Below are 67,985 nucleotides of genomic sequence, written 5' to 3' on the forward strand. Positions count from 1 at the left end.
GGTTACCATGGAGTCGCATGTGGCTAATAAAATGTCTTTACCAGCAACTTTGGGGTCACTGCTCCCTCTTGCCTCTTTGTCTTCTAGTAATAATAAAGTGGTCCAACAGTCCCTAAAGATTTGGTCTCAGTTTAGGAAGGGTTTTGGTCTCCAGGCTTTCTCACTCGAGAGGTCAATTGCTTTAAACCACCTGTTTGCTCCTTCCATGACTCATGGGGCATTTCATGTTTGGCACAAGAAAGGCTTAAAATGCTTTGCTGATCTATATTTTGATGGACAGTTTGCTAACTTCTCCCAACTATCATCAAAATTTGGAATTGGCTCAGATATTTATGTATTTTTTTTTTTTTTTTCATTTTTTACAGGTCAGCCACTACATGCAGAGGTAGCAGTACAGTTCCGACAAAAATCTTTAGGCAATCCTGTTGACAACTTGCTTTCGGTCAAACCCACTTCAAAGGGTGTTTTGTCAGCTCTTTATAGTACAATTTCCAATCTGGGAACAAGATCTAAATCTTCCTTTTACAGATGAGGTGTGGGACTCAATTCTTAGCTGAGTTCATTCTACATCAGTGTGTGCTCGTCATGTGCTCATTCAGTAAAAAATCATCCACAGAGTGCATTTGTCTAAGGATAAACTAGCACTCTTATCCAGTGTTAGTTAATTTCTGGCATTCTGTTTTTCAGACTATGTCCTACAGTATCAAATTAAATCAGATCCACTCTATGCCATTTTTGAAATGGCTCCAAACTAAAGGTTCTGACCTTTGCACTCTTTATTGCTAGACAAGCTATTTTACTTAAGTGAAAAGACTCTGCATCTCCCTCCCATGCACAATGGATAAAAGACATGTCTTATATGGATTTGGAAAAAATTCGATATACTGTTTGCGCATCAGGAACCACATTTTTTCTATGATGCCCTTTCTTAGATTTCTTTGGGAAACTATTGCTACAGAGAAGCCCACACCCCTTCACCTTCCTCCCTCTCATTATAATTTGGGATTATTACACAGCTTTCATAATTATATTTTACTATTATTAATTGTTATTTTTCACATTATTTTCATTTTTTCATAAAAAAAAAATATATATATTACCTCTTCTGCCCTTTAAAATTTTGTTTGCTTTTTTTATCTATACTTGTAAATGGCAGCTCCAAAAGCAGTAGCGCTGTGTGGGTGTTGAGACAGATTTCACCTATTGTGTGTGTACCAGGTGTCTTCACTTCCTCTTCTCTGGTGTCCTTCCATGTTTGGTCTCTGTCCCTTTGTCTGGCTGACTGAGAGGACAAAGACAGGAAAGAGCACAGTCTACATCTGCAGATTACATCCAACTGTGATAATTGTTCAGAAAGAAAAAAACAAAACAAAATAATATGACCAAAACACTGACAATGAAGCAGGAAGTTTGTCATGCTAATATTGTGTGTGTGTGTGGGGGGGGGTTCATAGTTCACATTTTAAACACATGCTGAAGATTTAACTGAAATCTGATCTGACAAACCTGATCTGGGGAAAGTTTTTCTTCTTTATAGGGGGGCATGATAGAAAATAATTGAGAAGCACTGGAATAGTCCAATGTTTTCCTCTTACCCATTCTTGGATGTTTTTAGCTATGTGTTTTGGGTCATTGTCCTGTTGCAAAACCCATGACCTGCGACCTAGACCAAGTTTTCTGACACTGGCCAGCACATTTCTCTCTAGAATCCCTTGATAGACTTCATTGTACCCTGCCCAGATTCAAGACACCCTGTGCCAGATGCAGTAAAGCAGCCCCAGAACATAATAGAGCCTCCTCCATGTTTCACAGTAGGGACAGTGTTCTTTTCTTGATATGCTTCATTTTTCCATCTGTGAACATAGAGCTGATGTGCCTTGGCAAAAAAGTTACATTTTTGTCTCATCTATCCATAGGAATTTCTCCCAGAAGCTTTGTGGCTTCTCAGCATGTAGTTTGGCAAATTCCAATCTGACTTTATTATGATTTCAACAATGGTGTCCTCCTTGGTTGTCTCCCATTAAGTCCACTTTGGCTCAAATGACGGATGGTGTGATCTGACACTGATGTTCCTTGAGCTTGAAGTTCACCTTTATTCTCTTTAGAAGTTTTTCTGGGCCCTTTTATTACCATTCGTATTACCTGTCTCTTTAATTTATCATCAATTTTCCTCCTGCGGCCACGTCCAGGGAGGTTGGCTACAGTCTCATGGATCTTAAATTTCTGAAAAATATGTGCAACTATAGTCACAAGAAAATCAAGATGCTTGGAGATGGTCTTATAGCCTTTACCTTTAACATGCTTGTCTATAATTAGGCCCGAGCCCCTACAGGGCGTAGGGCCTATTGCTTCCGCAACGATGAGTGCTTCGCACTCATCGTTGCAGACTGTCTTCACGAAGTTGCGCGCGTCGCGCGCAACTTCGTGGCAGCACCGCGACCTTGCACAGTGGGCATAGCAGACTGTCTTGGGCATAGCAGACTGTCTTGGGCATAGCCCATGCCTACGGCATGGGCTATGCCCATTGACTCAATGTTGACGCTCATGTCCCCAAACACACTCCTGGCATCGAGCCCTATCCAAGCCCCCATGCCGCAGGCATGGGCCATCTTTATTACTGCTAAAATGAATGGAAGTCAATGGGAGGTCAATGACGGACCCCGACGTCATGGCGAATGACGAGCGCGTCAGCGCTCGTCATTCGCCATTGACCCCACGGTGACGTGGGGAAAGTTGAGAGCTTTCAAAAAACGTATAATATGTCATTGTAATGTTATCGGATATATTGTTTTTGCTAAAAATATTATTATTATTTTGTTTTTGTTTTTTTCTTCTTCTGCTCTTTGAGCAGTAATTTGACCCCCTGAACATATTCAAAAACTCACCAAATTTTGCCCAAAATTCAGGTCTGGCGAAAAATTTATTTTTTTATGTGGTGCATCATTGGGCATAAAAAAATGGCGCGACAGCGCCCCCTGCAAAAGTCAAAATACATTGCGTCAATGGGAGACGTCCCGACGTCAACTTTGGCGTAGAGCCACGAAATTTGGTACACGCATTCTTCAAGTGATGCCAAAAAAAAAAGATTATTATGGCCACGCCCTCTGACGCACCGGAAGTCGGCCATCTTGGATTAGAAATTCCAAAATGCAAAGTCAGCGTTTTCGCTGACGTCGCATTTTCGTCTACTCCTCTGAAGGCGCTTCACCGGCTGGGCTGAAATTCACTGTACATCATCTAGACAAGTGGGGCATCAAAAGTTATCCAATTTATGATGATCCCTATTACGGTTTCCGTGCGGCGAAGCGGCAAAATTCCATTGGAATTTTTGCAATTTTCAAAAGTCAAAATTTGCTCCTGTTTGCGCATGCAAAGTCCGATTTTGCTCAAATTCGAATCAGTTGTTAAACTTTCCGGCATAAAGCTACGCATTATGACAGAAACTAAATTGGCGCGATAGCGCCCCCTACAGAACATCTAATATATTTGTATGGAGGACCGAAAATTTAGTTTTCCCAAATGTTACCAAATTTGACACAAAATTCCATTGGGTCATCCCAATCAATAAAGTCAATCAGACCTATGTCGTTTTATGCACTGTGTTGCCATGGCGATGTGTCAAACTGCCAATGTTATCCTAATGGGAAACCTCCCAATTTTTCCCATTCATGGGAAAAATATTACTTTCATGGAATAATGTGAAATTTGGCACCATGACTCGTCATGTCATCCTGATCAAAAAAGTCAATCAGACCCAAGTCATATTTTTCACTGGGTTGCCATGGCGATGCGCGAAAGCGCCCATGTTATCCTAATGGGAAAATTTCCAAATTTTCGTACATTTCAAAGTCTTATAACGACTTATTACCATCAACAACGAACATAAAATTTGGCACAGTGATTCTTCAGGTCGTCCCCGTCAATAAAGTCCATCGGGCCAAGTTTGTATTTTGGACGGTGTTGCCATGGCGATGCCTGGAAAAACCATGTTTTTGCATTTTGTGCATCAGCACTTCACATGTGTTTTGACTTGTTTGGTGACAAGTGCAGCCCAAAGTAGCAATAAAAAAGGGACAAGTGGCGCATTAGCGCCACCCACAGGGAGTGCCGGGTCAGCCGAGTGCGAAGCACGGCCCGCGAGGGCCGTTTGATGCCGCTTGCGGCTTTAATTATTATTATTTTTATTTTTTTTTCTTCTTTCTTCTGCTCTTTGAGCAGTAATTTGACCCCCTGAACATATTCCAAAACTCACCAAATTTTGCCCATAATTCAGGTCTGGTGAAAAATTTATTTTTTTATGTGGTGCATCATTGGGCATAAAAAAATGGCGCGACAGCGCCCCCTGCAAAAGTCAAATTTTTGACGTCAATGGGAGACGTCAACGTCAACTTTTTCATACTGCCACGAAATTCGATACATGCATTCTTCAAGAGATGCCAAACAAAAAATATTATTGTGGCCACGCCCCCTGACGCACCGGAAGTCGGCCATCTTGGATTGAAAATTCCAAAATGCCGAGTCAGCATTTTCGCTGATGTCGCATTTTCGTCAACTCCTCTGAAGGCGCTTCACCTGCAGGGCTGAAATTCACTGTACATCATCTAGACAAGTGGGGCATCTAAAGTTATCCAATTTATGATGATCCCTTTTACGGTTTCCATGCGGCGAAGCCGCAAAATTCCATCGGAATTTTTGCAATTTTCAAATTTCAAAATTTGCTCCCGTTTGCGCATGCAAAGTCCGATTTTGGTCAAATTCGAATCAGTTGTAAAACCTTCGGGCCTAAAGCTAATCATTATCACAGAAAGTAAATTGGCGCGATAGCGCCCCCAACAGAACATCTAATATATTTGTATGGAGGACCGAAAATTTAGTTTTCCCAAATGTTACCAAATTTGACACAAAATTCCATTGGGTCATCCCAATCAATAAAGTCAATCAGACCTATGTCATCTTTTGCACCGTGTTGCCATGGCGATGCGCCAAACTGCCAATGTTATCCTAATGGGAAACCTCCCAATTTTTCCCATCCATCCATCCATCCATTTTCTTCCGCTTATCCGGGGCCGGGTCGCGGGGGCAGCAGTCTAAGCAGGGACTCCCAGACTTCCCTCACCCCGGACACGTCCTCCAGCTCCTCCGGTGGGACCCCAAGGCGTTCCCAGGACAGCCGAGAGACATAGTCCCTCCAGCGTGTCCTGGGTCTTCCCCGGGGCCTCCTCCCGGTGGGACATGCCCAGAACACCTCCCTAGGGAGGCGTCCAGGAGGCATCCTGAGCAGATGCCCGAGCCACCTCAGCTGGTTCCTCTCAACGTGTAGGAGCAGCGGCTCTACTCCGAGCTCCTCCCGTGTGACCGAGCTCCTCACCCTATCCCTAAGGGTGCGCCCGGCCACTCTGCGGAGGAAGCCCATTTCAGCCGCTTGTATCCGCGATCTTGTCCTTTCGGTCATTACCCAAAGCTCATGACCATAGGTGAGGGTAGGAACGTAGATTGACCGGTAAATAGAGAGCTTCGCCTTCCGGCTCAGCTCCTTCTTTACCACAACGGACCGATACAGCGACCGCATCACTGCAGACGCTGCACCGATCCGCCTGTCAATCTCACGCTCCATCCTTCCCTCACTCGTGAACAAGACCCCGAGATACTTGAACTCCTCCACTTGGGGCAGAGACTCACCACCCACCCGGAGAGAGCAAACCACCTTTTTCCGGTCGAGAACCATGGCCTCGGATTTGGAGGAGCTGATTCTCATCCCAGCCGCTTCACACTCGGCTGCAAACCGCCCCAGTGCCTGCTGCAGGTCCTGGCTCGAAGAAGCCATCAGGACAACATCATCTGCAAACAGCAGAGATGAAATCCTGTGGTTCCCAAACCAGGCCCCCTCCGGCCCCTGGCTGCGCCTAGAAATTCTGTCCATAAATATAATGAACAGAACCGGTGACAAAGGGCAGCCCTGGCGGAGTCCAACATGCACTGGGAACAGGTCTGACTTACTGCCGGCAATGCGAACACAGCTCCTGCTCCGGTCATACAGGGACCGGACAGCCCTTAGCAAAGAGCCCCGGACCCCATACTCCCAGAGCACCCCCCAAAGGACACCACGAGGGACACGGTCGAATGCCTTCTCCAGATCCACAAAACACATGTGGACTGGTTGGGCATACTCCCATGAACCCTCGAGGACCCGATGGAGAGTATAGAGCTGGTCCAGTGTTCCACGACCAGGGCGAAAACCACACTGCTCCTCCTGAATCCGAGGTTCGACTATCGGTCGGATTCTCCTCTCCAGCACCCTGGAATAGACCTTACCGGGAAGGCTGAGGAGTGTGATTCCCCTGTAATTGGAACACACCCTCCGGTCCCCCTTCTTATACAGAGGGACCACCACCCCGGTCTGCCATTCCACAGGTACTGTCCCCGACCGCCACGCGATGTTGCAGAGACGTGTCAGCCAAGACAGTCCCACAACATCCAGAGACTTGAGGTACTCAGGACGGATCTCATCCACCCCCGGAGCCTTGCCACCGAGGAGCTTGCCAACCACCTCAGTGACTTCAGCCAGGGTGATGGACGAGTCCGCCCCTGGGTCCCCAGTTTCTGCTTCCTCCTCGGAAGACGTGACAGTGGTATTGAGGAGATCCTCAAAGTATTCCTTCCACCGCCCGACAACATCCCCAGTCGAGGTCAGCAGCTCTCCACCCGCACTGTAAACAGTGTTGGTGAAGCACTGCTTTCCCCTCCTGAGGCGTCGGACGGTTTGCCATTCATGGGAAAAATATTAGTTTCATGGAATAATGTGAAATTTGGCACCATGACTCTTCATGTCATCCTGATTAAAAAAGTCAATCAGACCCATGTCATATTTTTCACTGGGTTGCCATGGCGATGCGCGAGAGCGCCCATGTTATCCTAATGGGAAAATTTCCAAATTGTCGTCCATTTCAAAGTCTTATAACGACTTATTACCGTCAAAGACGGACATAAAATTTGGCACAGTGATTCTTCAGGTCGTCCCCGTCAAAAAAGTCCAAGGGGCCAAGTTTGTATTTTGCACGGTGTTGCCATGGCGATGCCTGGAAAAACCCAAATTTTGCCATTTTGTGCATCAGCACTTCCAATGTCTTTTCACTTGTTTGGTGCCAAATGGAGTCCAGAGCCCCAAAAAAGAAGGGACAAGTGGCGCGTCAGCGCCACCCACAGGGAGTGCCGGGTCGGCCGAGTGCGAAGCACGGCCCGCGAGGGCCGTTCGATGCCGCTTGCGGCTTTAATTTATTTTTATTTCTTCCCGTTCTGCTCTTTGAGCAGTAATTTGACCCCCTGAACATATTCAAAAACTCACCAAATTTTGCCCAAAATTCAGGTCTGCTGAAAAATTTATTTTTTTATGTGGTGCATCATTGGGCATAAAAAAATGGCGCGACAGCGCCCCCTGCAAAAGTCAAAATACATTGCGTCAATGGGAGACGTCGCGACGTCAAGTTTGGCGTAGAGCCACGAAATTCGGTACACGCATTCTTCAAGTGATGCCAAACAAAAAAGATTATTATGGCCACGCCCCCTGACGCACCGGAAGTCGGCCATCTTGGATTGAAATTTCCAAAATGCCGAGTCAGCGTTTTCGCTGACCTCGCATTTTCGTCAACTCCTCTGAAGGCGCTTCACCTGCAGGGCTGAAACTGCCAATGTTGTCCTAATGGGAAATCTCCAAATTTTTCCCATTCATGGGAATAATATTAGTTTCATGGAATAATGTGAAATTTGGCACCATGACTCTTCATGTCATCCTGATCAAAAAAGTCAATCAGACCCAAGTCATATTTTTCACCGGGTTGCCATGGCGATGCGCGAAAGCGCCCATGTTATCCTTATGGGAAAATTTTCAAATATTCGTACATTTCAAAGTCTTATAACGACTTATTACCGTCAACGACGGACATAAAATTTTGCACAGTGATTCTTCAGGTCGTCCCCGACAAAAAAGTCCATCGGGCCAAGTTTGTATTTTGCACGGTGTTGCCATGGCGATGCCTGGAAAACCCATGTTTTTGCATTTTGTGCTTCAGCACTTCCAATGTGTTTTGACTTGTTTGGTGACAAGTGCAGCCCAAAGCCGCAATAAAAAAGGGACAAGTGGCGCGTTAGCGCCACCCACAGGGAGTGCCGGGTCGGCCGAGTGCGAAGCACGGCCCGCGAGGGCCGTTCGATGCCGCTTGCGGCTTTAATTTTCTTTCTAATCTCTTGAGACAACGTTTTCCTTTGCTTCCTCTGGTCCATGTTGAGTGTTGTACACACCATGTCACCAAACAGCACAGTGACTACCTGTATCCCTATATATAGGCCCACTGTCAAATTACAGATTACAAGATTGTAGACACCCATGATGCTAATTAGTGGTCATATCATTTTCAGTGTTTTCTAGGGGCACCATCATTTTTGACCAGGCCTTTTTCATGAGTTTATTTTTTTATATATATATATAAAATTCTGGTGAAGCATGGTTGAAAAGAAATGTCTGACTTTCATTGGTTAAATTTCATGGAATTTTTATTAGGCCCGAGCCCCTACAGGGCGTAGGGCCTATTGCTTCCGCAACGATGAGTGCTTCGCACTCATCGTTGCAGACTGTCTTCACGAAGTTCGTGGCAGCACCGCGACCTTGCACAGACTCCTGTGTCCTAGCAACCCATGCCGTAGGCATGGGACATGCATATTTGTTCTTGCTAGCATGTCAGCGTCAACATTGAGTCAATGGGCGAAGCCCATTGACTCAATGAGCGTAGCGCTCATGTCCCCAAACACACTCCTGGCTTCGAGCCCTATCCAAGCCCCCATGCCGCAGGCATGGGCCATACTTATAACTGCTAAAATGAATGGAAGTCAATGGGAGGTCAATGGCGGACCCCGACGTCATGGCGAATGACGAGCGCGTTAGCGCTTGTCATTCACCATTGGCCCCACGGTGACGTCGAGAGCTTTCAAAAAACGTATAATATGTGTTTCTAATGTTATCGGATATATTGTTTTTGCTAAAAATATTATTATTTTTTTTATTTTTAGGCCCGAGCCCCTACAGGGCGTAGGGCCTATTGCTTCCGCAACGATGAGTGCTTCGCACTCATCGTTGCAGACTGTCTTCACGAAGTTCGTGGCAGCACCGCGACCTTGCACAGACTCCAGTGTCCTAGCAACCCATGCCGTAGGCATGGGACATGCATATTTGTTCTTGCTAGCATGTCAGCGTGAAGCGCTCATGTCCCCAAACACACTCCTGGCATCGAGCCCTATCCAAGCCCCCATGCCGCAGGCATGGGCCATACTTATAACTGCTAAAATGAATGGAAGTCGAATGACTTCCATTCAGCGCTAACGCGCTCGTCCATTCAGCGCTAACGCGCTCGTCATTGACCCCACGGTGACGTGGGGAAGGTCCAGAGCTTTCAAAAAACGTATAATATGTGTTTCTAATGTTATCGGATATATTGTTTTTGCTAAAAATATTTTTTTTTTTTTTTTTTAGGCCCGAGCCCCTACAGGGCGTAGGGCCTATTGCTTCCGCAACGATGAGTGCGAAGCACTCATCGTTGCAGACTGTCTTCACGAAGTTCGTGGCAGCACCGCGACCTTGCATAGACTCCTGTGTCCTAGCAACCCATGCCGTAGGCATGGGACATGCATATTTGTTCTTGCTAGCATGTCAGCGTCAACATTGAGTCAATGGGCGAAGCCCATTGACTCAATGTTGACGCTGACGCAGCGCGAAGCGCTAATGTACCCAAACACACTCCTGGCATCGAGCCCTATCCAAGCCCCCATGCCGCAGGCATGGGCCATACTTATTACTGCTAAAATGAATGGAAGTCAATGGGAGGTCAATGGCGGACCCCGACGTCATGGCGAATGACGAGCGCGTTAGCGCTCGTCATTCGCCATTGACCCCACGGGGGAAGGTCGAGAGATTTCAAAAAACGTATAATATGTGTTTCTAATGTTATCGGATATATTGTTTTTGCTAAAAATATTATTATTATTTTTTTTTTTTTTTTTTTTTCTTCTTCTGCTCTTTGAGCAGTAATTTGACCCCCTGAACATATTCAAAAACTCACCAAATTTTGCCCAAAATTCAGGTCTGGCGAAAAATTTATTTTTTTATGTGGTGCATCATTGGGCATAAAAAATGGCGCGACAGCGCCCCCTGCAAAAGTCAAAATACATTGCGTCAATGGGAGACGTCCCGACGTCAACTTTGGCGTAGAGCCACGAAATTCGGTACACGCATTCTTCAAATGATGCCAAACAAAAAAGATTATTATGGCCACGCCCCCTGACGCACCGGAAGTCGGCCATCTTGGATTGAAATTTCCAAAATGCCGAGTCAGCGTTTTCGCTGACCTCGCATTTTCGTCAACTCCTCTGAAGGCGCTTCACCTGCAGGGCTTAAATTCACTGTGCATCATCTAGACAAGTGGGGCATCTAAAGTTATCCAATTTATGATGTTCCCTTTCACGGTTTCCGTGCGGCGAAGCCGCAAAATTCCATCGGAAATTTTGCAATTTTCAAAAGACAAAATTTGCTCCCATTTGCGCATGCAAAGTCCGATTTTGCTCAAATTCGAATCAGTTGTAAAACTTTCCAGCCTAATTCTAATGCTTGTGAAAGAAATCAATTTGGCGCGACAGCGCCCCCTACAGAATAACAAATAAATTTGTATGGAAGGCTGAAAATTTAGTTTCTCCAAATGTTACCAAATTTGACACAAAATTCCTTTGGGTCATCCCAATCAATAAAGTCAATCAGACCCATGTGTTTTTTTGAACCATGTTGCCATGGCAATGCGCCAAATTGCCAATGTTATCCTAATGGGAAACCTTCCAATTTTTCCCATTCATGGGAAAAATATTAGTTTGATGGAATAATGTGAAATTTGGCACCATGACTCTTCATGTCATCCTGATCAAAAAAGTCAACCAGACCCAAGTCATATTTTTTACTGGGTTGCCATGGTGATGCGCGAAAGCGCCCATGTTATCCTAATGGGGAAATTTCCAAATTTTCGTACATTTCAAAGTCTTATAACGACTTATTACCGTCAACGACGAACATAAAATTTGGCACAGTGATTCTTCAGGTCGCCCCCGACAAAAATGTCCGAGGGGCCAAGTTTGTATTTTGCACGGTGTTGCCATGGCGATGCCTGGAAAACCCATGTTTTTGCATTTTGTGCATCAGCACTTCCAATGTGTTTTGACTTGTTTGGTGACAAGTGCAGCCCAAAGCCGCAATAAAAAAGGGACAAGTGGCGCGTTAGCGCCACCCACAGGGAGTGCCGGGTCGGCCGAGTGCGAAGCACGGCCCGCGAGGGCCGTTCGATGCCGCTTGCGGCTTTAATTTATTTTTATTTCTTCCTGTTCTGCTCTTTGAGCAGTAATTTGACCCCCTGAACATTTTCAAAAACTCACCAAATTTTGCCCAAAATTCAGGTCTGCCGAAAAATTTATTTTTTTATGTGGTGCATCATTGGGCATTAAAAAATGGCGCGACAGCGCCCCCTGCAAAAGTCAAAATACATTGCGTCAATGGGAGACGTTGCGACGTCAAGTTTGGCGTAGAGCCATGAAATTCGGTACACGCATTCTTCAAGTGATGCCAAACAAAAAAGATTATTATGGCCACGCCCCCTGACGCAACGGAAGTCGGCCATCTTGGATTGAAATTTCCAAAATGCCGAGTCAGCGTTTTTACTGACCTCGCATTTTCGTCAACTCCTCTGAAGGCGCTTCACCTGCAGGGCTGAAATTCACTGTACATCATCTAGACAAGTGGGGCATCTAAAGTTATCCAATTTATGATGATCCCTTTAACGGTTTCCGTGCGGCGAAGCCGCAAATTTCCATCGGAAATTTTGCAATTTTCAAAAGTCAAAATTTGCTCCCGTTTGCGCATGCAAAGTCCGATTTTGCTCAAATTCGAATCAGTTGTAAAACTTTCCGGCCTAATTCTAATGTTTGTGAAAGAAATCAATTTGGCGCGACAGCGCCCCCTACAGAATAACAAATAAATTTGTATGGAAGGCTGAAAATTTAGTTTTTCCAAATGTTACCAAATTTAACACAAAATTCCATTGTGTCATCCCAATCAATAAAGTCAATCAGACCCATGCTTTTTTTTGCACCGTGTTGCCAAGGCGATGCGCCAAACTGCCAATGTTATCCTAATGGGAAATCTCCAAATTTTTCCCATTCATGGGAAAAATATTAGTTTCATGGAATAATGTGAAATTTGGCACCATGACTCTTCATGTCATCCTGATCAAAAAAGTCAATCAGAACCATGTCATATTTTTTACTGGGTTGCCATGGCGATGCGCGAAAGCGCCCATGTTATCCTAATGGGAAAATTTCCAAATTTTCATACATTTCAAAGTCTTATAACGACATATTACCGTCAACGACGAACACAAAATTTGGCACAGTGATTCTTCAGGTTGACCCCGTCAAAAAAGTCCGACGGGCCAAGTTTGTATTTTGCACGGTGTTGCCATGGCGATGCCTGGAAAACCCATGTTTTTGCATTTTGTGCATCAGCACTTCAAATGTGTTTTTTGACTTGTTTGGTGACAAGTGCAGCCCAAAGCCGCAATAAAAAAGGGACAAGTGGCGCGTTAGCGCCACCCACAGGGAGTGCCGGGTCGGCCGAGTGCGAAGCACGGCCCGCGAGGGCCGTTCGATGCCGCTTGCGGCTTTAATTTTTTATTTCTTCCTGTTCTGCTCTTTGAGCAGTAATTTGAGCCCCTGAACATTTTCAAAAACTCACCAAATTTTGCCCAAAATTCAGGTCTGCTGAAAAATTTATTTTTTTATGTGGTGCATCATTGGGCATAAAAAAATGGCGCGACAGCGCCCCCTGCAAAAGTCAAAATACATTGCGTCAATGGGAGACGTCCCGACGTCAACTTTGGCGTAGAGCTATGAAATTCGGTACACACATTCTTCAAGTGATGCCAAACAAAAAATATTATTATGGCCACGCCCTCGGACGCACCAGAAGTCGGCCATCTTGGATTGAAAATTCCAAAATGCTGAGTCAGCGTTTTCGCTGACCTCGCATTTTCGTCAACTCCTCTGAAGGCGCTTCACCTGCAGGGCTGAAATTCACTGTACATCATCTAGACAAGTGGGGCATCAAAAGTTATCCAATTTATGATGATCCCTTTTACGGTTTCCGTGCGGCGAAGCCGCAAAATTCCATCGTAATTTTTGCAATTTTCAAAAGTCAAAATTTGCTCCCGTTTGTGCATGCAAAGTCCGATTTGGCTCAAATTCGAATCTGTTGTAAAACTTTGGGGCCTAAAGCTACTCATTATGAGAGAAACTAAATTGGCGCGATAGCGCCCCCTACAGAACATCTAATATATTTGTATGGAAGGACGAAAATTTAGTTTTCCCAAATGTTATCACATTTGACACAAAATTCCATTGGGTCATCCCAATCAATAAAGTCAATCAGACCCATGCTTTTTTTTGCACCGTGTTGCCATGGCGATGCGCCAAACTGCCAATGTTGTCCTAATGGGAAATCTCCAAATTTTTCCCATTCATGGGAATAATATTAGTTTCATGGAATAATGTGAAATTTGGCACCATGACTCTTCATGTCATCCTGATCAAAAAAGTCAATCAGACCCAAGTCATATTTTTCACCGGGTTGCCATGGCGATGCGCGAAAGCGCCCATGTTATCCTTAGGGGAAAATTTCCAAATTTTCGTACATTTCAAAGTCTTATAACGACTTATTACCGTCAACGACGAACACAAAATTTGGCACAGTGATTCTTCAGGTCGTCCCCGACAAAAAAGTCCAGCGGGCCAAGTTTGTATTTTGCACGGTGTTGCCATGGCGATGCCTGGAAAACCCATGTTTTTGCATTTTGTGCTTCAGCACTTCCAATGTGTTTTGACTTGTTTGGTGACAAGTGCAGCCTAAAGCCGCAATAAAAAAGGGACAAGTGGCGCGTCAGCGCCACCCACAGGGAGTGCGGGGCCGGCCTAGTGCGAAGCACGGCCCGCGAGGGCCGTTCGATGCCGCTTGCGGCTTTAATTTTTATTCTTTCTTCTGCGCTTTGAGCAGGAATTTGACCCCCTGAACATATTCAAAAACTCACCAAATTTTGCCCAAAATTCAGGTCTGCTGAAAAATTTATTTTTTTATGTGGTGCATCATTGGGCATAAAAAAATGGTGCGACAGCGCCCCCTGCAAAAGTCAAAATACATTGCGTCAATGGGAGACGTCCCGACGTCAACTTTGCCATAGAGCCACGAAATTCGGTACACGCATTCCTCAAGTGATGCCAAAAAAAAAAGATTATTATGGCCACACCCCCTGACGCACCGGAAGTCGGCCATCTTGGATTGAAAATTCCAAAATGCCGAGTCAGCGTTTTCGCTGACCTCGCATTTTCGTCAACTCCTCTGAAGGCGCTTCACCTGCAAGGCTGAAATTCACTGTACATCATCTAGACAAGTGGGGCATCAAAAGTTATCCAATTCATGATGATCCCTATTACGGTTTCCGTGCGGCGAAGCCGCAAAATTCCATCAGAATTTTTGCAATTTTCAAAAGACAAAATTTGCTCCCATTTGCGCATGCAAAGTCCGATTTGGCTCAAATTCAAATCAGTTGTAAAACTTTCCGGCCTAAAGTGATTCATTATGACAGAAAGTAAATTGGCGCGATAGCGCCTCCTACAGAACATCTAATATATTTGTACGGAGGTCCGAAAATTTAGTTTTCCCAAATGTTACCAAATTTGACACAAAATTCCATTGGGTCATCTCAATCAATAAAGTCAGTCAGACCTATGTCGTTTTATGCACCGTGTTGCCATGGCGATGCGCCAAACTGCCAATGTTATCCTAATGGGAATCCTCACAATTTTTCCCATTCATGGGAATAATATTAGTTTCATGGAATAATGTGAAATTTGGCACCATGACTCTTCATGTCATCCTGATCAAAAAAGTCAATCAGACCCAAGTCATATTTTTCACTGGGTTGCCATGGCGATGCGCGAAAGCGCCCATGTTATTCTAATGGGAAAATTTCCAAATTTTCGCACATTTCAAAGTCTTATAATGACTTATTACCATCAACGACGGACATAAAATTTTGCACAGTGATTCTTCAGGTCGTCCCTGTCAAAAAAGTCCAGCGGGCCAAGTTTGTATTTTGCACGGTGTTGCCATGGCGATGCCTGGAAAACCCATGTTTTTGCATTTTGTGCATCAGCACTTCACATGTGTTTTGACTTGTTTGGTGACAAGTGCAGCCCAAAGCCGCAATAAAAAAGGGACAAGTGGCGCGTCAGCGCCACCCACAGGGAGTGCCGGGTCGGCCGAGTGCGAAGCACGGCCCGCGAGGGCCGTTCGATGCCGCTTGCGGCTTTAATTTATTATTACTTTTGCCAGATTTCAAGTTATTTCTTTGACCATTGTGAGTTTTTCTTTCATTAACTGAAGGTTACCAACAATTTTGTCCATGTGTGTATACGCTGTCATAAAGCCATTTAAAGACCTGCCAAAACTAGCAAGTCTACGCGCACTTTGGTTTTGTTAAAGCAGATCTAATATGCAAAATCAACTTTTCAGAGCTTTTAACCATGTTATAGGTGTTTCCCCTCACCATTTCTGCACCGGAAGTGTATTTGGAGTGATTTGTGTGATGTGATTTTTAATTGCTTATTTTCCATATTACTGATCAACTCCCATTTTCACCACCACCCACTGCAATGTACTTACTTCATTCTCCAATTTTATTTTTCTTAATCAGTTATATGTGTAGGATTTGGCAGTGCTGCGCAGTCATTTTCGTACAAATGAAAGAAAAGCGTGATGTGCAGCTATCTATAGGAGGGGCTGACAGACACGGCTCTTTGTTGTGATGATGTTTATAGCAACATCAGCTCTCATTGGGCACTGCAGTTTTCGCGGAAGTAAGCAGACTTGTTTCTTTTATTAAGTCATTTTAGATGACTATTGCAATTTAAAATGTGCAACTCATAACATAATGATCCACATGTGTAGATTATAATACATTTTATATAACAGACACAAGCACAATAGGACTTTAATGTCCTACAAGAAGTATTGCACAAAAGTGAACCTCAACTAGGACAGTTTTCAAGCACATTTAAGCAAAGTTCTTGTGGACTGTAAAAAATATCTGATTATTATTATAAGAATATGAAAAGTATATATATTGAGAAAGAATTTTGTTCAATATTGCCCACTCATTTCAATTAAAATGTTATGTTTAACACTAAACAGCTGCTAGCAACCTTATCAGTACCAAACAGTAAATGCAATGTCATTACCCACTCTGCACCAGTTAGCATTTTTTGTCATGCTAGCTAGTAGGGCTGTGCCATGAATCAAATTTTAACCAAGACTGAGATTCAGTCATGTCTAATGGTCAGTGATCAACTTGGTGTTTTTAATGGAGATGTCTACAGCCAATCCTCTGTCAGTAAAAACATGATGTTTGGAGCAGACAGAAGACTTTAGAGGAAGATAATTGACAATTTTTGTATTAGACATTTTTTGTAACTAGAAAATGCCTGAATTGTAAGTATTTTTTATTTAACACATAACATATTTAGATCACCATGTTACCATTTGTTTTGAAAATTCTATATTCACTGATAACATATTAACATGTTTTATAAGTTTCACTTTTGCTTTTCATGCTCTTTCCTTTTTCCACTAAGTCACTCCTCCTTCAGAGTGCTATCGCAACACAATCTGTGCGCATTCAGGTAACATCGCAGCAGGTTTGTCAAGTTGCTGTGTATAGTTTTGTTTTGTGTTTTTGTATATTTATGGAGAACTGTTGTGCAAGAACATGGATGACGTAGGCTAGTGGGTTGAGCATTGCACACAATCTTGCAGCTAACCGGAGGGTTTGAATAGGGCCTGAGAGATCGCTAAAATACTCAAACACGCAAGGATGACATCTAAAACCTCTTCAGACAAGTTGTTGATGAGGGAACAATGTTGTAACATGGTAGATAGCTCAGCAAACCTATTTGAAACAATATCCCCTCTTTAAGAACATTTTTTTTTTATTGGAAATCAAGTTTGCTTAATATAAGGGAAACAATGTATTATTGTTTGTCAAATTGCCTAGCCCTACTAGCTTGTTTTGTTAGTTAATTTGTAGCTTGTACATGTTTTGCACTGTCCTTAATTAAAACTCCTACATCTTATAACTTGGATTTTTTTTTTTTTTTACAGGTACCTGGAAGGGTACAGGTACCTTAGAAAGGTACCTTTCTAACTTTCTGGATGTGGCAGATCACCTGTGTGACTCCATGAAAATAGAAAGTTAAAGCCATGTTTCGGAACATTCTCCAGGGTGATGTTTAATGCCATACTGTGGAAGATTACAGCCAAAGTAACAATGTTCCCATGGAAACAAGCAGAAGGAGGCCCTCCTCCAGACCAACTGAGAGTCAGGTTTGTGGAGATGCAAGTCCACTTCCAGTAAGGATGCATGCTTTTCTGTTTTACAGTGAAATGAAAATAACAAAAAAACATGCTTTTTGCTTTGGTCAATTTTCTTGGCTAAAAATAAATAAATACTGTGTTTTAACATGTATTTATCCACTGTTAGATCAATCAATTTTCATCTCATCTTTGAACATTCTGACTTTTATTACTGTCTGCAACACAGCTCATACAAACATATTTCTTCACATTCTACATATGTTGCACTGAGTTTTTATGTTTAAACTGGGGCCATGTCATACATACTCCTCATGTAAGAACCCATCTGGTCCTAACCCAGATCTGCATCTCTCTGTGCAAAGTTTTAACATGAGACGGAAGGGTGGTGACATGGATCATCTGCCCCCCACACACTGCCCCTTTTTGGAGTCTAATACCTGCCCCCTGTCCTCAGAAGGTCCTCTCTTCATGTGAGGGGACGTGGCAGAGGAGAGCCGCCAGGAGCAGCACTTGTCAGACATCCACACCAATGCACATGAGGCTCTGATGCTCAGTGTTAGGTCCTAAGACCACAGTGTCTTCTTCTCATTAGGGCCTCTGTGTGGAGAAGGTTCAGATGTCTCCCAGGTTGTTGTAGATAAGGTCTGGTCTCCACTCTGCTCTCTGCTGCTTCTGCTGCTGCTGCTGGCTGTAGCAGGAGAGCTTCTGTTTGGACACTCTGCTGTACAGGTCCAATCTACCCCCTGTCCTCACACTGTTGTTATTGTTCACATTAGAGTACTTTCCCGAGGGAGGGGTGGGCTCTTTGCGAGCACCACGAGCAGGTTTAGGAGCTGTGAGAGGTTTTGCCCACTTATTTCCTTTGGGCAGGGCCCGGCCAGAGCCCGATGAGGGAGGAGACTGTTTGTCCTGGGACGGGGTGCTGTAGTGCCCCTCCTGTCCTGAGGGGGCAGAGACCTCATTATAAATAGTCTTTGATAAAGTTCTTCCTTTGGCACAGCCTTCAGGTTCATCATATATGTGTTCCTGCAGTACTGGCCCCTTACTTGCGGGGGTGCTCTTGGCTGCTCCGTTCAGACTGAGTGCGCTAGTCCTGTGGCTCAGCTCCATGGTGATGTGGTCGTAGACATGGGAGTAGAGGGCAGGGGGTGTGGTGGTGGAAGGGGCGTGGCCGTGGGCCTTGATGCTGTCCACGGGGTCAGAGTACAGAGCGTCACCAGCCTGTAAGGGGCGCACACAGTCTGCAGGCTCAGAGTACAACCCTGTCTGCTCATCGCTGCCTCCTGCTGCTCGACCACGGGGCGAGCGTGGCGGAGTGCCTGCTCCACCCAACATGCCTAACATGGCAGGCGTGTCGGGTAAGCCTCGTCCCTTCAGAGTACTTGCTGTGGGTACTTTAGCTCCTACCTCTGCCCCCTCCCTGCGGCTCAGGACCCCATCAGCAGAGCCTGGTTTGCTCCCCCCTGAGTCCCCATCAGCCTCTCTGCTGCTGGTGCTGCTGCTGTCTCTGCTGCCCTGGGGCCCCTGGGGCCCCTGGGGCCCCTGGGGCAGGACGCTGCGCATGAGCTGCAGAGAGGAAGGGCCCTCCTCTGGGTTACTGCTGAGACGACATTCCTCGGCCAGAGCCTTCTGGGACCTAATGGCCTGGTCCACCAGAGAGAAAATCTCGTTTCCCTGTTTGGTGTCAAAGGTGAAGTTTCCTGGACCCGAGTCACAGCGACGGCCTGCTTCAAATGAGAACATCACCTGTACAGCACAGAACAACACTGTTAGAGACTATCAGAGTGCACACCATCAGAGTACAGAGAAACAGCCAAGAATTCCATTTGCTTGCACTGAACTGGGCAAAAAGGCTTTTGTCCACTGCACCTTATGCATAGAACATGTTGCAGAAAGATTGGAACTTGACAGAGTTGATTTCCTTGAATGCTTTTAAATCTAAACTGAGAGGTCTCGCGGGCTGACTCCACAACATGCACTTGTTTTTCATAATCTGTTTGTCTTTTCCTCTTATCTTGTCTTTTTAATTCTGTAACTGTATTTTTTTTTTGCTGCTGCCGCTTGGCCAAGACTCCCTTGAAAAAGAGGTTTTTAATCTCAATGGGACCTTCCTGGTTAAATAAAGGTTAAATAAAAATAAATAAATAAATTACCAGTGTGCACATCATCAGAGCATAGATGAACGCCTATGAACTATCAGTGTGTGGAGCCCAGAGGAACAGAGGTGTGAGGGACTCAGGGCAGACACAGAGACGCAGAGGTGTTATGGCAAAGGCCTTCGGTTAAGGGCCAGAGACTGAACTGAGGTGTAACATGTAAGATAAACTGGAGACATGGAGACACCAGCTTGAACCTTGAGATGTGACTGAACTGCTCAAGATGTGTGTAGATGGACCCCTAACTAAAACAGAGATCGTAGTCTATTATAAGAACTGAGCAACTTTATAAACAGACAAACTGTAACTAACAGCTAACCTCTACTGTTCTAAATGTGTAAGCAGATGCATTTAAGCAGCTATTTAAGGGTAACCACATGTGTTAACAGGCCGCTGGATTTTAGCACTGTCTAACTGGGTGGATTCAAAATACAAAAGTCAAAAAGACACATCCATGTGTAAAGGTGAGAAAATCATATAAACATTTCAATCAGCAAACCTTCATCTCTGACATGTATTGAAGTATTACTGGGTTAACATCAGCATTCCCTGACCCTGATATAGAATTGAACATTTTTATTAATACATGTAATGAAACTGCAGACCAACATGCATCTAATAGAAAAATTTAATGAAAAACTGTGACAATCCTTGGCTCAGCACAGAAAGTTTAATGAACAAAATGCTGCATGGAAAACTGCACACACAACTAGGTCAGATTTAAATTGGGAATTTTTTCATAAAAAAAAAAAAAAAAAAAAAAAAAAGAGAGATCAACATTTGAAAAGGCAAAAACTTCTTTCTTCATGTCTGTGCTAATAAGAGAGTCATGGAGAGTCCATGGTTCTGGAGGACAGTAAGATCCCTCTCAGAACCTAGTACTCATATATTACCAGCCGGTATTTTATTGGATTCAACTATTGTAAAATCTAAAGAGGAAAGATATGATGCTTTTGATAGACATTTTATCTCTGCATGTAATGTTGTGGATAATAATGATGATCCTTATGATCTTGATTATGCTGAATCTAAACTTCTAGCAGATAGCAGTCAGATTTTCTTTATAACCTTTCACTTCAAATTGAAACCATAAGTTTACATACACTGTATAAAACACATATGCTTTTTTCTCATGGTCTGAAATTAAATCAGACTAAACCTTTCGTCAACTGGACAAATTGTTGTAGAAGTCAAGACATTTTGCTGCTCATCCAAGCCACTTCTTCACTTCTGGTCAGATAGCTGGTGGACACTGTCTTATATCTATCTGAAGGGAGGGGCTAACTATACTGAAACTGCAAACAGCTATTGTCTTTAGTTTCAGCTGAAACTACACTATTCAACCTTTGACAACCCTGCTCTTTGTTCTCTTGGTCTGTATCAGATCTGGATGACTGGGGGATTACACAGGCAAGGATTAAAAAAAAAAAAATCATTACTTTCTTCAAAGTCACTATTTTACATACATTTCATTAGTATTTGGTACCATTGCCTTTAAACTGTATAACTTGGGTCAAACATTTTGGATATTCTTCTAGTTAGCAGGAATTTTCCTCCTGACAGAACTGGTGTAACTGAACCAAGTTTGTAACCTGCCTTTTCAGGTCTACCCATACATTTTCACATTTTCAATAGGATTGAGACCAGGGCTTTGTGATGGCCACTACAAAACATTGACTATGTTATCCTTATGCCACTTTGTAACCAGTTTGGCAGTATGTTTCAGATCATTGTCCGTTTTGAAGACCAATGTGTGCCCAAGCTATGACTTCTTTACTGATGTCTTAAGATGTTGCTTCAATGTTTCCACACAGTGTTCTCTTCTCATGATACCATCTATTTTGTGAATTGCACCAGTCTCTCCTGCTGCATAACAACCCCACAGCATGATGCTTCCACCCTCATATTTCACAGTTGGGATGGTGTTCTCAGGCTTGCAAGCTTTTCCTTTTTTCATCCAAACATAACAATGCTCAAACAGTTCAATTTTACTTTGGTCAGACCACAGGGCTGTACAGTACTTGTTTCACTGTGGATAATGGCACACTCTTACCAGCTTCAGCCAACATCTTCACAAGGTCTTTTGCTTTTGTTCTTGGGTTGATAGGCAGATTTTGATCCAAAGCATGTTCATATCTGGGACACATAACCCGTCTTCGTCCTGAGTGGTATGATGGCTGGACATTCCCATGGTGTTTATTCTTGCATATAATTGTTTGAACAGATGAATGTAGCACCTTCAGGTATCTGGAAATTGCACCCAAGGATGAACCAGATTTTTGCAAGTCCACAATTCTCTTCCTAATATCTTGACTGATTTCTTTTGACATTTCCATGATGTTACACAAAGAAGCAGGATGTTTTGGATGTGCCTTCAAAAACATCCACAGCTGTGTCTCTGATTAACTAAAATGTTCATCAAATGGGTTTTCCCAAATTGTTTAAATGCATAGTAATCTTACTGTAAGGAAACATCTGACTTTGAAGAAAGTAATGAAATTTTTTGTAAAAATCCTTCAATCATTATTTTGGCATTTAGCAAATAGAAATCATTTTGGTATTCCTAATTGACCTAAAAAAAGGAAAAGTCTAGGCTGATTTCAATTCAGACAGTGAGAAAAAAGCACATGTGTCTTTTTATATAGTGTATGTAAACTTATGGTTTCAACTGTGCATGGAGGTCATAAATGCACAGTAATGTAGGAACAAGTCTTGTATATCATTAAATTACAGAAAGGAAATTGTTCAAGCAACCTTTCTTTCTGTACCGGATTATGGGCATATAATATACATGCAGACTTCAGCCACTACTTTGAAACCTTTAGATACACTCTTTCACTCAGCCCTTCATTTCGTAACAGGTGATTAATTTAAAACCCATCACTCTACACTGAAAAAGAGGTTGCCATCACTATCTGAGAGAACATCACTGTATAAAATTTATTTATAAGGGACTACTTGATACACTTTCTGAATATCTCACTTGTTTGTTGAACTTTGAACTTTTTGACAAGATCTAGATACAGCGCCACTAATGTATTTTAATAATATGATGATTAACGTTTATAATCACAACCGCACCTGTTTTAATGTTTCAATTAAGCTATGTAGTTATTTGTATTGTTCTGTATTTTAACAGGGTGCTCATGAAAAAGAAAGTCTGGTACTCTCATTGGGCTCTCCCTGCATAAATAAAAATAAATAAAGATAAATTAAATTACACTTCAAGCTGTGAAGCTCCTCTGATGCACTGCAGTGTGGTATCACTTCATGTTATTGGTTTACCCGGGAAGTTCCCCTGTATCGCATTAAACCTATATATCTCTATGAGAATAAGCAGGTGACCAACGCCAAGTTACGTGACAGATACACATGCCAAATGTTGACCTTGAATAGTTTTTGGTCTATATCCGAACAAGTATAAGACCACATGTGAAAGAAACCACTATAATTTAGTGTTGCATTACATTCTGTTGTGGGCCCATATTACACTGTGTTATGTTTCCTCATCAAAAACTTACTGTCACCGTGGACTGTGAAGGTGAGGTCACACCGTACTTGTCCCGCTCCAGAGTGCGAGTGGAGTCACTCTGAAAGCACCTGCTTCAAGTGATCTTGGTGCAGCTGTTGGATTCACACAAGACCAAGCGTACCACTCTCGGAGCAGAGGCTCTTTTACATCAACCTAACTAGTGGCAGTGTGAAATACAAACCCTAAATATTTAGGCTGAGTTCTCTGAAAGTGAAAACATTTGTGATGGTAATACAGTGATGGTAATAAAGCAGTGATACAGGAAGTGCTTCACTGTATTTTTAAACTCTACACACCATACACTAGAATCAGTTTGGTGATTTCAGCCCTGGAAGTGCCCATCCCTACTGAACTAAAGGTAAAATGTAGCCATTAACTTAAACTACCACCTCATGACATCCTGAGGTAGAACAGAGCATTCTGACCTTTTGTGATGTATACAGACTAATAATAAAGGCTTACACAGATATGTGTGAATGAAACAAAACACAACCCCAGATATAGTTTTGATGAGGTATCAACATTATAACATGGCTTAAAGTTCACAAGAATCCATTTTGTGTAATATAAAAAGGTGTAATTTTTTATCATAATTGTAGTATCAAAATAGAGACTCAAGCCTTTTCCTTATTATTGAAATCTCATTTGAAATTTTAAAATCGTGACATTCAACTGTTTCCTTTATAATATACATCACTCATCATTCCATTACACATGCACACTGACCCGGTCTCGCCCGTATCTCCTCAGCAGCTTGTAGGGCCACACTTGGATCGTCCTCTTCGTCTTGGGCTCCTTTAGGATCAGGGCATCGCTCTCGGCTTTGAGCCAGTAGCTCCCAGCAAATCCACAGCGATCCGAGGCATCTGTGTGCTGGACACTCACCCAGAACTCATCCACTGCAATGGCAGAAAGGAAAATGGACAACACTGTTTAAGGTACTACTTGACAAGTAGTTCTAGTAGTAGTAGACTATAAGTAGTAGTAGTAGTAGCAGTAGTAGTAGTGGTATTAGTAGTAGTTATTACAATCACATCTGAAACTGGGTTGCGAGTGCCTTAACCTGCCGATACAGGACACACACAAGTTTTTCTCATTCGCAATATATGGACAGACCATGCCTCATGTGAAAGCTCAGACCAGGATTCACTCTCTGAGTTGCAGAGGCTGCACTAGCACTTTAGATTTATGATTGGCTGCAGGGGCTGGAGTTTAGGTAGTGACAATCAGATCAGAGAGTCCTTTTAGGTTCAAACCAATAAGATTTCAGCATTGAAACAGGCAACACAAATGAAAGCTCATTTTGCTTTCTGATTGGATAATTGTCGTGAGAACCAAAACATCTAATTATAAAATAAATAAATGGACCATTATGTGGAATGTCTTTGTATTTAAAGAGGGGGTATTTTACTTCTATGGGGTATTCATTCACAAATTTATATTATCATGTTACCTTTGAAAATGCTATATTCGCCAAAATTACCACATCACATCAGGTATGTGAAGTTGTAGTATATTGTTTTGTATTGTTTTTGTATATTTATGGAGAAATCAGATGGGGGAGCATGGATGACATAAATTTGAGTGTGTGTGCGCTGCCTCACCCTCCTCTCTGGAGTAGTAGATGAGGTTCTCAGACATCTCCAGGTCCTGAGCTCCAGAGCTGGGTTCAGGAGGAGCAATGCCCCCTCCTCCCTGTGAGACACATGCACACAGTATATTTACAGGGCCAGTACAAATCAGATCACTAGCATAATCAGATATCTCAATAATTAGATGTGATTGTTGTTGTGTGGTGACATGTGTAAATGAATCAAATTGGATTTGTAAGGCACTTTATCTTACAAATCCAACAGTTGCTTTTTAATATAACTCTTTCAATCTGTCACTTTCTCTCTTTCATTTTTGTCTTTGCCACATTAGTTTGTCCTTTTTTGCATATTTTTCCTTGTTAACGAAGCAATTTTTGAAACTCCTTTGTTTTTTGAGCTCATTTTTAACTTCTTTGTTTTTTGAGCTCATTTTTAACACCATATCATGGAATTTTATCCAAATAAGAAGTGCAGCATGTACAATTCAAAGGACACAAGCAAGGAACTGTTGAATCGTGTGAAATGAGCTACTAGCTAAGGAGCTTGTTATAAACCTCTGAGATGCTACAGATTTTAACACCAAATGTGGCAGAAGATCTTCCAGTGGAAATATTTTGAAGGAATACACCTTTTTATCAGAGTGAGCCTTAGAAAAGGCTTTCCTGTTGGACTGGTCTTCTCCTCAAACGGTTATAGCAAAGAACCTGCTGACCTTACAATTAGGTCTCTCTCTCCCTCTATTTCTCTCTCTCTCTCTCTCTCTGTCTCATGTGTTTATTTTTGCACACAGCAAATAATTTGTGAGTAATGCAGTTCCTAACACATCTGAAAATCAAATGTTCAATCTACATGCGTTGTCCCATATCTAGAGCATATCTCCAGGAAGTACTGGGACCAAAAAACATGCCTTCATTCAGAGCAAACTTTCGGTTCCTTGGTTTTAAACGCCTGCATCAGTGAGACAATACATGCACTGCACAGACATAACAGCAGCGCAGCACTCTGCACAAATGAATGACAGAAACAGCACTAACGTTTAAACACAGACGGATATGTGCCCAAACAGCACTCACATTTTAACATAGACCTACGTGTATCCAAATGTCACTCACATTTTAACATAGTCCTACATGTGCCCAAACAGAACTCACATTTTAACATAGACCTAGATGTTCCCAAACATCACCGTTTCTGCAGTAATGCATGCGTTTAGGCTCAATCTATTGTACAAACTCCAAACTTAAATGTGGATTTCTCCAGAACTATTGGTCCTATCAAAAAAAAAACCCAAAAAACCAAAACTGTACTGATCCTGACACCCTGCTTTTTATGCCTGAAGTCCACCTTTCTATGTTTTCAGAAAGAGGGAAGAAGATTGAACCAAAAATCAAGATCGATCAAAAAAATAAAAATCTGTCAAAAGTGTGGTTACACGCATGGTAGCTATATATGCATGTAGTTATATGATTGGTATTTTTATTAACAGTTATAATTACAAAGTTTCAGCACTAATGCTAAATTACTACAGTTCCTTGAAAATCTATATTATTCAGTTCTTTAACCTGCTGTACATTGGAAATTTGTGGTTTTTTTGGAGAAGTGAGACAAAAATTGTATCAAGAGCGGACTCAGAGTGACCTGTAAACATAATGACTTGTTAGACTGCTACTGTCATACTGTTAGCCCGATAGTTGTGTACTATAGTAACTTATCACATGGAAACTCCAAACTTCCTCTTCTCTAACAGTCGGCCATATTATTATATTCAGAATTGTATTTTTGAGCAGATGCACAAAAATAAAATGTGTTGCGCATCTGCCACCTGTACATTTTCAAACAAATATTTATATTTAAATAAAGGGTACTTTACTTCTAACTGCTACTGCATGTCATCTTTTATTGTTTTTAACATGGTTTATTCACCAAAAACAACACACAAACATGGTTTATAAGTTACACTTTCGTTTTTTATACTGAGTCTCCCCTTGATTTGTTAAGTCACTCCCCTTCAGAGTGCTACCACAACACAACAGCATGGATTCCCATAATGGGACTACTGCACATTGCATCAGGTTTTTCAAGTTGCTCTGTACAGTTTTGTATCATGTTTTTGTATATTTATGGAGAATTGTCACGTGGGAGCATGGACGGCTTGTGGGCTGAGAAGTGCACAGAATCTTACAGTTGAGACATAAGGTTTTGAAATGGCCCTGGGGAGACTGCTAAAATGTCCATTCAAACATGCATGGATGACATCTAAAACCCCTTGAGGCATCTTTTTGACGAGTTACAAGGTTATAGAAATCTCCAAACAACGATTTTGCATAATATACCCTCTTTAAATATTTCTATAAACCAAAAAGGGGTTAAATCTGTATGTATAAAGGGACATAGCTAAACTGCTAGCTGGCGTGTTCCAAATAGGAAGTGAGCATGGGTGTGCTTCCGGTCACTCCTCTCTTTGTAACTGCTGCAACGAGCCTCATCATTTTGGTCTTAAAATGTTATCCCGCTTTACATGATCTTCATATTTTTACTTTGCTTGTGTCCATAGATTAAGATTAATAACAGACGAATTGAGCACCTTTTTTCCCTGAGGTCATTCTCGCTAGCGTTAGCTCCAGGTGTGATTGACAGCTAAACCAGTGGTGTAGGCCCGATTGGCTCTTTGGTTGCTATGATACTTCTGGTCAGAATTCCAAATATGAAACTTGGCTCCAAATTCGACCCTATAGCTGTTAGCCTTGACAAGCTTCATTTGACTGGAGCCAAACACTATGGGTGACATCACACTCCCTAAGTCCACTTGTTTATACAGTCTATGGTTGAACCTGAACTTTTATGATGGGTGGGCATATATACAAAAAAAAAAAAAAGAAAAAGTTTTCTTATTAATTAGATGCTTCATGCTAATTTTTTCACATGCTTTTTTTGTTTATAAATACACATTTTGTTTATAAATAAACATAGTATAAATGGAGTTTCTGTACTGGCTTTTCTAGTTGGAGTTTGCATGTTCTCTCCATGTCTGTGTAGCTTTATTGTATCCTTTATTTTAATACATTTATGTCAGTAAACTACAGAAAAATTCAAATGTCAAATTTACATATCTAAGTTTAAGATATTTTCCTATTTACCTAAAGTATCTAGCTTTGTCAAGATCCCAGTCTGCCCTGTGGTTTTTGTGCTGTCCTTCCCCTCCCTTCTGTGTCTTGTCTGGAGATTCTGGTTCCTCCCACACACACCTACAACTCATCATCAATCAAGCTGCACCTGTTAGGACAAAAGGAAGGAGTATCCGACACTCAGATCCAGATCGTCCGTGTATCCCCTGTGGTACTGTTCAGCTTGGCTCAGTCTAGTTTTTGCATGTATGATCCCGATACTCCATAGGGTATTTTTCATCCTTTGCCAGATCCCGCTCCTTGGAACTACTCCGCACCTCCGCCTCCGACCCAGCTCACCTCTACCGGTACGAACACCCCAGCCTCTGACCCTACTACTCACGACCTGCTTGAAGACTACGGCATACGACACCGCTCCCAATTGTCTGCTCCATCAACATTAATTTACATTTCCGTTTGTTCAAACTTTTTACCCGAGTCTGAATCTTTGGTCCCCCCAGTCGTTACGACAAGCTTTAACCGTACCTAAATAATGAAATATAAGGTCCACTTAATAGTTCCCATACGGAAATGTGAAACTATAAACAATAGGTATTTTGAGTTTGGATGAGCAGCGAAACCTCTTCACTTCTACGTTTTGTCCAGTTGACAGATTATAAATACTTGAAGTAAAAGTATCGGTATCGGAATTGAAAAAGCTGGATCGGTGCATCTCTAGAGCTGAACTGTGTAGGCCTGTCATGATAATTACTATATTGACTTATCATTCAATACATGACAGATGGAACAATTCTATGCCTCATTAAGTGTTTCATTTATTTACTGCAGCTCATGTTCATTAAAGTGGAAATAAAAACTAACAACTAAATCCAAGTCTGTGCTACCTTCAGTGACAATTTCCAGTAGTTGGTGACATCACACAGGACTTTGGAGTCTGAAGGGTGGTTAGACCAATCACACTGTTCTTTATACCTCTAGACCCCATCCATCCTCCCCTTTACTACTTCCCTTTAGTCCTCCAGGTACTTCCCAGTTTATCAGCTCTATTTGATATGTGGCTGTGTGTGGCATGTTTAGTCCCACTTTAGCACATTTTAGTGGGAAATCTAGCTTTAGGGTTATCGTGTCAGAGCCAAAATGGTATTCATGGTTCAAGTACAGAAGGACAGAAGTTAAGAATTATTAGATTGTGGGACTTCTGGTTGGTAACTTAGATGGAGTAGACGTAGTGCAAGTGTTCTCCGGCAGAATTCAATATTTCTTTTTCAGTTAGCCCCCTTTAATCTTAATTTTAGTTTTTTGCCTTTTTGGATAGATTTTTACTATCCATTTGACCTAACCATGAACATAATCTCTCTCACAATGCCGCCTAAGAGCCAAAAAACTGCTGAGAAGGAGGAGGTGAGTGCTAGCGCTAGCTCGTCCATAGAAGCCATTTCAGCCCTACTCGAAAAGCACCATGAAACTCTCTCTGCCGAGTTCAAGGCTTCGCTGACTGGACTAGAAACTAAACTACACCAGTACAAACTTTTGGTGGATGACCACGACCAGCGCATATCCTCTCTGGAGCTCTCATCTGACGACATTAGCCAACGTGTTAGCAAGCCTGAAAACGCTGTCTCCTCTCTCTGGGATGATAACACAAAACTCAGGGCTAAAGTTTTGACCTCGAGGGCCGTAGCAGACGCCAAAATATACAGATTCTTGGCTTGGCGGAGTCTACTGAGGAGGGTCACCCTACTGACTTTTTCTCACGGCTACTTCAGGATGCATTCGGACCGGACACATTGCCATCCCCGCCAGAAAGCGACAGGGCTCATCGTGTAGGGGCGGTGAGGCCGGGACCAGGTGCCGCGGCCGGTAGGCAATACCAATAGCCGTCATTTGTTTCCATTTGTTTCCAACTTGCCTTTAGTGACTATCTAGGCTACACCGCTTACCATTCTATTTTAATAACTATACTACTATTTGTACATGTATTGTATATTACAAAGTGGTCTTCCATGGGGGTACCCTTTTTTATTGTACATTTATCCTAGTATAGGGGCTGCTATTTTAATTTGATTTCCAATGCTGGAGCTTTTGTAGTTCGATTGTTAAGCATCATCCAGAGGACAGGCTGTCTGAAGTTTTTTTTAATTTATGGAGCTTGCTGGTTTTTTTAATAGCAGCTGTCTTTTTTGGGAGGGGTAGGGGGTGGGTACCTGTTACCGCAAACAATGCTGCTATCTTGAACTCTTTTGGGGGAAGTGCTGGTCACTTTGCCTATTGCTGGTCACCAGGTTGTTGTGAATTATTCTACACCCCTCTAAATATGCAAATGGTAAATGCTCTTAACATAGTGAGCTGGAACGTTAAGGGTTTAAACCACCCAGTGAAGCGGAAGAAGGTCTTCTCTCATCTGAAACATCTCAGGTCCAAGATAGTCTTCCTACAAGAAACCCATGTGCGCACCTCAGACCTGAGTCGTTTGCTGCACTGGTCTGGGCAATCCTTCCATTCCACGTTTCAGGCCAAGGCTCGAGGTGCTTCAATTCTCATTTCCCAGGATATTCCTTTTGAACCACATAATGTATTATCAGACAATAATGGTCGATATATAATTCTCTCTGGCAAATTATATAATATATTAGTTGTCTTAGTTAATGTGTATGCCCCGAATGTGGATGACGCAGAGTTTTTCAAACGTTTGTTTTCGTTACTGCCAGATTTGAAAATTTATCATCTCATCCTTGGTGGTGACCTTAACTGTTGGTTGGACCCGACTCTGGATAGATCCTCAGGCAATCCTGGTGCAGTGAATAAGTCGACTTGTCTTATTAATGATTTTCTTACGGATGTTGGTATTTGTGATGTTTGGTGATTTTTACACCCAAATGACAAAGAATTTTCTTTTTTCTCTCAAGTGCACCATTCATACTCTAGGATTGACTATTTCCTTTTGGATAATCAACTTATACCCTTTGTACATTCCTGTGAGTACCAACCAATTGTTATATCTGATCACGCACCTGTTACTCTTTCGGTACAGCTACCTGGCCTTCTTCCTACATGCAGGCAATGGCACTTTAATTCAACCTTACTGTCAGATGCCAAGTTTGTAGAGACTATTGAGAAGAAAATAGCCTTTTTCATGGACACCAATACAAATCCGGATATTTCTTATCTCACTCTATAGGATATTTTGAAAGTTTACCTGCGTGGTTAGATCATTGCTTATACAGCCAGGATGAAATGCAATTCAAATCGGGAACAACGTGACCTTTTACATCGAATAGGTGAAATAGACAAACAGTACTCTCAAAATAAAAGTCCTGACCCATATATAGATTCGACCTGCTCACTACCTACCAGGTTGAACAACTGCTCCTGAAAAATAAAACCAGGTTTTATACATACAGAGATAAGTTAGACAAATTGCTAGCTAATCAGCTTAGGGGTTTCAGATCCAAACAGGCCATTTTAAAAATCCAGATGGGCACTGATCAGGTCACCACAGATCCCACAGAAATCAACACGGTCTTCAGAGAGTTCTATACTCAACTGTATACTTCGGAATTCAGTTCGGATTCAAATACTATTCATACTTTTCTTGATGGGCTCAATGTTCCCACTCTCCCAACAGACTTTACAAGAAGACTGGAAAAGCCCATTTCTGAATTGGAAATAGTCAAAGCTATAAATACAATGCAGTCAAACAAATGCCCTGGCCCAGATGGGTTTCCGTCAGAAATTTTCAAAAAAATTTCAAAATTGCTTTCACCCTTGTGCTCTGTTTTCTCAGAATCCTTCAAATTGGGTCATCTACCCCAGTCCTTCTCAGAGGCATGTATTATGCTCATAGCTAAGAAAGGAAAAGGCGTGACAAACTGTCCTTCATACAGACCCATATCTCTTCTTAATACGGACACCAAGGTCCTGGCAAAAGTGTTAACTCTCAGACTGGAAAATATCCTCCCGACCATTATATCCAAAGTCCAAACTGGCTTTATTAAAAACAGGCAGTCCTACTTCAACATTAGACGTCTTTTTAATATCTTGTACTCTGCCCAGGAAGACCGCCCTGAGTGTATAATTTCTATAGACGCGGAAAAGGCCTTTGACCACGTCGAGTAGCCATACCTTTTGCTGTGCTGGACAAATTCAGATTTGGTTCCACCTTTACCTCATGGATCCGAATGCTCTATTCCCACCCCACTGCCATGATTCGTACTAATTCCCAACTGTCCAGGCCATTAAGACTGCACCGTGGCACCCGTCAAGGGTGTCCATTAAGCCCCATGCTCTTTGACTTGGCCATAGAACCACTTGCTATCGCACTTCGTACCTGCAAGAGCTTATATGGAATTTGGAGGGGGGGTGGAGCACAGGGTTTCTCTCTACGCCGACGATCTCCTGCTATATGTGTCAAACCCAAGTGAATCTATTCCTACCGGTCTAGCGCTGCTAAATCATTTTGGCACTTTTTCAGGTTACAAATTAAATATCAACAAGAGTGAGCTATTTCCAATCAATAACAAGGCACGGATTTTGGATCTTTCCAATTTAAAATTTAAGGTTGAACATGACAAGTTTTCGTATCTTGGGGTTATTGTCACCAAAAAGCACAGGGACCTGTTTAAAGAAAATGTTGCTGTTCTATTGAATCAGGCCAGGCAGCTGATGTCTCAATGGTGACCCTTATCAATGTCCCTAGTGGGCCGTGTAAACTCTGTTAAAATGGTAATCTTACTGAAATTCTTATATCTTTTCTAAACATTCTCCATTTTTATTCCTCACGCTTTCTTTCAACAGCTGGACTCACTCATAACTTCCTATGTTTGTCAGGGCAAACGTCCACGGCTAAGCAAGATCCAGCTCCAAAAATCTAAACTCCAGGGTGGCCTTGCTTTGCCTAATTTTCGTTTTTATTATTGGGCGGCCCACCTGAGATGTTTGGTGCATTGGTCCTACTATTATGATCAGCCCGACTGCCCTGACTGGGTTGCATTGGAACTCTTTTCACAGAAACTGTCCCCCTTGCCCTCAGTGGGCTCTGCCCTACCTTTACCCTCCATTACATTATTTGATAATCCAGTTGTCAAACATTCTTTGAAGGTTTGGGGGCAATTTAGGAAGCACTTTGGCCTGTCCAATTTCTCACTCTGGAGCCCTATTTTTAACAATCATTTGTTTAAGCCATCAATCATGGATGCGGGTTTTTGGAAATGGCATAGAGAGGGAGCCAAACGTTTTAAAGATCTTTTGATAGATGCACCATAGCATCATTTGCACAGTTGAAAGAGAAGTTTCACCTTTTAAATTTGGACTTTTTTCATCATCTTCAGATACAACACTTCCTTAATACACAGCTGTCCAATATAAAACCTGTTACACCAGTAGGTACTGTGGATGAAATATTGTCATTTAAACCATCCAAAGGCCTTATCTCTAAGTTGTACAATATTATGCTAGACCTGAAAAGCCCACCTGTGGACACATTCAAAAACGCTTGGGAGGAGGACTTGGGTCTTGTTATATCTGATGATGTCTGGTCTTCTGCCCTCCAACTTGTTTATTCATCTTCCTTCTGTGCTCGCCATTGGTTAATTCAATTCAAAGTCGTACATTGAGGGCATATTTCCAGGGCCAGGCTGTCTTCCATGTACCCTGAAGTTAGGCCATTATGCATTCGATGTGGCCTGACTGAGGCCTCTCTTGGCCATATGTTTTGGTCATGCTCACACCTGCAAACCTACTGGAGGAACATTTTTAACACTCTGTCCCAAATATTTAATATTAGGGTGGAGCCAAACCCTGTATTGGCCCTTTTTGGTGTTTTGGAGGATCATGTACATTTTAGTGGCACAAAAAAATACTCTTTGACTTTTGCATTACTTATAGCACGCCAAACTATTTTATTCAGGTGGAAGGACACTAACCCTCCTTCACACTCACAGTGGTTACAGGTCATGTCCTGTCTAAAGCTACAAAAAATTTGATTTTCATTCAGTCAAAATGTCAATGTATTTGAGAAGACATGGGGCAGTTTCTTACAGTTGTACCCAGCTCTTTAAAAAGAATAGGTTGCAGCATAGTTGCATGTGAATAAATACAGCACCTGGTATAAATATTTTACCTGTGCAGGGTGGGTGGGTTTTGTTTTTTGTGGGTTTTGTTTTATATTTTGTTCTTTTTTATGTTTGTATTGTTTTTGTATTGTTAGTTCTTATTCTGTTAGTTTTTGACTGTATTTGCTTAACTTGAAAATAATAAACATATCTTGATTAAAAAAATTATTATTAGATTGTGTGATTGCAGCAGTTTATTCTTCCTGTATCCATGGTGACCCTGCTTGGAGATAGTTATGCTAGCCAGCTAGCTATGAAATGCTGCAGACTTTTTACAACAATGCAATGGGCTTTCTTCACCAAATATGTGAGAAGACGTTACAGAGGAAACACTTCTCACTACGGACTGAAACAAGAAAGTGAGGCTTAGAAGAGGCTTTCCTGTTGTGTGTCCAGAGTTCACCTGGTTCCCCCAGGACACTGCTGTGATCTTGCAGGACACAGAGGAGAAACACTTTTCTCCTGAGGGCTGTTAGAGTCCTGACACAGTCCTAACACAGGATCTGAAGACTCTACCTGTTGAGCTGCACTTTTATTTGAACCTTTCTATTATTGTTGTATTTTACTGCTCAATTTGCTTAAAATTCAACGCAGGGACAAAAAAATTACATTTTTAGATTTTTTATTTGATTGACATGATTTGATTGAGACAGGCCTATCCAAGTGTGTGCATAAGCATGAGTCCTAGGAGTATTACCTGGAAGGCAATGTCACACATGGTGTCCATCCACTCTTTGGCTATGGCTCTCTCTGCACAGAACACGTGCATCTTGTCATTGGTCTCCACACAGAAGGCTGCCATGTTGTCTTTGGGGCAGTTCTCAGTGAGTGCGGGCAGGATGGAGATGCATTCGGACAGCCGGATGATCTTCTTGTCCAGTTTACGTGTCTTCTCATTTGACCCTGAGCCTACTGAGAACCCACCCCCAGACCCCGATGCTGAATCAAAGAACTCGAGCCGGGCGATGCCATTCTGACTGGCAGGATAAAGGACGAACCAATTCTTCTTCCATTTCTGTGGACACAAAAAAGAGACATTAGGTCATCAGGGAAGTGTGATAAAAGTAACAAAATCTGGCCATTAATCACATTTTAACCCCTTACCATTCAGGGTGATTTTGGTGAAATTGCCTTTATTCTGACCTCCCCAAATTAAAATGGTAACCATTATTGAACCCTCAGTAGTATATACACTGGGTTGGGGTTGTTAAGGTAACACCCTATAGTTTTACCCACAGATGTCAGAATCATTGTAAGTATGTCTGCTAAGGATTTATACACTTTGGAACACACATAAAACATAATTTTTCTCATCCTCGTCTAAAGTTTTTTTTTTTTTAAATTAAGGTGTAGAAAGGTAGGTAGCTGGGGACAAAAATACACTATATCGCAACTGAAAATATTGTGGACCACTCACATTTCAAATTTGAGATCAATATCTATAAAAATTAGATTTTTACACTCATTTTATTAGTAGTAAACCCAGGCCTCTCCAAACCTATCCAAATGGAGACATTTGCAGAAAGTTTGGAAGAAATGCAATAACTTTTGAATGCTTCAATCAACAGACATCAGTGAGGGCTCTACTGAAAGCTTACACTTAGAGGAATCTTTATCTGCACACCTAACTGCTCTACAACTAATGTACATTTATATAGCATATTAAAACACAACATAAAATGTATATTTGTACATAAAATATAGTCAAAACAAGTGGTATGTGTCAAAATAAATATATATTTGCAAACCACACACTGCAAGCAGTGAACAAACACACACACACTTCAAAATGTAAACCAACACACACTGCAAACTAAAAACACACTGTACATAATTATGACTGTGACAGTCATTATGCGACAGTGGCTTAGTGGTTAGAGCTTTGTGTCCTTAGGCAAGACACTTCACCCATTGCCAAGTGGACAATGCGTGAATGATTGGTGGTGGTCGGAGATTGGCAGGTGCTAATGCTAATGATTACACATGATATATTTGACCCACAATTAAGTCAAAACATAAGGTCCTCTACTTCTGAGTCCATCATGAGATATTCACTCGGTTCCATGAACCGCTCCAGGTCCGAGATGCCTCTAGTTTAACTTATACAAACATCCACAGTGTCCTCGGTCGCGTACTTCCTTTGTTTTGTCTGTTTCGTCATGTTAAAAATGCAAAACTGCTGCAAAACAACAGTGCGTAAAAATACGTGCACAATAAGAACGGATCTTTTCCAGTCTCCTCCTTTTACATGCACAGCATACTCTGTTTACGGGAAAACATTGCATGTCACACATCGTTGTGTTCGCTGCTCATTGGCTGCAAGGGGAAAACATCACTAAATGTGTGTAATGTACGTGTGCTTCATTCTACAAGGGGGTGAGTGGGGCATAATCTTTCAGTCATTTGTAGCACTGATTCACTGTGTGGGGCTTCAGTAACCCACAACCCCCACCTTATTGGCCAACTTTGGTGTCAATCACAAGCTAACAAGTTTGTTTTGCACTGAGGAACAAAGTTGGCGCTGTCAGAAGTTTATTATGCTAAATTGACAAAAGAAATCAAAAAAGTGATGGAGCAGATTTCACTTTCCTGCAGCAGATTGGACATGGAGGATCTAACTTCTTTTGTGGACATAATTTCTTCACTGGATTATATTCTCTGGACCTGTATGGAATGAATGAGACCACTTTGTGGGAATATGTTGATGTTTGACAGAACTAGAGCCCCTAAAGGTAAGTGAAGTCCAAATCCACATTTCTGACTTCTCTGTAAAAACGGCTTTCCTGTCAGCACTGTGGTGATAGAAGGTGAAAACGGTTTACATATTCAGAAAGATGCCGTAGCTTTCATTTGATGTGTAAATTGTTTGTGTGGGTAACACAGAAATATATGTACATTGCTGTTGTAAAGTAAGGTGACGGCCGGTTAAGGGGTTAATCGAAAGTTCTAGAGCCAATCGTCGAGTTTAAAGGTACAGCACAGTAAAGTTAAAACTATACTTAGGCAAATTTTTCATAGACATATATTTGTTTTATTGATACTTTGCAGTGACATCACGCTCGGGGTGTCGTTCATGCATCTGTATGGTGGAATGATCAGCAGTTACTATGACACAATGCACACATTAGCAAACGCTGTCAAAAAAGAACTTTGTAACTTGAGTAGCAGAGCTTCAGACAGAACAGTACTTACAGTTAGCATCACATCCCCAGGTAATGTTAATGACTTTAGCTGCAAAGAATCAATACCATACTTATAGCCACAAGAAAAACATTTCCATGAAAACAAGGAGGAGGCCCTCCTCCAGGACAGATAAATGCCAGATTCATGGAGATGCAAGGAGGTTAGGATGTATGTTTTTAGAAGTTTTTCAATGTAAAAAAACCAACTATTGTGCCAATTACATAATGAGACTTGGTTCACAATTATTTCTAGGTAGCAGTTATGGAATAACCTCTATGCATGTCACATCTGCTGCCCATGTCCAACCAGCAAGTAAAATATTAAGCCATCAAATTTGTCTCTCTCAGCAAACTGAGGGAAAATTAAGAAAACCTTAAATATAATGATTTTTACTATGTTTCAGGGAAATGTGTAGTCTAACCTGTACACATGCACTTCACAGGGATCTACAGGGAATCTAGAATGTTGTGATGTCACGTGAACCCAACCTGCATACTGCTCTCTTCCTGCACAATTATAGACCAATAAAGTGAATCATTTATTGCAATGTGGAGTAACCAAAACCATAACCAATCCACTCCACTGTATGTCGTACCCTGCAACAGACAGCCCCTCCCACTTGATCTGTGACCTCAATGAGGCTGAACTGATGGGACTCTCTAAAAAGTCGACATTTTGTCCAGGGATGGGACATTCTATTGTAACCATGCAAATCCACTTTTAAACTGTTTTTTTCTATTCACCAGTGCTGCCAAGCCTAAAAAACAGACTAGACAAATCAAATTTAGTAAAATGAAAACGAAAATTATTTCATTCTCTAGAGTGGCACCATTCCCCCCTCCTCCCAAGCAATAGCCACTGGCTCTGCTTGCAAATGCTGATTTTTGATAATATATTTTTTCATAATCAGGTAAAGGTTAGGATCAGGATAAGGTTTAGGAACAGGTAAGGTTAAGGCTTGTGCTAGTTTTGCTCTTCTTAACAAACAAACCCCATAATTATGAGGCAAATGGTGTTTTTCCACTTGATTTCAGTTACCATTGTCCAATTGTATCCAAAATACAAAAGTGAAAAAGACGCATCCATGTGTAAAGGTCAGAAGATCATATAAACATTTCAATGAGCAGGCATTCATCTCTGACCTATATTACAGTGATATCGGGTTAACATCTGAATTCCCTGACCCTGATATGGTCTTGAACTTTTTTATTGATACATTTAATGAAATTGTAGACCAGCATGCACCTAAAAGAAAAATTAGGATGAAAAATTGTAACAATCCCTGGTTCAATTCAGAAACTGCACGATTAATTAGAGAAAGAAATGCTGCCTGGAAAACCGCTCACAAAACTCGGTCAGAGTTGGATTGGGCATCTTTTCGCCAGAAGAGAAATAAATGTCTATAAGCAGTTAGAAAGGCAAAAACATCCTACTTCATGTCTGCATTGATAGAGAGCCACAGATATCCGACAAAGTTCTGGGGGACAGTCAGATCCCTCTCTGAACCTAATAATTATACCTTATCAACTGATATTTTATCAGATTCCGGTATTGTAAATTCTAAAGAGGAAATATGTGATGCTTTCAATAGAGATTTTATCTCTGCATGCGACGTGTTGAATAATGATGGTCCTTCTGATTTTGATTAGGTTGAGTCTGAACCTCGGGCAGATAATCACATTTTTTCTTTAAGACCTTACAGTTACATGGAGGTCTTAAATGCTCTCCTCTCTATAGACCCAAAGAAGTCCACGGGAGCTGACGATGTCAATCTAAAACTTCTTTTACTAGCTGCCCATTATTTAATTCAACCTCTTTTACATATTTTTAATTCATCAATTCAAATGGCAGTGATACCAGAATTATGGAAAAGAGCACATGCTTTGCCTTTACACAAAGGTGGGACAACTAAAAATGTAAATAATTTCCAGCCAATATCTAAATTACCTTGCAAAAGTCTTAGAAAAGTTAGTTTCAAATCAAGTTACAGGTTATTTAAATAATTGCTCCATTTTGAAGTCTCATCAGTCGGATTTCAGAAAAAGGCATAATACTGTCACTGCAACCACAAAAGCTTTAAATGACATTTTCTCAACCCTTGATGATAAACAAGATTGTGTAGCTTTGTTTATTGATTTAACTAAAGCTTTTGATTCAGTGGATCATGGAGTCCTCTTGAACCGTCTGAAGCAGATTGGATTTGACAATGCTACATGTAATTGGTTCCAAAATTATCTTTCAAACTAACTAGGCAGTAGTAGCCAATAGTTTTAAATCCGATTTTATTACTTTAAGTAAAGGAGTGCCCCAAGGCTCAATTTTGGGTCCCCTATGTTTTACTATTTTTATTAATTCTATAGGTCACAATTTAAAAGAAAGCCACATACATTTATAAGCAGATGATGCTGTTTTGTATGCAAGTGCTCCCTCTACTGATCAGGCAAAACTGCAACAAGATTTCCGTTAAATCCAAAACTGCCTCATACATTTTCAGCTGTTTTTGAATGCAAGTAAAACTAAGTATGATTTTTTCTAAAAAAAAAAAAACAACAAACAAAAACATTTCAGCAACATTCAAGATACAAATCTTTGTACGCTAAATGGTACATCCATTGAAAGAGTCAACACTTGTAAATATCTTGGATTTTAGCTTGATGAAAACTTACCTTTAAAAACCATATCTCAAAATTATGTAACAGTTTAATCTAAATTATCATTTTATTACAGAAACAAATATTATATCTCAATGAGTTATAGAAAAGAAATAGTGCAAGCAACCTTCCTGTCCATTTTGGTTTATAGGGATGTGGTGTACATGCAGGCTTCAGCCTCTGCTTTGAAACCATTAGATCCACTATTTCACTCAGCCCTTCATTTTATTATAAGTGATGGATTTGTAACTCATCATTGTATTCTCTATGAAAAAGTGGGTTGGCCATCACTATCTGTTAGAAGAGAACAGCACTGTATGAAGTTTACCTATAAGGGACTAGTTTGAAAACTGCCAGAATACCTCACCTGCTTGTTAATCATTGATACCAGAACATTTAATACTAGATCACATGACTGCATAAGGCTAAAGATGAGCTGCACCAGAAATGAGATGGGAAAGAGGGCTTTTAGCTGGAATACACTCCAAGGAAAAGAAAAACTGGACACGTTGGTGACACAGTTGCAATTTAATAATCTGATAACAATACAGGTGTGTTTATACACACACCTGCACTTGTTTTTGATGTTTTATATGGACTTATTTGTTTTTGATTGTTTTTTCAGTTTGTTTTGTATTTTTATGTATGAATAAAGATAAATAAATAACTATTAAACAGATACAAAATACTGTTAATGTCACTGAACCTTAATATGTGCTGTAATTCCATCTACTGATTATGAAATTAACTCACTCTCAAGGGAAAATACAGCACGCAGCAGTTCGTTAGCTCTGACTAACATGGGGCACTAAGCCCCACCCCCGGACAAAATGCCAAGAATTTAGGGAGTCCCCTGAGCTGGTGTAAATGCGGCCGTTATCTCTAAAATGGCCACCACGTGCCTCCAGTCACCTCACAGCAGAAAAGGGGAAGTGGAAATATAGACAGGTACATACACTTCCTCTTTTCCACACACACTAGTTTGTATTCACACATAAGACCTGGGTTATTGTACTGGTATCAGAAATATAAAGTCTGTTTTTTACAATTACAGGCAAAATTACTGTCTTCAAATAGTTGCACTGAAAATAGATGCACTAGGTAAATTGGAACTAAACACTAAATCTACTTTTTTGCTACTAAACTGTGTATATAGTGTTTTAATAGCATTCTCTACTGAGTGAGTTCTGCCTCCAATGGCCACAGCAGTTTCAAGTACTATGTGACATCACACAACTGTCCTGATGATGTAATCTCAAACACCTGGCTGCAGGGTTGGTGATTATTGTTCCTTGTAGCTCCAGACACTCTTATACCCTCCTTCCCTCCCACTCACTTTTGTCCTTAGGGTATTGCCCAGTTTAATGGCTCTATTTGAAATATGGTTGTGCAAGGAGGTGTTTAGGTGCTTAGTCCTACTTTACACCTGCATTATTTTTTTCACAGCAAAAGGAAGAAGTAGGTGTTGAATCTTTAGCTCTCACAAACCCATTGGAACATTTGATTATTTCATTTGCAAGTGCTTTTTTAAAAGTCATTGAAGGATTGCAGTTTACTCTTTATAAGGAAATATAAATATAAAACACAAATTTTATTGAACTCAAACTACAATAACTGAATCTGGGATGCCAGTGCCTTAAAGGGCCTATAGCCTACTTGATTTTTCCAATGTGTTTGAGCAGAAAGTGTGTAAAGATATATTGTATAAGCAGGAATTGAGGTACAGAAAGTGTGTGTTAGCATGCTAGCTTTATAGTTAAGGCAAAAATCCTGGAAAGTCTGGTCTCTGGTAGCTGTGAAGAGAGCTTATAAACTCATTGCGGTGAATAATTAGGATGCTCAGGATATACAGACATGGACAAAATTGTTGGTACCTGTCAGTTAATGAAAGAAAAACTCACAATGGTGACAGAAATAACTTGAATCTGACAAAAGTAATAATAAATAAAAATTATATGGAATTTAACAAATGAAAGTCAGACATTACTTTTCAACCATGCTTCAACAGAATTATTTTTTTTAAAAAAGCTCATGAAACAGGCCTGGACAAAAATGATGGTACCCTTAACTTAATATTTTATTACACAACCTTTTGAGGCAATCTCTACAATCAAACGATTCCGGTAACTGTCAATGAGTCTTCTGCAATTCTCAGCAGGTATTTTGGCCCACTCCTCATGAGCAAACTGCTCCAGTTGTCTCAGGTTTGAAGGGTGCCTTTTCCAGACGGCATGTTTCAGCTCCTTCCAAAGATGCTCAATAGGATTTAGGTCAGGGCTCATAGAAGGCCACTTTAGAATAGTCCAATGTTTTCCTCTTAGCCATTCTTGGGTGTTTTTAGCTGTGTGTTTTGGGTTATTGTCCTGTTACAAGACCCATGACCTGCAACTGAGACCAAGCTTTCTGACACTGGCCAGCACATTTCTCTCTAGAATCCCTTGAAAGTCTTGAGATTTCATTGTATCCTGCACTGATTCAAGACACCCTGTGCCAGATGCAGCAAAGCAGCCCCAGAACATAACAGAGCCTCCTCCATGTTTCACAGTAGGGACAATATTCTTTTCTTGATGTGCTTCATTTTTTCATCTGTTAATCCTATAGGGTCAGATCCTATCGTCGCCAATAGAGTGCGGTTGCGGATTTTCCAGCAGCGCAACCAGTAGTTCTCTCCTGTAAATTCAAACGGCGTGTCAAAGCGGAGGCACGGGGCTATCTAAATATTTTACCGTCATTACGGTAATCTGCCTCTGTTGTCCCTCGAAGGTGACAAATGAGAGCGCGGGTGCTTCGGGGATTTTCCCAGTCATTTATTCGATGCGTAAAAGAAAAAATATGGATGGATGTAGTTGTGTGAAGTAGTTGTGTGAAAAAATGCAGTAAATTCTGATACTTCGTTTAACGTGATTTTTATGGCAAAAAAAAAAAAAAAGGTGAGCTATACTGGCCCATAGTGTGCTCAGTCCTTAAAGGGTTAACAACACTGATGTGCCTTGGCATTATTATTACTTTTGTCAGATTCAAGTTATTTCTGTGAGCATTGTGTGTTTTTCTTTCATTAACCAAAGGGCACCAACAATTTTGTCCACGTGTGTATAAGGAAAGTGAGGAGTAACTGGACCACTTTCATGGTTTTAAGATGCTAAAAATTAAGGACAGCACCTTTAACCTGCAGATAGAGGACACAAACAAGTTTTTCACATTCTCAGTATATGGACAGACCATGCCTCATGTGAAAGCTCAGAACCACCAGAATTCAGAGGCTGAATTCAGAGGCTGCACTGACACTGATTAATGATTGACTGCAGGTGCTGGAGTTTAGGTAGTGAAAATTCAGATCAGACAGTCCTTTTAGGTTTAAACCAACTGGATTTCAGCAACCCCTCCACGAACTGCCACCTTAACGTGGTGGAGGGGTTTGAGCACCCGAATGATCCTGGGAGCTATGTTGTCGGGGGCTTCATGCCCCTGGTAGGGTCACCCATGGCAAACAGGTCCTGGGAGACGGGTCTGACTAAGAGCGGTTCAGAAGCCCCCCATGAAAAGAAAAAGAACAAGGCCAGTTACGTCGCCCGGACTGGCATTACCGGGGCCCCACCCTGGAGCCAGGCCTGGGGTGGGTGCTCGGCAGCGAGCGCCTGGTGGCCAGGCCTTTCCCCACGGGGCCCGGCCCAGCCCGAAGGAACGACGTGGGGCCGTCCTCCTGTGGACCCACCACCTGCGGGAGGAGCCATGCGGGGCGGGTGCAGAGAGATCTGGGCGGCAGTCGAAGGCGGGGACCTCGACGACCGGATCTCCGGTCATGGAGACTAGCTCTGGGGACGTGGAATGTCACCTCGCTGGGGGGGAAGGAGCCTGAGCTTGTGCGGGAGATTGAGCGTTACCGGCTAGATATAGTCGGCCTCACCTCCACGCACAGCTTGGGCTCTGGAACCCAACTTCTTGAGAGGGGTTGGACTCTCCATTTCTCTGGCGTTGCCCGCGGGGAGCGGCGGCGAGCTGGTGTGGGTTTGCTCATTGCCCCACAGCTCAGCCGCTGCGTGTTGGGGTTCACTCCGGTGAACGAGAGGGTCGCGTCCCTGCGCCTTCGGGTCGGGGACAGGTCTCTCACTGTTGTGTCGGCCTACGGGCCAAACAGCAGTGCAGAGTACTCGGCCTTCTTGGAGTCCCTGGGAGGGGTACTAGACAGTGCACCAACCGGGGACTCCGTTGTTCTCCTGGGGGACTTCAACGCCCATGTGGGTACCGACAGTGACACTTGGAGGGGCGTGATTGGAAGGAACGGCCTCCCTGATCTGAACCCGAGCGGTGTTTTGTTATTGGACTTCTGTGCTAGTCACAGCTTGTCCATAACAAACACCATGTTCGAGCACAAGGGTGTCCATCGGTGCACGTGGCACCAGGACACTCTAGGTCGGAGGTCGATGATCGACTTTGTTGTCGTGTCATCTGACCTCCGACCGCGTGTCTTGGACACTCGGGTGAAGAGAGGGGCTGAGCTGTCAACTGATCACCACCTGGTGGTGAGTTGGATCCGCTGGCGGAGGAGGAAGCCGGACAGACCTGGCAGGCCCAAGCGCATTGTGAGGGTCTGCTGGGAACGTCTGGCGGAGCCCTCTGCCAGGGGGGTCTTCAACTCCCACCTCCGGGAGAGCTTCTCCCTGATCCCGGGGGAGGTTGGAGACATGGACTCCGAGTGGGCCATGTTCTCCACCTCTATTGTCGATGCGGCTGCTCGTAGCTGTGGTCGTAAGGTCTGTGGTGCTTGTCGCGGCGGCAATCCCCGAACCTGGTGGTGGACACCGGAAGTAAGGGATGCCGTCAAGCTGAAGAAGGAGTCCTATCGAGCCTTGTTGGCTCGTGGGACTCCTGAGGCAGCTGATGAGTACCGGCGGGCCAAGCGTGCCGCGGCTCGGGCAGTCACAGAGGCAAAAACTCGGGGTTGGGAGGAGTTCGGGGAGGCCATGGAGGAGGACTATCGGACGGCCTCAAAGAGATTCTGGCAAACCGTCCGACGCCTCAGGAGGGGGAAGCAGTGCTTCACCAACACTGTTTACAGTGCGGGTGGCGAACTGCTGACCTCGACTGGGGATGTTGTCGGGCGGTGGAAGGAATACTTTGAGGATCTCCTCAATACCACTGTCACGTCTTCCGAGGAGGAAGCAGAAACTGGGGACCCAGAGGCGGACTCGTCCATCACCCTGGCTGAAGTCACTGAGGTGGTTGGCAAGCTCCTCGGTGGCAAGGCTCCGGGGGTGGACGAGATCCGTCCTGAGTACCTCAAGTCTCTGGATGTTGTGGGACTGTCTTGGCTGACACGTCTCTGCAACATCGCGTGGCGGTCGGGGACAGTACCTGTGGAATGGCAGACCGGGGTGGTGGTCCCTCTGTATAAGAAGGGGGACCGGAGGGTGTGTTCCAATTACAGGGGAATCACACTCCTCAGCCTTCCCGGTAAGGTCTATTCCAGGGTACTGGAGAGGAGAACCTCGGATTCAGGAGGAGCAGTGTGGTTTTCGTCCTGGTCGTGGAACACTGGACCAGCTCTATACTCTCCATCGGGTCCTCGAGGGTTCATGGGAGTATGCCCAACCAGTCCACATGTGTTTTGTGGATCTGGAGAAGGCATTCGACCGTGTCCCTCGTGGTGTCCTTTGGGGGGTGCTGTGGGAGTATGGGGTCCGGGGCTCTTTGCTAAGGGCTGTCCGGTCCCTGTATGACCGGAGCAGGAGCTGTGTTCACATTGCCAGCAGTAAGTCAGACCTGTTCCCGGTGCATGTTGGACTCCGCCAGGGCTGCCCTTTGTCACCGGTTCTGTTCATTATATTTATGGACAGAATTTCTAGGCGCAGCCAGGGGCCGGAGGGGGCCTGGTTTGGGAACCACAGGATTTCATCTCTGCTGTTTGCAGATGATGTTATCCTGATGGCTTCTTCGAGCCAGGACCTGCACCAGGCACTGGGGCGGTTTGCAGCCGAGTGTGAAGCGGCTGGGATGAGAATCAGCTCCTCCAAATCCGAGGCCATGGTTCTCGACCGGAAAAAGGTGGTTTGCTCTCTCCGGGTGGGTGGTGAGTCTCTGCCCCAAGTGGAGGAGTTCAAGTATCTCGGGGTCTTGTTCACGAGTGAGGGAAGGATGGAGCGGGAGATTGACAGGCGGATCGGTGCAGCGTCTGCAGTGATGCGGTCGCTGTATCGGTCCGTTGTGGTAAAGAAGGAGCTGAGCTGGAAGGCGAAGCTCTCGATTTACCGGTCAATCTACGTTCCTACCCTCACCTATGGTCATGAGCTCTGGGTAATGACCGAAAGGACAAGATCGCGGATACAAGCGGCTGAAATGGGCTTCCTCCGCAGAGTGGCCGGGCGCACCCTTAGGGATAGGGTGAGGAGCTCGGTCACACGGGAGGAGCTCGGAGTAGAGCCGCTGCTCCTACACGTTGAGAGGAACCAGCTGAGGTGGCTCGGGCATCTGCTCAGGATGCCTCCTGGACGCGTCCCTAGGGAGGTTTTCTGGGCATGTCCCACCGGGAGGAGGCCTCGGGGAAGACCCAGGACACGCTGGAGGGACTATGTCTCTCGGCTGGCCTGGGAACGCCTTGGGGTCCCACCGGAGGAGCTGGAGGACGTGTCCGGGGTGAGGGAAGTCTGGGAGTCCCTGCTTAGACTGCTGCCCCCGCGACCCGGCCCCGGATAAGCGGAAGAAAATGGATGGATGGATGGATGGATGGATTTCAGCAAAAAACTGGCCAATGTTTTTGTAGTATGCTTAAGTATAAATCATAAATCATTGATCATACCTGTATTATTCACTGTCCAGTTCTATGTGCAAATCTACACATCCAGGAGCATTCACATTTGAGAGAAAACTGAAATCTTAACATTAAATTAATTCAGAAATCCTAGCATTTGAGACCCCATGGAGACACAGTGATGGCACCTGACACACAGGGACATTTCAGAACATGTTTGTAAAGGTCTAAACTACATGGTTAGTAGCTTTTACACAGAATAAGACTCCATGGGCATGCTGGAGCGTCTGAGGTGCGGGAAGTGTGGGAGTCTCTGCTTAAATGCTGCCCCCAGCACAGGATAAGCGGAAGAAAATGGATGGATGGTTGGATATTTTGACTCCACTACATTTGAAAGTATAATACTTTCTACTTCACTACATAAAAAAGCTTCAAGTACAAAGTACATTGAGCACAATGTCACTGATTACTCAGTTTTTTTGTGACTTGGCTTTGATATATTTTAGGGTTTGTTAACAATATCTGCAGTTCTAACAAGCTGTGAGTTAGCTAATTATTGCTTTTTTAGAGATAGAGATAGATAGAGAGTAAATAAAATTTAAAAAAAAAATTCTTCCTCACCCTCCATGGGTGGTTTCATTCCCTCTTTTTCCATGCTCGGGCATCTACCAGAGGCCTGGGAGCTTGAGGGTTCTGTGCAGTATCTTTGCTGTTACTCGTAATGCACTTTTCTGGACTGAGATGTCTGCCATTTTTCCTGAGATCTACTGTAGCCACTCCTCCAGTTTGGGGGTCACTGCTCCGAGTGCTCCGATGACCATGGGCACCACTTATGTCTTCACCTTTCAGGCCTTCTCCAGCTCTTCTTTGAGCCCCTGGTATTTCTCTAGTTTCTCATGTTCCTTTTTCCTGATGTTCCCGTCATTTGGTACTGCGATGTCCACCACACCGCTTTGCTCTGTTGTTTATCCACTACCACAATGTCCGGTTGGTTTGCCATCACCATTTTGTCATTCTGTATCTGGAAGTCCCACAGGATCTTAGCTCGATTATTCTCCACTACCTTTGGAGGTGTTTCCCACCTTGACCTTGGGGTTTCCAGGGCTGTATCTCCTCCTTTGGCCAGCTAATGATTCCTGCTGGGTATCTGATTACTGGCAGGGCATAGCTGTTTATTGCCTGGGTCTTGTTCTTGCCCTTGAGCTGTCTCCTTAGGACTTGCCTTACTCGTCTGAGGTATTTGGCCGTGGCTGCTTTCCTTGTTTCCTCGTCAAGGATGCCATTTGCTTCTGGGATACCAAGGTACTTGTAACTGTCCTCAATGTCTGCTATTGTTCCTTCTGGGAGGGAGACCCCTTCTGTGTGGACTACCTTCCCTCTCTTTGTCACCATCCAGCCACACTTCTCAAGCCCAAATGACATTCCAATGTCTTTTGAGTAGATCCTGGTGGTGTGGATCAGTGAGTTGATGTTTTGCTCATTTTTAGCATACAGCTTGATGTCATCCATGTAGAGGAGGCGACCGATGGTGGCCCCATTCCTGAGTCGGTATCCATAGCCAGTGTTGTTGATGATTTGGCTGAAGGGGTTCAGACCTATGCAGAACGCAGAGTGGACAGTGCATCTCCTCAAGGGTGGTTTTCCATAACCTCATCGAGTTTACAATGAAGGCTCTTAGAGTCCTGAAGATGTTGTACAGCTCCAGGCATTCAGTGATCCATGTGCATGGCATTGAGTCGTAGGCTGACTTGTAGGCATTCCAGGCAGTGCACAGGTTGGTCGGGTTCTGCAGTCTCGGGCAGCTGTTCGGTCTACGAGGAGCTGGTGTTTGGTTTCCCTGGTATATTTGCTGATGCCGATGATCCCTGATATGAGCTTCCATGTTGTGGAGAGACAGGTTATTGGCCGAAAGTTGGGTGGGGCTGTACCCTTTGAGGTATTAGAATAGTATGCCCTTCGGTTAGCCATCCATTAGCAGCTGGTTCATAGCTGAGACTCTTTCCTGGATGTCTGTCACTGTGATGGTGACTAGATTCTGTTCAGGGAGGTTGCTGTGGTATTCTCTCAAAGCCACCAGCCACTGTGCATCACTGTTATATGCTGCCTCCTTCTCTCATATACCTTCCAGTACTGTTCAGTTCCAGCCTTGGTGGGTCTGCTCTGCTGTTATTACTCATACACTTGAGCGTACAGTTTCGCTGGTTGTGTTAAGAACAGATGGTTTATTCGTGTGGTGTCATTATCTCGTGTGTACCTCTTTAGGCTTGGAGCCTTTGTTCTGCAGTTTCCGGTGCTTCAGGCACGGGCATCTGGCTATACCTTTTAGGTACTTGTTTTTTGGCTCACTTCTCGTGCTGCCTCCCTATTTTAGCCTCCTACCATCGTTTCCACTATATATATATATATATATATATATATATATATATATATATATATATATATATATATATATATATATATATATATATATGCAAATTTGGATTTTCAGTTTGCAATTAATCAACTATGTCTTTCTACTCCAATAAGCCTTTACAACAGTTATACTGTCTGAACTAAGACCAAAATACAATTTGCATCTCTGTAACCTACTGTATTTTATTATTTTTAAAGCAACAAAGTTATCATTCACAAATATTAGCATTCTAATTATTTTGAATTATTAGTAAAAGTATTAAGTAGTAGTAAGTAGTATTTTCAATACTTAAGAAATTCCTACAGCAAATACTTTTATTTTCCACATTAGTACAAAGAAAAAGTATTCACAATAAATCTGGACCCCCAAAATTATTGTGCCATCTGTCATTCGTTGAAAGCTGAGTTAATATAGTGATTATTCCAGCAGGAATAATCCTCTGCATTTGATCCAGCCTTCCATGAGCTTGGATTCTATAATACCTGTGAGGAGAATTGGATGACCACAGTGTAACTTTCTCTGATCTTGAGATTCAAAGTGCCATTATGCAAAAAAAAAACAACAACCTAAATTGCCTTTTTGGAGCTTTCTGTCACATTATAACATTCTCATTAAAAACAGATGTCATCCATGAAATTAAGTAATCTAGCAGTCTGTCCTGAGCCCTGTTTGAACTCTCCTTATGGTTAGCTTTACAAGTTTGTCCAAGGCTCCGCCCACAAGCCTATGTCACAAACGTTCCCATATAACAACACTCCATACATATACAAAAGCATGATACAAAACAATACATGACAACTTCACCAAGCTGAGGAGAAGTACGGTAACTTCCTTAGCGGGATGCATACTGATTGTTTTGTGATAGTGCTCTGATGGGGGAGTGACTTAGCAAGAGAAAAGGTGAAACATGTTAATACATTGTTTCCAGCGAATATAGCATTTTGAAAGCACTTAAAATGTAACATGGCGATCTAAATATGTCATGTATTAGTATTTAATAACCCATAGAAGTATAATACCCCCTCTTTAAATAAGGCCAGTAAATGTAACTGGAAGATATGAAAAGACTTAAGTGCTGTGTAATAAATGCTAATGTGTGAGTCATGCTGCAGAACATGTAGTTGCAGGGCTGTGGCAGGAGCACAATCAAAGCACTGCGCTATGAACTACATCTGCTGTAGTTTTCATCTAAACACACGAAGCTTCTGCTATTCCTTAAGTACAGATGTCACCATATCCAATTTTAGTGTTACAACAATGCAATTTATTAACGATTATTCATGATTACTGAAACCTTAAATAAACAACATCTGACCATGGTCTAGCTGGCTACTGTCCCTCAAGTTTGTGCCCAGTTTAAAGAACTTTCTGAAAGAGAAAGTACAGTTAAAGCCATAGCTACATAAGATTTTTCGCCTAAAAATAAAAAGCACGTTTTTTTCAGGTAGGCCCTCCACCTGCTTGTTTCCATGGAAATGTTGTTCCTTTAGATATAATATTCCACAGTGTGGCGTGTGGCATAAAATGTATCTGTCCATGGAGAATGTTCTGAAATATGGCTTTAACTTTCTATTTCCATGGAATAATTCAGGTAACGTTCCACCTCCAGTAGGCCAACCAGTTGTTTTAGAGGCTTGCGCATGCAAACTGAGAACCACAGCCAGCTCAAACAGCACTGCATAAACCCATTATAGATCCATGTCAATTGGACATCTGAGGCGATTTCTAGTGAGTGTGCATGTGCAGCAGCAGTGGCAACTTTCAACAAAAGTGTCTAAAATAACTCACTTTTAACAACAAGTCATTGATTGTAACTTTACGTTTGTAATGATTAGATGTTAGTTAGAAATGCAGGCAGCCATTTAATGAAATAGTGAGGTAGTTTCAGGGATAGTTTGTGAAAAATGGAGGATCCGGTGTGGCTGGGGTAGCTAGGAGATATCTGGTCTGTGACCTATGTATTTATGTGACAACAGTGTTAGTGGAATAATGGGACTGTTACACATGTGTGGAGGAACATGTGGCTGCTTTGTACCTGTTCTGCTTCACAGAAATACAGGGAACTTCTTCAGGAAAGATGTGATTTACATCTGTGAGAGGTGAATGTGAGCGCGCTGTTCTAACGCAGAGCTGTGTGTAAGGGGACGTTTGTGACTCTTCAGACTGTATTATAAGAGAACCTGTTTGACCAGTACACCTGTCTGACCAGTGCAATGTTGCTGTTAGTATCTCTTCATGAATATACATTTTGTGTAGTAAGTGCATTACACATCTGTAGAGCTGTCATATGCCACTCAGATGGTTTCTAGATCCATAACAATAATTACATAGATAATGATAGTACTGAAGGCTCAGCTACATAAATTATGTGTAAGAGTAGGGCAAATCAGTGAAAAAAGAAATAGCCCTGTTTGAACAGTGTGTCAAATAGAGTCCAATATATACAAACATGAATTAACTATGTAGGTCTAGACTCTAATTTGACTCCAAATGGCTCAGTATGCATTCAATATCCATTTTTGATGCAAGCCACTATTGCTGTGTCATCAGAGTATTTTTGAATGTGGCAGGACTCGCAAAACCTACTTATGCAGAAAAAGTAGTAGGAAACAATGAATTTATATAAAGGCAGGTTGAACTTGTGCTTCATGAGTTTAATCTCCCTTTTTACACATAAATACTAAATAATACCAAATCTTTAGCTAACTCACTGACTCACCCTGCTGTTGTCCCATATAAATCCTTAAAATTCACATAAAATGATGTGATGTAAAGAATTCCCTTAAAATTATGTGAAAATGAAAACCTCCAGATACCAATATTGAGACAGATATTTTTTTTTTTTTTTTTTTTTTTATTTCAACTAGGCAAAGTGTTATTTTTAAATACATTTTGACCAAATTGTGGAAATGTGCTGACTGGGGACTTCTAGATAAAGAATAAATACAGTGTACAGTATAATGATTAATGAGGGGGTATTTTATTTCTACTATTAACTGCTAACACATAACATATTTAGATGATGTTACCTTTTATCTGAGAGTCCCCTCTCTATACTCGGTGTGGTCAGTCACTCCCTCTTCAGAGACAATGATTGTATCACAACACACAATCAGCATGCATCCTGCTAATGAAACTACTGCACATCGCATCAGGTTGTCAAGTTGTTGTGTATAGTTTTGTATCGTGTTTTTGTATATTTATGGAGAGTTGTTGTGTGGGAGCATGGACGATGTAGGCTTGTGGGCTGAGCATTGGGCAGAATCTTACTAACCATAAGGAGGGTTCAAATAGGGAGACATCCCTAAATTACTCAAACATGCATGGATGATATCTTTAAAATGGCTTTAGCCATGTAGTTTAGGGTCTCGATATCCCAAATAATGGATGTATTTATATAGATGTTTAGTCCTTATTTTTCAGATGAATGGTTGCAGCCCTACTTCAGTTCCATGGTGGACTGTTGTGTTGCGTGTCACATGACCAAAACAGACAAAGCCTCCTCTCAAAGTACAGAGCTGCAGGATAAGCCCAGGCCTGATATGAACTTCTGCTAAACACATGTGCTTCTATCAGGTCCTATTCAGTCAGGGATGGGCCAGTTGCTGTTCGGTTGATAAATAGTGCTGCAACTAACTAAACATAGACATATTGCACTTGTGTCTGCTATATAGTAATAATCTACGACACTTGTGAATCACTATGGTATATTTTAAACCGCAATATTGATCTTAAACAATTTAAAGTGCGTTTGACAGATTAATATATTTTTTCTAATTCTGACTTGGTTTGGTGAGATAGTACCTGTGGTAAATATTAATCATAGTTTTACACCAGTTAAGTGGCAATTTGTGTAGAAAAGTGGGGAAAAAAGTTGTAAAATACAGGAAGTGAGCTGTGAATTCTAAAACAGAATCTCTCAACCTATGTTATCAACTGTCAAATGTTTTTAAAAGTAAAAGACAGTATTTTAATGTTCAACACAATATAACAGCATTTGTTTATTACACCATGTGGACTTACACTAGTTCAGTAAAGAGATTAAACTGAATAAACTGTATTTGATTTTGATACTGGTTTTAGTATCCATTAGTATCTGATTTTTGATACTTTTAAGAAGCTAGTTCAAATGTAGATTTTTTTACAGCGAGTTATAAGATCTAGTCAATTATGATAGAGGTGGATAGTACTCTGTTACATTTACTCGAGTAACTTTTTGAAGAAATTGTACTTTTACTCTTACTTTACAAAAAAAAGTTTTGGTTCCTCTTTCCACTGTAAGCAAGTCAACAAATGACAAAAACTTGTTGACAATATGAAATTATTTGAACATTTGATTTTCTTGCACCGCTCCTTCAGATATGATTTAGCATCATTTTGTGTCTATCCTTACCAGATTCTGTGCATTACTTATTGTTTTGCCCTTCTAATTTGTGTTTATTGAGACTTACTCAATATTATTACTTGAGTTGTAGTTTTACAATAATTCAAGTAGAACTTGATTAATATTATTTGGAACTAACATAACTCTTAGTTGAGTACAATTTTTGGTTACCCACCTCTAAAGAATGATCACATTCTAGAATCAATGGTGTCATTGTCCCAGTTTTTTTCATTGATTACATTGTACTTTGCCAAGAAATATCCAAAAGGAAAATGCAAAAATGTTGAACCTGATGATTTTTATTAGTGACAAAACCCAAGAACTGTATTACAACACAAATTTGCTTTCATCTGTATTATTTTAAGCTGCCCCCATTTGTATTAAATAACATTGGTTTATACAATATTATGTCAACTGATATTTTAAATTTGCATTATTATTATTATTAGTAGTAGTAGTAGTAGTAGTAGTAGTAGTAGTAGTAGCAGCAGCAGCATATATGTATAAAAAGGTCATTTGCATTTGAAGTTAACAATGTGTGGTTATTGCTTAGGACTGCAAAAGTCAAATTAAAAGCAGCCCTGTGTGTAGCCCTAGTATTGGTCACACAAACATTTTCTGTCTGCTTTTACTTTACTTTAAAGGTCTATATTACACAAAATTGACTCTTATGAGCTTTTAGCCATGTTATAATGTTGTTACCTCATTAACAACATACCTGGAGTTGCGTTTGATTTTATTCACACATGTTTGAGTAACCCTGTCTGTATCTCCAAAACTCAAAATGCTCTGTTCCACCTTGTGATGTCATGAACTGGTAGTTTTCAACTTAACAGCCACCTTTTACCTTTTATTGAGTAGACATTGGCAATTCCAAGGCTGAAATTATACAAGTGATTCTATGAAGGTCCATGGAGTTTAAAAACACAGTGGAGCACTTCCTGCATTACTACATGGCATCACAAGGTGAAACAGAATGTTTTCAGAGGGTTTTCAGTTTGATCGTAAATATACAGGATTTGTGTGTTAACCGTGTGAATGAAAACACAACTCCAGGTTAGGGCCTGATCAAATTAATTCCATTTATTTGGGTTTTTAATAATCAAGATTTTGAAAAATTGCAAAATTGTGAAATCAAGGATTATTATAAAACAATACTTAACTTTTCTACTTGCAAAGCAGGGTTATTATACAGTTAAAATTAGATATGTATAAATGTGTAATTTAAGACAGCTTACTGTATAATAATAAAATAATAAGATATGATAACAAGGGAAATGTTAAGAAAAGCGAGCAGTAACTGCTCTGACTTTGATTAAAATTGTCCAGTGTGTGCAAAAAAAGAGAGCTATAAAATGGAGGAAATAGGCAGCTCTCCAACTCTCTTCTGCATACTTTGCATACAGTCTGCATTGTTGTACAAATGTGACAAAGCAAAAACTAAACCATGACTAAAATGTCAGGTTGAGTTGAGTACTCTTACTCCTACATACAATGTAACAGTGGTGGTACAGGGCTGTAATAGTAGTAGCATATATGTATAAAAAAAATTATACAGTACAACAGTATTCTTACACGAGTAACATATTGTACAGTGTAATAGTACTCAAGTAAAATTACTCTTCTCATATGACAAAAGCTTCACAATATGAAATGATTTGAACATTTGTTTTTCTTGCACCGCTAGTTCATATGATTTGTCTAATTTGTGTGTCTATCCTTTGAAAATACCAGATTTTGTGCATTATTTAATGTTTTGTTCTAACACTTAATTACAATTCAGAAGTCATTTCCACATGGTTATTCTTACTGTAACTTACCACTACCTTGTACTTCTACTTTGAAGTACTTTCCTCATACTTTAGTCATTTCTGCCTACTACCCACCTCTGCTAATAGCCATGTGTTTAGTAACTTCTGCATACAGTTTTGACAGTAGGTGAGTATTCTGAGGTTCCGTTTCCAATTGCCTGCATACTTTTCATGTATCGTGCGTAATCCTAACCAAGTACCCACCTTTCCAAACTTCTGATGCTGTACGTACAGCTGTCCCTCCTTTACGTGGGCGTCCATTCGGCGGAGTATATCGCAGGAATAGGCGCTGGCTTAAGTTGTCTGAAGAAGAAAAAAAATCTAATATAACAGACTTTCTTCTTCTGCCTGCGGCCCGTTAGAACCGACTCCGTTATCCAAACATCAGATGCAATCACTCACGAACGGCGGGGGAGAAGGCGAAACATGGCGTTACAATTTTAGCCAGTCAAGTTTGATGAAGTTGACAGCCCCCGACTGGAAGACCCGCTACAGGGCTGGATATCGTATGCGTAAAATTCTCTCGCCCTCTTTTTACAATTCGTGGACAGTTTTGAAATAAAAAATAAAACAAAATAATAGGGTGAAGTATTTGATGCTGAAAGCTCCGGTGTGGCAGCAGCCGTGTCCGCGCGCGTTTCCTCTTCCGTTTTTCTCCGCCTCCACGCATAGGCAGATCGTCTTGTGTAACTTCTCTTTTTGGTTTGGAGCGACCCAAACTTCGTCCACGCACAAAACTCACGTTACGGTCAAATTAATGTTTAATTTAATTCTAGGACTGTCGGAAAAAGCCAGATAACGTGTCTGTTGTTGGCTGAACTAAAGTGAAGTGATGGACAAACTATGCTGTCATGTGTTATTACGGTATTATAATGCGGTATGATGCGCCCTCTGCTGGTCTAATGCAACTCTCACTGTATGCTCTAATTTATTTCGTGTTCTTTTGGCAGGGATTAATTACCAGAGGTTGTGAGTAATTAATTAAATGCACTCAAGGCGAGACACTGCACTGCAATTTAATTAAACTCAGATTTATCAATTTCTTTTGGGAAACTTTAATTTTAGGCCATAGTTGGATTAGTCTAGAGCATCTATTTCTATTTAGTCTCGAACAAAGTACAGTAATCTGAACCTCATGTACTTCAGTGACTTTGTTTTTTTAAAATTTCATTTTCATTTTTAATGTCATCATGCTGTTGCAGATAGAGGTATATCTTTATTGTTTTTTTATTCAGAATGCCATAAAAGATATCTGTGCTTGCTATGTAATTTGTACATCATTGCATTCAGGCTGTCATTACGCACAAAATGTATATTAATGCAATAGGACACTGCATGTCAGAGTTACGCACGATTAATACTTTGAAAAACTGCCTTTGCAGGTTTGCCAGACCCACATTTTATGATCAGTTTTCAAGCCTTTTAAATGAAAATCCAGTGGGACAAAAAAAAAAGTGTGAGTGGAAAAAATGAGCAAAAATAGGGTTCCACGCACAATGGTCGACTTCCTGTAGGGTTTAGAGTTCGGCTATAATATAATTTTTTATTTGTCTTGACATGCGCTTGTACCAAATTACATTTGTCTGCGATGAAAATGGTCTCCCATTTTTGAGATGTGCTATTGACTCATTTTCAAATACAAATTTTTTTATACTAAGTATAAAAAAGTGTGTGCGCGCATACGTGCAGTGGAGGATTACAACAGAATTAATTAATGCAATTTATGCTATAAAGTACATAACTTATTTATTCATCTTTATTTTATTGGTACTTAAATTATATACAGTAAGGCAAATAAGTATTTGAACACCCTGTGATTTTGCAAGTTCTCCCACTTAGAAATCATGGAGGGGTCTGAAATTTTCATCTTAGGTGCATGTCCACTGTCAGAGAAATCTGGAAATCACATTGTATGATTTTTAAAATAATTTATTTGTATGTTACTGCTGCAAATAAGTATTTGAACACTTGAGAAAATCAATGTTAATATTTGGTACAATAGCCTTTGTTTGCAATTACAATGGTCAAACGTTTCCTGTAGTTTTTCACCAGGTTTGCACACACTGCAGGAGGGATTTTGGCCCACTCCTCCACACAGATCTTCTCTAGATCAGTCAGGTTTCTGGGCTGTCACTGAGAAACACAGAGTTTGAGCTACCTCCAAAGTTTTTCTATTGGGTTTAGGTCTGGAGACTGGCTAGACCACTCCAGAACCTTGATATGCTTCTTACGGAGCCAGTCCTTGGCTATCCTGGCTGTGTGCTTCGGGTCATTGTCATGTTGGAAGACCCACGACCCATCTTCAATGCTCTAACTGAGGGAAGGAGGTTGTTCCCCAAAATCTTGCAATACATGGCCTCGGTCATCCTCTCCTTAATACAGTGCAGTCGTCCTGTCCCATGTGCAGAAAAACAGCCCCATGATGTTTCCACCCCCATGCTTCACAGTAGGGATGGTGTTCTTTGGATGGTACTCATCATTCTTCTTCCTCCAAACATGGCGAGTGGAATTAAGACCAAAATGTTCTATTTTGGTCTCATCTGACCACATGACTTTCTCCCATGACTCCTCTGGATCATCCAAATGGTCGTTACCTTAAGACGGGCCTGGACATGTGTTGGTTTAAGCAGGGGAACCTGCCATGCCATGCATGATTTTAAACCATGACGTCTTAGTGTATTACTAACAGTAACCTTGGAAACGGTGGTCCCAGCTCTTTTCAGGTCATTGACCAGCTCCTCCCGAGTAGTTCTGGGTTGATTCCTCACCTTTCTTAGGATCATTGAGACCCCACGAGGTGAGACCTTGCATGGAGCCCCAGTCCGAATTCATGTTTAGCTTCTTCCATTTTCTAATAATTGCTACAACAGTGGATCTTTTTTCACCAAGTTGCTTGGCAATTGCCGCGTAGCCCTTTCCAGCCTTGTGGAGGTCTACAATTTGGTCTCTTGTGCATTTTGACAGTTCTTTGGTCTTCGCCATGTTATTAGTTGGAGTCTTACTGATTGTATGGAGTGGACAGGTGTCTTTATGCGGTTAACGACCTCAAACAGGTGCTTCTAATTTAGGATAATAAGTGGAGGGGAGGTGGGCTTTTTAAGGGTGGACTAACATGTCTTTGAGGGTCAGAATTCTAGCTGATAGACAGGTGTTCAAATACTTATTTGCAGCAGTATCATATAAATAAATGTTTGTTGTTTTTTTTTTAATCATACATTGTGATTTCCAGATTTTTTTAAGCTTATGTCTCTCACAGTGGACATGCACCTAAGATGAAAATTTCAAACCCCTCCTTGATTTCTAAGTGGGAGAACTTGCAAAATCACAGGGTGTTCAAATACTTATTTGTCTCACTGTATAATATCTTTATTTTAGGGTATTATAAGTGATATTACATTGTACTTGAATAACTACCTCACACCAAAATAATCAAAATAGTTCTTTCAAATATTTACTACAAGGTAATTAGTAATGAATATGTGTCATGCTTTATTTCTTGTTGTACATTTACTTTAAGAGTAATGTGTTTTGATTTGTTCACAAGCAACAGTGCCAGCATCACTATTAATGTAATCACAAGTTCATTGCTATTAATAGCTCTTTCAAATCCTGTTGGAGAATTAACAGTCATAATGGTAAGTGTTTTTTTTGTTGGGTTTTTTTGTGTGCACAGAGCACAGGGGGGGTATGACTCCGGGAACATGCTTTCCTTTTGCCGTACTAGAATAAAGTGTAATCACTTTCATTGGTCGGGGGCCAAATGCGGCCCTCAGACCAATTTTTCTCGGCCCTCAAGCTTCTACGTGAATTGGCCCATATTACCTTAAATAGTACTTTTTACTGTACATTTCTGAAAATCAAATATTTAATGCATCCCTTTGAGGATTTAAGCATGAATAAAGCTCTAGTGGTTCAGTTTAACTTGTAATAGATTTGAAGTATTCACTGTATCGGTGACCAGTCTATGGCCCTCAATTGGCCCTCAGCTTTGTCTATGTTTTTATACGTGGCCCTTAATGAGAAAAGTTTGGACACCCCTGCCCTACACCATAGAGCTATTACTATGCCGTGTACGCGTGCAAACCCTACACTGTAGGTACTGTAGGTATCGCGTACGCAGCGCGCACACAGTAAAGAGCAGGAGACAGCGAACAGATCGTGACACAGGGCAGTGAACAAGAGTAGTGATGGTGAGATGAAGCCCCATTAAGTATCAATACTTTCAGTCAATTGTGCCGACACATGTACCGACACTTCATAAGGATTCATTTACTCTATGGTGCCATCAAGAGGTCAATAAAATGTACTGCAATCTAGTTTCCACCTCAGCGCCATCAATTGAACAAATGTACTACAAAACTAGTGATACCACAGTAAAACACATTATTAGAAATAGGAATGCACTTGTGTTACTTGTAGTAGTGCTTCTAATTAAATAAAAAGAATTAAACCCCAATATTTTTCATTGTTTTTTATTCAAAAAAGTAGCTTCTCTAAAAAGCAAGACTAAGGCAGTTCCGCTTTTTTGTGAGGATTTCTCCTGCTTTAGCAAAAATCCTCTCACAGGGCACTGATGAAGCTGGAGTGTAAAGGTACATGGTGGCCAGTGTGAATAAATGTGGACATTTATTTCTTTGCCTTCTCCAGTACTGCCGTGGGTCCTCCTGTCTGTCTATATTTGGTTCTGCCAGGTATTTCTGTACTTCGATTGTTGCATTTACTGTCGGTGATGTAGATGTGGGAGTTTTACTTTGCTGAATGGACGCAAAAATATCAGTTTGCATGAATTTGAAGTGGGGGTGTGTGGGTGTGTGTGTGTGGGTGCGTGTTTGGATCAGTGTATGTGTGTGGATCAGTGCGTTTGTGTATCAGTGTGTGTGCATCAGTGTGTGTGCGTGGATCAGTGTGTGTATCAATACGTGTGTGTATCAGTGTGTGTGTGTATCAGTGCTTGTGTGGATCAGTGTGTGTGTGAGTGTGTATCAGTGCGCTTGTGTATCAGTGCGTGTGTGTATCAGTGCGTGTGTGTATCAGTAAGTGTGTATCATTGCGTGTGTGTATCAGTGTGTATGTGTGTATCAATGTGTGTGTGTGTATCAGTATGTGTGTGGATCAGTGCGTGTGTGGATCAGTGTGTGTATCAGTGCGTGTGTGGATCAGTGTGTGTATCAGTGTGTGTGTATCAGTGCGTGTGTGTATCAGTCCGTGTGTGTGTCAGTAAGTGTGTATCATTGCGTGTGTGTATCAGTGTGTAGGGGTGTGTAGGGGTGTGTGTTTGTGTGTATCAGTGTGTGTGGATCAGTGCGCGTGTGTATCAGTGTGTGTGTCAGAGCGTGTGTGTATCAGTGTGTGGGGGGTGTATCGGGGTGTGTGTGTGTGTGAGTGCGTGTGTTGATCAGTGCGTGTGTATCAGTGTGTGTGTATCAGTGCATGTGTGTGTCAGTGCGTGTGTTGATCAATGTGTGTGTATCAGTGCGTGTGTGGATCATTGTGTGTGTGGATCAGGGCATTACTGCTTTTGACTTGCTCAAGTAAATATCCAAAAAATGCATATAGTGCCACAGAGCATCCAAGTCCTCAACACTATATGTTAGCACCTTGCTTGAACCAATTGAAACTAAACAAACTTTTTGTGTTCAGATGGCGACAGGAGTCGCGTCTCTGATCCAGAAGACGGATCATATTGTCATGTCTCATCCTTTGCACGTGGTTACAAATCACACAGTTGTATCATTGCTTCAATCTTCTTCTTTTACTATGTCTTCACTTAGACAGACACGCCTACTTAAGGTTCTGGAACAACCTCATCTTGTTTGGGAAACTTCTCTACATAATATTGCTGACTCATGGGGCACTGAAGGCATCCCCCATGACTGTTCTGCGGCTGTCCTGACCCTTAGCTTGGCCAGACCTGATTTAAAGGTCAAGCCTCTCAACACTGGACGTGTTCTTTTCTCTGATGGCTGTTGCTTCAGAAAAACTGATGGTCTGCTCTCTGCTGCGGCTGCAGTAGTAGAGTACTTTCCCGAGTCAGGGGAGTACAAAACTTTGGTAAGTGAACTCTTAACAGAACAGCCCTCTGCTCAACGTGCTGAGCTCCTAGCCATGTGTTTGGCCTTGGAGACTGCTGCTGGACAACAGGTAACTATATATTGCGATTCAGCTTATGTAGTCAGTGTTCTGTGTTGCGATTTAGCCCCATGGACACGAAATGGTTTCAAAACTACCAAAGGCTCACCTGTTAAGCATTTAGATGTACAAAGATTGGCTCGAGCTGTGATTTTGCCCTGTGAATTGGCTATTCTCAAATGTCCTGGCCATTCTAAATCTGACTCTGTTACAGCTCAAGGAATAATGCCGCTGATTTGGCTGCCAAACAAGCCGCGGGATATGTTTAACACACTTTAACAATGCTTCTCTCCAAAAGGTTAAAAAAATGTTTGGTCTGACTCACAAATTTGGGGCCGTGTACCATCCTCAATCGCAGGGGATGGTCGAGCGGGTCAACAGGACCCTAAAATCTATTCTGGCTAAAATTAGGTTTACCACAGGTCTCAATTGGCTCCAGGCTCTGCCTATTGCTCTTCTTCACACTAGACAATCTGTTCACGGAACCACTGGCTATTCACCTTATGAACTTTTGACTGGCAGGGTGATGCCTGGCCCAGGCAGGACGGCCTTGCCTTATTTACCTGTGTCTAACTCACGTTCTTTTCCCTATAAAGCATATTGGGATCAGCTGCATGCACTTGCATCAAGTCTTTCTGTTCAGGTCACCTCTCAGGCTGCTCCTGTTGAAGATACTGATCTTGCTGCTCCTTCACATGTGTATCTGAAAGTACTGCGCAGAAAATGGTCTGCTCCACGTTGGGAAGGCCCGTATGACGTGACTGCTCGCACCTCTCACGCTGTTCGAGTAGCAGGGAAACGAGACCGGTGGTTTCACCTGTCCCAAACCCGTCCTGCTCCACAGGACCCCTCATCTTCCTCTTAATTAATTTTTACCTTAATTATTTTTAGTTTAATTATTTTCGCTTATGCTGAACAATTTTTCTATGCCATCCAGGTTGAACACAACTGTGCTCTGGTCGGAGTCGGTACGGGTGGCTACCCTGCATCCCTGTCAAAAGGCTTGTACATGCACGCTTACTCACGCAATGGTTTTTAGTGGACAGGGTTATACCCCGCACAAAAGGGGGATTTCATTATTAACAGTGTTATGCTTTAGTGTAACATTATGGGCATGTGCAGGTGGGGCCTACAGTACCTCTGATAACTTAATTTCAGTAACAGGTCAGAAGTGTTCAAACAAAACCAGCCACGCGACATTACCTCAAAGAGAATCCAGAGTTTTTCGTATACCATTCCACTTTTTTGAACATCGGGGGACTCAGTTAACTTCTTTGGTAGACCCTAGCTCTTATCACTGGTATGTGATGCCCGGACAAATTGACAATTCATGGGGAAACGTAGCTGCATACTCAGGTAATGACTGGACTCCATGGTCCTCCACAGAACTAGCTAGTAAATGGAAAAACATTAACCAGGACCGCAACCCATTTAGTAGTAACAATAGATTTCACACAACAAGCAAATGCTTCTGAATGCACAATATTTAGATTTAATGTATATGCGCCCGGACCATCTCGTGATTATTACGCCGACGCAATTATATGTCGAGATCCAATCAGAACTAACAAGACTAGTCACTATACTTCTGTTGGTAGATTAGACCAAAAGACTAAGTACATTCAAGCTCTGGACCCATCACAATTTACTTCAGCAGAATTTGTTTATTCAGCTACTGGCACTAAATTACAATCTAACATTTGGCTCCAATCCGCGCAAAATGTTGCCTTAGGTATAAGAGAGGACTGTGTGGTCTGTCTTAATGCAAGGCCACAGCTGCAGTTGGTCCCGGGCATTTATGAAAACACATCATGTGCATTGGAGCTCTCCTCCAGGAACAATTCAAATCTATCCTCATCATGTAAACAACTAGGCCTTATCTTCCCTATTCTAAAAGCTCATATCCAACCTCCAATTTTTTACACTCCCAAAGTGGGTAATTTCACCTGTGTTTCTAGTACCTGTCCTAAAAATTGTATAGATTGTAGGCATGTAGGCTCTATTGACCCTAACATGTGTTCTGAAACTCTAACCAAAAACAAATCTTTTGTTCTCTTAAAGCAACGTGTTGATGTATGGTGGTGGTGCGGAAGTGACACTCTCAGAGGACACATGCCAGGTAATTGGACTGGTGTGTGTTCATTGGTTTCTCTTATCTATCCTGCTACCATTATTGTTACATCAGGTTCACATACTACACGCACCAGATATCAACGTGACACTATGTCTGATTTAAATCATGCTCTAGGCCCTAACCCAACATATGTAGATGCTATAGGTGTACCACGTGGTGTCCCAGATGAATATAAACTAGTCGATGAACTTGCTGCAGGGTTTGAAAATCTCCCATTCATTAGTGCTATATTTCCTATCACTCCTAACAAAAATGTAGATCCTATAAATTATCTCCATTACAACTTGTTGCGTTTAACCAATCTGACCACATCCTTAGGCATAGCTATGGCTGAACAATTAGACGCAGTATCCAGAACTACCTTTCAAAATAGAATGGCCCTAGATATGGTATTAGCCAAACGGGGAGGGGTATGTTCTTTGTTCGGGGAACATTTATTCCTAATAATACTGCTCCGGATGGCTCCATAACCAGAACTCTTAAAAGACTCCAAATGTTCTCAGATACGATGCATTCTCACTCAGGTGTTAACAATCCCCTAGATGAGTGGTTCTCCAAAATGTTTGGCTCTTGGAAACAAGTAGCAATGTCAATGGCTACCACATTAGTAATGGTGGTTGCATTATTTGTCTTTGGTGGTTGTTGTTGTATTCCATTGATTAGATCTTTAATTGAACGTGTCATTCAACGCGCTGTAGGTGGTCAGCTAAAAGGTCAATATACAATGCTTAGGGAGGAGGAGGTAAAACCCACATTACCGGTATTGGCCCCACGGTATGAATTTTAAGAAAACAAATAAATGGTGATCTATAAAAATAGATCAAAAGGGGGAATGAAGGACATAAACGTCATTGCTCATAATATCAAAGATTAGACTAAAAGGAGGTTTAGGACTTTCACGCAACACTGCACAAACACACTCCATTCTTGCCCTATCGCATAGAAAAGAACGTACTGTGACAATAGATAGATTGTGTAGCATGTTCTTCCAGATTGAGCTGTTACAGATAACTCTGGGCCCTCTGCGCCAGTGGGGCGCCTGGAGGGTAGAGGAGTGCCAGAAGGAAGAAGAAGATGTCCACGCCCGGCTACTGAATATTCATGATTTATGTTTAAATGTGGCGTTCAGGGTCAAGCACTCAGATCAAAACGGGACTGCCCCTGAGATCTCCGTGCACGTACTAGGGACAGCAATAACGCCTGACGTGTATTAGATTGGATGTATAGGGAATAATAAAACTCAAGTGATTCTACTCTCTGGTCTCCAGTGATTCTTCTGATCGGATTAAAGGAACATGCTTACACTATATAATGAAAACCTATTGAAACAAATGATATTTAGTTGCCTCGATTCCAAAATTTTGAACATTCTGCTGACATTACCTTTTAAAAGGTCAATACACTTCTGTCATTGATATATTAAGCTTTAAGTTCAATTTTACTTTGTTGGTTTGGTCCAATGCTACCAGTGTTTTTGGCATCTAATGAAACTGTGGTTACAGAGCGACTTGGCCAGTTTTGATGCCATTGTTAGTTTTTGACCTTATTCTAGGATATTTCAGGGGATAAGTTCTGCTACTGAGACATGCTGCAAGTCTGTAATTAGATCGAAAATGTACTGCTGCGTGACTAGTCCCACGACTTCTGCATTTGAAGTAAATATTTGTGTCTGGTTACTTTGCATACATTTACACTTTATAAATCCATACAACAGAGCAGAGAATAATTTTGTTCATAAACTTTAAACAAATAAAGCAGAGGAAGATAATACAACAGCAGTTTCATGTGCGCTGGGCTTGTATTAAAAATGCGCATGAAGGTGTCACTGATGTTCCTGCACTGTTTTCAAAGTTGAGCCCGCTGTCAGGAGACAAGTACAGGTGAGATGAGTGTGAACAACAGCTGTGATAATGTAGCTGTAGTGTATAAGTGTAGTTGTGGGAATAGAGCTGTAGAGAATTGGCTGGAGGTGAAGTGTGGAGGTGTAGTAAGGAGGTGTAGCTGTTGAGGTGTAGTGTAGAGGTGTAGCTGAGGGGGCGTAGGGTAGATGTGTTGATGTAGGAGTGTAGCTGCGTGGGCGTAGCTGTTGAGGTGTAGTTTGGAGTTGTAGTGTGGGGGTGTAGTGTGGCGGTGAAGTGTGAAGGTGTAGCTGTGGGGTTATAGTGTAGAGGTCTAGATGAGGGTATAGTGTATAGGTGTAGATGTGGGAGTGAAGCTGCATGGGTGTAGTGTGGAGGTGTAGTGTATAGGTGTAGATGTGGGGGTGTAGTGTAAAGGTGTTAATGCGAGAATGTAGCTGCATGGGTCTAGTGTATATATAGATGTGGGAACTTACATCACAGGTGTAGCTGGTCAGGTACTGGGACAACAGAGGCTTGGTGCTGGGCTTTGGGCTGGAGCAGGGGTGTCAACCACATTTTCACCAAGGGCCATATCAGCAAAATGGCTGCTCTCAAAGGGCCAGATGTAAAATAACTCTAAGTACTTTTTTAACTTGTTAATGAACTGTTTCTGTATTTATTACTTATTGAAGTTACAAATATTGCATATGAATAATATGGCTGTGTAACTGCGTAACTCCTGATAAAATTACATTTTAAGACCATCATACCTTTTAATTTACCCTGTCGAGGGTTGCATAAAATGATGTGGAGGGCTACATTTGGCCTGCGGGCCTTGAGTTTGACACATGTGGGCTGGAGGATATGATATATATATATATATATATATATATATACACACACACACACACATATATACGCCCATTGACTGATTACTAGATTGTACACACCTGTGATGCTAATTAGTGGACACATCTTGGATTAACATTTCCCTTTGGTGACATTATTTTCAGTCTTTTTCGAGGGGTACCAGAATTTTTGTCCATGCCTGTTTTATGAGTTTATTTTTTTTTTATAATTCTGTTGAAGCAGGGTTGAAAAGCAATGTCTGACTTTCATTGGTTAAATTTCATAGATTTTTCAAAATGTATTATTACCTTTGTCAGATTCAAGTTATTTCTGTGACCATTGTGAGTTTTTCTTTAATTAACCGAACGGTACCAACAATTTTGTCCACGTGTGTAGCTGTTTATTGCCTGGGTCTTGTTCTTGCCATTCAGCTGACTCCTTAGGACTTGCCTTACTCGTCGGAGGTATTTGGCCGTGGCTGCTTTCCTTGTTTCTTCTTCAAGGTTGCAATTTGTTTGTGGGATACCAAGGTACTTGTAACTGTCCTCAATGTCTGCTATTCTGGGAGTGAGACCCCTTCTGTGTGGACTACCTTCCCTCTCTTTGTCACCATCCGGCTACACTTCTCAAGCCTGAATGACCCTCCAGTGTCTGTGCTGTAGATCCTGGTGGTGTGGATCAGTGAGTCAATGTCACGCTCATTCTTAGTGTACAGCTTGATGTCATCCATGTGGAGGAGGTAACTGATGGTGGCTCCATTCCTGAGTTGGTATCCATAGCCAGTGTTGATGATGATTTGGCTGAGGGGGTTCAGACCTATCCAAAACAACAGTGGGGACAGTGCATCTCCTCTTCTGCAAGTGGCTTGCCATTGGCCTCAAGGGTGGTTTTCCACAACCTCATCGAGTTTCCAATCAAGGCTCTTAGTTGATGTTGTACAGCTCCAGGCATTCAGTGATCCGTGTGAGGCATTGAGTCGTAGGCTTTCTTGTAATCAAACCATGCAGTGGTGTTACAGGTTCTGCAGTCTGAGGTGGACTGTTTGGTCTACCAGGAGCTGGTGTTTGGCTCCTCTTTCTTTGTACTTCTGTGCTGTGCTCATGTATTGATCCACTTATCTTAGCCGCGATGATTCCTGACATGAGCTTCCATGTTGTGGAGAGACAGGTTATTGGTCTTGTGGTCTTCTCTCAGAGCTCCTCCTCCCATATGTCTTTCCAGTACTGTTCGGTTTCCAGCCCATGATCCATGATTATAACTATATAGATGACACAAGCACAACATGTTCTTTAAATTTATGTTTTAAACTGTGAGATTTCATCGTTCCTTCCTGTATTTTTGCATGTTTTGAACTTTTGTTCCCCCATAAACTAATGTAAAACAATGCCAAATACTTGCCACAGGTACTATCCAACCAAACCAAATAATAATGAATGTAAGCCATACCAGCTTGTTAAAGCCTGATCTTAGGAGTTAAGCAGAGCCTGGTTAGTACTTGGATGGAAAACTGCTGGGAAAATCAAGTGGGACGTTAATGGCAAAAACTGTTCTTGTGTCTTTAGGGCAAGACTTTTCCCCCGCATTGCATAGTATGAATATGGTGTCTGTGCGTGTGCGAGAGAGAGAGAGAGAGAGAGAGAGAGAGAGAGAGAGAGAGAGAGAGAGAGAGAGAGAGAGAGAGAGAGAGAGAGAGAGAGAGAGAGAGACTTGTAAGGGCCAATGAGGCAGATTGGCAGCCTCACTTCCGTCAGTCTGTCTGCAGCTGTGGCTATGATAGTAGCTTACCATCACTGAGTGTGGACTGAATTAATAATGCACTGTAAAGCG

At 42.0% G+C, this 67,985-nt stretch overlaps 1 protein-coding gene across 2 annotated transcripts; it reads right to left on the bottom strand.

Moving 5' to 3' along the window:
• Positions 1-17,345: 17,345 nt before the first annotated feature.
• dok1b (docking protein 1b) lies at positions 17,346-55,965 on the bottom strand. 2 transcript variants are annotated; one of them, XM_055229050.1, is made up of 6 exons: positions 55,410-55,965; positions 34,716-35,033; positions 24,796-24,886; positions 23,918-24,090; positions 18,550-19,249; positions 17,776-18,444 (listed from the first exon to the last, which is right to left on the bottom strand). In XM_055229050.1, the coding sequence occupies exons 1-6, from the start codon at positions 55,464-55,466 to the stop codon at positions 18,116-18,118; spliced, it is 1,668 nt and encodes a 555-aa protein (XP_055085025.1). In that variant the 5' UTR covers positions 55,467-55,965; the 3' UTR covers positions 17,776-18,115. The 2 variants fall into 2 exon arrangements, with proteins under 2 accessions (XP_033839906.1, XP_055085025.1); XM_033984015.2 differs by having other exon boundaries at positions 17,346-19,249.
• Positions 55,966-67,985: the final 12,020 nt, after the last annotated feature.

This window comes from Periophthalmus magnuspinnatus, chromosome 18, assembly GCF_009829125.3.
Source record: "Periophthalmus magnuspinnatus isolate fPerMag1 chromosome 18, fPerMag1.2.pri, whole genome shotgun sequence".
NCBI classification, from domain to species: domain Eukaryota; kingdom Metazoa; phylum Chordata; class Actinopteri; order Gobiiformes; family Gobiidae; genus Periophthalmus; species Periophthalmus magnuspinnatus.

Bases quoted from the DNA above. Each gene is read 5' to 3' on its own strand.
- dok1b (XM_033984015.2), bottom strand. From the start codon at position 55,466: ATGGACGCCCACGTAAAGGAGGGACAGCTGTACGTACAGCATCAGAAG. The intron at 35,034-55,409 runs GTGGGTACTTGG...TTGTGTCCACAG, and splicing joins AGCATCAGAAGTTTGGAAAG to AAATGGAAGAAGAATTGGTT. The intron at 24,887-34,715 runs GTAATACTCCTA...TGTGTCTCACAG, and splicing joins TGTGTGACATTGCCTTCCAG to GGAGGAGGGGGCATTGCTCC.